Source organism: Malus sylvestris, chromosome 10 (assembly GCF_916048215.2).
Source record: "Malus sylvestris chromosome 10, drMalSylv7.2, whole genome shotgun sequence".
In the NCBI taxonomy this organism is placed as follows: Eukaryota; Viridiplantae; Streptophyta; class Magnoliopsida; order Rosales; family Rosaceae; genus Malus; species Malus sylvestris.
In genome coordinates this window covers 38,929,265-38,994,805 of record NC_062269.1, presented here as the reverse complement: position 1 = coordinate 38,994,805, position 65,541 = coordinate 38,929,265, and the positions used below count along the sequence as shown (strand labels likewise).

At 36.9% G+C, this 65,541-nt stretch overlaps 7 protein-coding genes across 8 annotated transcripts; 3 read left to right on the top strand and 4 right to left on the bottom strand.

Moving 5' to 3' along the window:
• Window positions 1-6,643: 6,643 nt before the first annotated feature.
• LOC126588038 (receptor-like protein kinase HSL1) lies at window positions 6,644-10,283 on the top strand. Its single transcript, XM_050253171.1, has 2 exons — window positions 6,644-9,346; window positions 9,525-10,283. Exons 1-2 carry the CDS (start codon window positions 6,742-6,744, stop codon window positions 9,914-9,916), a joined length of 2,997 nt encoding a protein of 998 aa, XP_050109128.1. The 5' UTR covers window positions 6,644-6,741; the 3' UTR covers window positions 9,917-10,283.
• A 3,034-nt stretch (window positions 10,284-13,317) lies between these two features.
• Window positions 13,318-14,820, top strand: LOC126588041 (serine/threonine-protein kinase-like protein ACR4). The gene has a single exon (XM_050253175.1). It carries the CDS (start codon window positions 13,567-13,569, stop codon window positions 14,575-14,577), a length of 1,011 nt encoding a protein of 336 aa, XP_050109132.1. The 5' UTR covers window positions 13,318-13,566; the 3' UTR covers window positions 14,578-14,820.
• A 5,283-nt stretch (window positions 14,821-20,103) lies between these two features.
• LOC126588042 (NAC domain-containing protein 73) lies at window positions 20,104-22,962 on the top strand. Its single transcript, XM_050253176.1, has 3 exons — window positions 20,104-20,667; window positions 20,825-21,014; window positions 21,921-22,962. Exons 1-3 carry the CDS (start codon window positions 20,527-20,529, stop codon window positions 22,562-22,564), a joined length of 975 nt encoding a protein of 324 aa, XP_050109133.1. The 5' UTR covers window positions 20,104-20,526; the 3' UTR covers window positions 22,565-22,962.
• Window positions 22,963-25,960: 2,998 nt separating this feature from the next.
• On the bottom strand, window positions 25,961-32,195 carry LOC126588037 (uncharacterized). The gene is made up of 14 exons (XM_050253170.1): window positions 31,722-32,195; window positions 30,931-31,092; window positions 30,754-30,819; window positions 30,522-30,662; window positions 30,252-30,365; window positions 29,933-30,034; window positions 29,631-29,816; window positions 29,428-29,517; window positions 29,229-29,363; window positions 28,847-28,969; window positions 28,682-28,767; window positions 27,987-28,599; window positions 27,773-27,850; window positions 25,961-27,460 (listed from the first exon to the last, which is right to left on the bottom strand). Exons 1-14 carry the CDS (start codon window positions 31,965-31,967, stop codon window positions 26,420-26,422), a joined length of 3,183 nt encoding a protein of 1,060 aa, XP_050109127.1. The 5' UTR covers window positions 31,968-32,195; the 3' UTR covers window positions 25,961-26,419.
• A 6,357-nt stretch (window positions 32,196-38,552) lies between these two features.
• Window positions 38,553-39,188, bottom strand: LOC126588044 (glutaredoxin-C9). The gene has a single exon (XM_050253178.1). The coding sequence runs from the start codon at window positions 39,099-39,101 to the stop codon at window positions 38,682-38,684; it is 420 nt and encodes a 139-aa protein (XP_050109135.1). The 5' UTR covers window positions 39,102-39,188; the 3' UTR covers window positions 38,553-38,681.
• A 12,268-nt stretch (window positions 39,189-51,456) lies between these two features.
• On the bottom strand, window positions 51,457-56,638 carry LOC126588040 (MLO-like protein 12). Its single transcript, XM_050253174.1, has 13 exons — window positions 56,223-56,638; window positions 55,872-55,929; window positions 55,619-55,773; window positions 55,366-55,482; window positions 54,938-54,998; window positions 54,133-54,221; window positions 53,966-54,040; window positions 53,612-53,700; window positions 53,110-53,162; window positions 52,976-53,016; window positions 52,695-52,868; window positions 52,218-52,253; window positions 51,457-52,114 (listed from the first exon to the last, which is right to left on the bottom strand). Exons 1-13 carry the CDS (start codon window positions 56,346-56,348, stop codon window positions 51,680-51,682), a joined length of 1,509 nt encoding a protein of 502 aa, XP_050109131.1. The 5' UTR covers window positions 56,349-56,638; the 3' UTR covers window positions 51,457-51,679.
• A 1,990-nt stretch (window positions 56,639-58,628) lies between these two features.
• LOC126588039 (auxin response factor 3-like) lies at window positions 58,629-63,885 on the bottom strand. 2 transcript variants are annotated; one of them, XM_050253172.1, is made up of 12 exons: window positions 63,010-63,883; window positions 62,832-62,888; window positions 62,329-62,508; window positions 62,115-62,199; window positions 61,861-61,951; window positions 61,625-61,789; window positions 61,382-61,501; window positions 61,235-61,310; window positions 60,363-60,522; window positions 59,412-60,277; window positions 59,197-59,293; window positions 58,629-58,936 (listed from the first exon to the last, which is right to left on the bottom strand). In XM_050253172.1, the coding sequence occupies exons 1-11, from the start codon at window positions 63,292-63,294 to the stop codon at window positions 59,240-59,242; spliced, it is 2,139 nt and encodes a 712-aa protein (XP_050109129.1). In that variant the 5' UTR covers window positions 63,295-63,883; the 3' UTR covers window positions 58,629-58,936; window positions 59,197-59,239. The 2 variants fall into 2 exon arrangements, with proteins under 2 accessions (XP_050109129.1, XP_050109130.1); XM_050253173.1 differs by having other exon boundaries at window positions 58,629-59,293; window positions 63,010-63,885.
• Between the last annotated feature and the right edge of the window lie 1,656 nt (window positions 63,886-65,541).

Sequence of the window (65,541 nt, the reverse complement as noted above, 5' to 3'; positions counted from 1 at the left end):
AACTTGAATTCTACTTATAGTCATCTTGAGCCTACATTTCTACCAGTAAACGGTGGACTGGATTATCCTGGTAGGTTGAGCATTTTTGTTCAACTAACGGTGTCCTTCAAACTTTTCCTTCTTTATTTAGTGTAGTTTAAAGTAGTAATATTGTTTTATAATAAAATTTAAACCCGCAACTCTACTTAAGAAGTAAGTGCCTCAGAAAGTTCCTAACAAAACTTTAATCCTACTTAAATAAAAAGTTACCCTTTAGTTTCCACCATGTGAATCATAAGCGTATGCGTATGTTGTAAACAAACTAACAGCAATAATTCTGCAAATATAGCTTTTGCCAACAGCAGAGTGACATGTAAGGCCAGCCTCATGCAAACGTTATCATAATTCGGTAAAAAAGAACGTAAAGCTTCGGTTTTACTAGGCTGAATAATTGGCAAAGCTTTCAAGATGATTTGGCCTTGTCTAAATCATGCGACGATCTACCTGGGAGCTCATGTGGGCACTTGAGCCTCCTCTTTTCACGCGGATGACATACAAAACCACCCCCCCCCCCCCCAACCACCTCCGGGAGACATGACCTACAGTCTTTTCCTTACAAATTCACTGTTGATTGGGTTGTGTGATTCCCTTTTTATCAACGGTTGACGTCTACATGCGCACTTGTCCTAACACAACTCAAATTGTATGTTACACTTGGTGCTTCAACTTGTAGGTTTGCATCGGGGACAAGTAAGTTAAACATTGTGTCTATCACTCCGAGTCTCTGACGTTTATCGAGCAAGAGAATTGAAGTTGAAGCGGATGCAGATTTGGTCACAATTAAATTAGAGTAGGTGGTCCACGCATAATGTTACAACATCCGTTAGGTGGCATTTGTTAATGCAAAATTAAACCAAAGTTGATAAGTTAGAGGTTCAATTTATTGGTGAGATTCAAATGTAGTGATGCCGATGCCACTACCATCAGACAGCAGTCATTATACTTGTTTCCGACATCATAACTTAACTCTACTGTACATATTTACTCGAAAACAGAAAAAACCATAAGAAAAAAAGGGGAAGGAGAATTTTATGTTTATGTTTCCCACTATCAAATCAATTTGCATCAAGATATATGTGTCAATTTAGGGTTTGCATTTTCTGCTTGAACTGTTAGTGTCGGTAACGTACTTATAGTCACTAGAACTTTTCACATCAAATGTTATTCGCTATCTACTGATTATCAATAGAGTGTGCCTTGTTGATCTAGGTTCAGGACCTTTAGGTTCAACCTCCTCATACAATTATTCATTTTAATACACTGTTTAGTTAAAAATTCACACTACTAGACTCAGTTATAACGTGTATGATCAAATTAACGTTGTTTGCAGTATCTATACAATTTTTTGCTCATTAGTGTAATTTTTGAACCTCAATTACAAATTTCATGAAATTATTAAAAGGTTACCCATTAATTCATTAAGGGTACAAGTCAACAATACAATTAGCAAGTTTGTTAGTATTTAGTTAGAGTTGTTAGATTTTCTTATATAAAAACAGAGTGTCTAATCTTCCTTCTTTTAAATCAATATACAAGTCTCATATTTCTCTCTCTAAATTCTCTCTAGTTCATCTTTCTCAGTTACTCTTTCTTCTCCATTTTCTCTTTGATTCTCAAATATTTCAATGTAGTTAACATAATTTACAATTTATGCATCTTTATGCTGTCCACGTATCAAGTTTGGATTTTGGAAAGATAAGATAGGGTGCTAGCCCAGCAGGTAACTTGGAAAATGTTCATCAAGTGCCTTTGGTTTCAATCAGTCTCTTTTTCCTTCCAAAGTCTGCTCGAAGTGGTTCGAATCTTATAGATGATGAATTTGATATCAAATTAGGCTGCCTATTATGTGGCTAGCCGAACTCATCATCTCCTTAGTGTAAAAATATCGATGCACTTAAAAAAAAAGTCTGCTCGAAGTCCCCAAAGCTTCTTGGTGGCTTCAAGTCACCTTCGAGGAAATCCATCACCGTCAAACAAAACTGGTATGAGTTTGATTAATTTGTGATTTATAAGCAAAAAATGAAGATTAAAATTGCAAATAAAACCTGTGGTTTATAAATGTGCTGCCAAGTCTCTTAAAACAAATGACCCTGTAGACTCAGTTTTCCATAATTTCTTTTAATTTTCACCAAACGTTAAACTTTGAATTTGAAGTTTTAAATTCCCAAGATCTGCACTTTGAATTTCAAATTTGACCGACGACATAAACACAAACTAGTCAATGTAAATCCAACAACTTATCCCATGCATGTGCAAGTACACCTGAGTACGTATCGGGACAGCCCAGCAAAATAATTACATTGCAGTCTCCATATCTACATGTCTGACATCGATCTACTGCATTCCTCTCCATGCATGAAGCTTTCTTCTCTAGATCTGCTTCTCTTTTCATGAAAATTAAGCAATGATTTTGAAACCAATTAAGCTGATTTAGGGCACAAGCAATGATTTAAAAAAATGGAGGTGATTTAGGGCGCAACAACTTCTACGTTGTCGAATAACAATCATTTGAAAATGTCTTAGAGGGCTAAGGGCATTTGATGTGTTAGTTTTTTGTATGTAATGTTACCAAACTACAAAAGCGAACTAATACTAATAAATAATTATGTAATTTGTGTTTGAATGTAAAGTTGGTATTTCGACAATATCACATGATAATTAATTGGGTAAATTACATTTTCATATCTCATGTTTGGGTCTATTTCAATTCCTTACAACATCTTCAAAACGTTTCACTTTCATACCTTAAGTACTATTTTATTTCAAAATAATACATCCGTTACATTTTTCATCTATTGATCTGTTAAGTGCTGACGTGTCTGTAACATTTGTGCCACGTGGCTGCCAAATATGTGCCATGTGGAATTTAAATTTTTTTTTTTTTAAACTTGAATTTTCTCAACAAAAAAAAAAAAAAAAAAACCATCCCATCTCCCCGCAACCACCCCCCACAAACCCAGAACCCTTTATCCCCACCCACACCAGCTCAGCTCGTCTTCCCCCTTCCTCTCGACGACCCACCTGAGCCAGAACCCCGACCTTCCTTCCGCCCGCACCCCCCATGGCCTCCCCCCCTCTCACCCCACGACCCAACTCCCTACGTCCGACCTTCCCCCCCCCCCCCCCGGGCGCACGACCCAACTCCCTGCGTCCGACCTCGCCCAGAACCCAGATCCCGACCCGGGCGACCCACCTCGCCCAGAACCCGACCCCCACCATCTGCAACACCCACCCTCTTCTCCCTCCCCCATCCGTGCCCTTCTCGTCGGCAAGTCGGTCGGCTCCAACAACGAGGTATGCATTTAATTTTGTCCTTCAAATTTTGAATTTTTTTGGTGCTTGGTTGGTGGTGGTCTGGATGGAGTTAGATTTGCTAAGGGTGGGGGTGAAGAGGAGAAAGGACTCGGGGAAGGTGGGGGTGGGGTGGGGGTTTGCTGGGAGGTGAAGAGAATGGAGGAGAAGGAGGTGGGTCGGGGGGGGGGGGGATGGGGGTTTAAGGTTTCTGGGTTTGTTTGCGGGGGTGGGGGGTTGCGGGGAGCTAGGTTTCAGTTTTTTTTTTTTTTTTTTTTTAATTCTTTTTTTCAGGTGGTTTTTTTCTTTCTATATCTGATTCTGGTCATACGATCAAGTCACCCGGATTGAAGTTAACGACTAATCCTAACACTACAAAACTAACCCTAGCCAGCACTACTAGTCAAACATAAGGAAAGAATATTACATGCATGCCAGATACACAAAATTGTACGGAAGTGCATTATGCTCGACAAACTGTGTGGCACTTGTCAAATTTGTCAGGATGGAGAGACTCAGGCGTGCATGGGTTAACATGTCCTAGCGTGCCAGCAAATAAGCAAAGGCCACGTGTAGGTCACACCAAGTACCCAAACAAGAGCATGACCATTTTACCATGAACCCGGATCTCTCCGGACCTAAAAATCTAAATCTAAGGATCAAATAATTTAGACCGTTAAAATTTGATTAAAAGACTATAATTATTATAACTTATAGAAGGGCTCCCTGTTTGTAGCTGTTGGATCAAATTTCAACGGTTCGGGTCATTTGATCCTTAGGCTTAGATTTTTTGGGTCTGGAGGGGATCCAAGTCATTTTACCATGGCTGGTGTCTGCGCATGGGGTTTTGTGGACTAAAAACCTAACCATTTTTGGGCACGAGAAAATGACAGACGTGAATGTAGAATGCCAAGAAAATCTGGTGGGGATTCGTAACGAACAGAAGAAATTGTCGAAAAAAGGAAAATATTGGAACAATATGGCAATGTTCATTGTTCACCGCCCCGATTTGGACTGTCTTTGGGCGGAAAACAGAAACATCTGTTTTACACTTGCAGTTTTGCAAATCCAGTGGGAATTTCATTCGTCTCATTTTCTTTTAGCTCCCCTTCGTCCCCCTTCTGCATGAAACTATAGTTTCTGCAAAGTTAACGTACAATATTGTCTGCATGTCACTAACCTTATGCAATATAGCTTAATATGTCTTCCTAGCTAGCGATAAAAATATAGTAGTGTAAACTTATAAGCTTATTCTTTTGATAATTTAGGAGTATTTACTTGCTGTCTTTTTACTAATTACCCGGCAATTGTATGAGAAAAACTTGCGTAAGAGGCACCTAGACCACACCATTTATACGATTAGATTATTAGTTTGTTTAACTGAGGTCTCCTGCCTAGGTCCAAAACTACAACTCAACAAGCTATCTTTACACAAAAGGATGAGACTCCATGGATTTTTATTCATCTCAGAGTTGACTTAATCATGCAACCTTGGCCACCAGATAAATATTGTTGGGGTTATGAAGCTACTGTGGTCGTGAAGAAGAAGTAAGCAAAAACCACACAGAAGAAGTAGCAGTTTGTAACTCAGTATTTTTGACTGATTCTTTAGTTTGACACAGTTGTATATAAAGGTCATATTTAAATATAAGTTAAAGTCATGAAGCTATTGAGGTCATGAGCAGCCATTAATCCGTATTGACTCCACAATTGGATAATGTACAATTACATTTGCTGTTTTTGATTAGCCAAATGCATCCTCTGGGTAAACAAATAAAGAAATTATGTTCACATATGATAAAATAAAGAGACTGCCAAATGGCAGTTGACCATTGCCTTTTTTCCTTTGCTTTTATCTAAAACTGCAAAGTTAGCTCAGCCTCCACCCACTGTCGCTGCCACCAATCGTATCCGTCTGACAACAATCTCACTTGCTATCCACCCCCCCCCCCGCCCCCCCTCGCCCCAACAAACCCCAAGCGTGACTCACACATTTGGTCATGCTAATCTTGCATTCGAGCTTCCAGGCGCAGGCGCAGTCAGAACTGATCCAACTCGTAACTGTCGTATTCTGGTAATTAAACACGATTAATCGCAGGCCTCCGTCTAACGCCAGTTCCTCCTCCTGATTTTGCTGTTTTGCACCGCCCATCTCAGTCCCCGTCGCAACGGCTTACTGGCCAAACTCACATGTTTCTTCTTTAGATATATATCATCATTGCAAACAACTTGCTTTCAATGTTGAAATATCACTGACAAACCTCATTTTAGTTAATACTATTCCCAAACACTATTTGGACTCGTTTGGTTGTGTTTTTAAAATGACTAAAAACGTTTTTAGATAAAATATTTTTATGTTCCAAAAGCACTGTAAGTGCTTTCTACAAAAAAACACCAGTTATATGTAAGTGTTTTTTTTAAGATTTACTAACATTTTTACTAATGATTATTTCTAAAAATATTTTCACCAAAAACGCTTTTAAGTCATTTTAAAATCATATCCAAATGAGTTATTTATCTATTTGAATTTTTTTGTCTATAAAAGATGGTAAAATACGTACTTTTATTATTCGGTAACTTATCAAATACGATACTTTGAAAATTTCGGCCATTTTATTTTTACATTTTAAATTTACTTAATTTCTTTAATATGTCAAAATACATTTATGATATGTGAATTTGATGTGTATTTTAAAAACAAATATGTCCAAAAAATGTATATTAAACTTGAAAAGTACGTATGGATGTGTATAATAAGTATATCATATGTTAGAGTTTAAGACGTGTATGAAAAAAAAATTAAAAAAAAATATATATATATATATATACACATGTAAGTGTATTAGATGCATATTATACGCGAATTTACTAACATTTGTAGCATATTTTTCACGATTTACTAACATCTATAGCTTATTATACACAAATTTACTAATTATGTTGTAAATGTTTTTTTAATAGAAAAATAAAATTAGTTAAAGAGAGAAACTTCTAGTACAACTGTTTCCAGTATAATCAAATAGATAAGCATTTCTAGCAATAATGGTCCAAATATAAGCATACAATAAATCTTTGGCTTTTTTTTTCTTCATACAAACGATATCGAGTATATTTGTCTCCAAACAACTTTGGTTTATTTATCTTTTGCTACACACAAACATTTTTGTTGAATGTCTCAAGAGACAAAGAAAGTAAAATTGCATTCATTCAAATCATGTACCCTTTCCCTCATAATTTGTTCTACTAAGTTCCCAACACACTCATTTACTATTTCCCTCCCACTCCCTCACTAAAATCCTCACATATATAATACCCCCAAATATCAACACCCCAAACACACCTCACTCCCCCTCCTTTCTAGGAAGCAAAATCACAAGACAGACACAACATTTGACCAAAAAAATAACAACAATGCTTCTCTTCCTCCTCCCCCTCCTCCTCCTCCTCCCACCGCTCCCCACCACCCTCTCCCTCAACCAAGAAGGCCTCTACCTCCAACACTTCAAGCTCTCCCTCGACGATCCTGACTCCGCCCTCGACTCCTGGAACGACGCCGACTCCACCCCCTGCAATTGGCTTGGGGTCAAATGCGACGACGCCTCCTCCTCCTCCCCCGTCGTCCGCTCCCTCGACCTCCCCAGCGCCAACCTCGCCGGCCCTTTCCCCACCGTCCTCTGCCGCCTCCCCAACCTCACCCACCTCTCCCTCTACAACAACTCCATCAACTCCACCCTCCCTCCCTCACTCTCCACTTGTCAAAATCTCGAGCACCTTGACCTCTCCCAGAACCTTCTCACCGGCGCCCTCCCCGCCACCCTCCCCGACCTCCCCAACCTCAAATACCTCGACCTCACCGGAAACAATTTCTCCGGACCAATTCCCGACTCCTTCGGCCGCTTCCAGAAACTCGAGGTCCTCTCTCTCGTCTACAATCTCATTGAAGGCACCATCCCCCCGTTTCTCGGCAACATTTCCACCCTGAAAATGCTCAACCTTTCCTACAACCCGTTTCTCCCGGGTCGGATCCCGGCGGAGCTCGGCAATTTGACGAACCTCGAGGTGCTCTGGCTCACCGAGTGCAACATAGTTGGCGAGATTCCCGACTCGCTGGGTCGTCTCAAAAACCTCAAGGATTTGGACCTCGCCATCAACGGCTTAACCGGCCGGATTCCGCCGTCGCTCAGCGAGCTGACCAGCGTCGTTCAGATTGAGCTCTACAACAACTCATTAACCGGCAAGCTGCCGCCCGGAATGTCTAAATTGACCCGGCTGAGACTCCTCGACGCGTCCATGAACCAGCTGAGCGGGCCAATTCCTGACGAGCTCTGCCGGTTGCCGCTCGAAAGCCTCAACCTTTACGAGAACAACTTCGAGGGGAGCGTGCCGGCGAGCATTGCGAACTCGCCTAACTTGTACGAGCTCAGGCTCTTCCGAAACAAGCTCTCCGGCGAGCTTCCCCAAAATCTCGGGAAGAACTCGCCTCTCAAGTGGCTCGACGTGTCTAGCAACCAGTTCACTGGCACCATTCCGGCGAGTCTTTGCGAGAAGCGACAAATGGAAGAGCTCTTGATGATACACAATGAGTTTTCCGGTGGGATCCCGGCGAGGTTGGGTGAGTGCCAGAGCTTGACCCGGGTTCGATTGGGTCACAACCGGTTAAGTGGGGAAGTTCCGGCGGGCTTCTGGGGGCTGCCGCGCGTGTACTTGATGGAGCTCGTTGAGAATGAGCTTTCTGGGGCGATATCGAAGACCATTGCCGGAGCCACGAACCTCTCGCTATTAATCGTAGCGAAGAACAAGTTTTCGGGTCAGATACCGGAGGAGATTGGGTGGGTGGAGAATCTTATGGAGTTTTCCGGTGGCGAAAATAAGTTCAATGGGCCGTTGCCGGAGAGCATTGTGAGACTCGGGCAGCTCGGGACTCTGGACCTCCACAGTAACGAAATCTCGGGTGAGCTTCCAATTGGGATCCAGTCTTGGACGAAACTCAACGAGCTCAATCTAGCAAGTAACCAACTTTCCGGGAAAATCCCAGATGGGATTGGGAACTTATCCGTGCTTAATTACCTTGATCTTTCCGGGAATCGATTTTCCGGGAAAATCCCATTTGGGTTGCAGAATATGAAGCTCAATGTGTTTAATTTGTCCAACAATCGGCTCTCAGGTGAGCTTCCACCCTTATTTGCTAAGGAAATTTATAGGAGTAGCTTTCTGGGAAATCCTGGTCTTTGTGGAGATTTGGATGGCTTATGTGATGGCAAAGCTGAGGTTAAAAGTCAGGGGTACCTATGGTTGCTTAGGTGCATCTTCATTCTATCTGGTTTAGTATTTGTTGTGGGGGTGGTCTGGTTTTACTTGAAGTACAAGAACTTCAAGAAGGCGAACCGAACGATAGACAAATCCAAATGGACGCTGATGTCGTTTCACAAACTGGGTTTTAGTGAGTATGAGATCTTGGATTGCCTTGATGAAGATAATGTGATTGGTAGCGGGGCGTCCGGGAAGGTGTACAAGGTTATGCTGAGCAGTGGAGAGGTTGTTGCAGTGAAGAAGCTTTGGGGAGGGAAAGTGCAGGAGTGCGAAGCTGGCGATGTTGAGAAAGGTTGGGTCCAAGACGACGGCTTTGAGGCGGAGGTGGAGACTTTGGGGAGGATTAGGCACAAGAACATTGTGAAGCTTTGGTGTTGTTGCACTACTAGGGACTGCAAGCTCTTGGTTTATGAGTATATGCAAAATGGCAGTCTCGGTGATATGTTGCATAGCATCAAAGGAGGGTTGCTGGATTGGCCTACAAGGTTTAAGATAGCTCTGGATGCAGCAGAGGGTCTTTCTTATCTGCACCATGATTGCGTTCCAGCGATTGTTCATAGAGATGTGAAATCCAACAACATATTGTTGGACGGCGATTTTGGAGCACGAGTGGCGGATTTTGGAGTAGCCAAGGTGGTTGATGTGACTGGTAAAGGGCCTCAATCCATGTCGGGCATTACAGGTTCTTGTGGTTATATTGCTCCAGGTTAGTCAGAAAAATTTCCTACTGACCAAATTTCCGATTAAGTTTAGTTGAATTCGTATTGTATGTTGATGTTCTTGTTGAGATTTTAGATTTTGAAACTGACATTTCACGATGTCTGCTTACATTAGTTAAATTTTTACCCCGCCATTCTAATAATGTAAATGTAATCTTGTTGCAGAATATGCATACACTCTCAGAGTGAATGAGAAGAGCGATATATACAGTTTCGGCGTGGTTATTCTGGAGCTGGTGACCGGGAGACTCCCAGTCGACCCAGAGTTCGGAGAAAAGGACTTGGTGAAGTGGGTCTGCACCGCATTGGATCAGAAAGGAGTAGACAGTGTGGTTGACCCAAAACTTGAATCTTGTTACAAGGAAGAAGTCTGCAAGGTCCTCAACATTGGCCTCCTCTGCACCAGCCCTCTCCCAATTAATCGTCCGTCCATGAGACGAGTAGTGAAATTGTTGCAAGAAGTTGGCACAGAGAAACATCCCCAGGCTGCTAAAAAGGAGGGGAAATTGTCACCCTATTACTACGAAGATGCCTCGGATCATGGAAGCGTAGCTTGAGACATATGAAGTTCATATAGTTTTCTTGCAAACAAAGCAATGAGTGTGGGGGAAGTTTTTTATGTAAGCTTTATATTTCCAGTTTTTGAAGCTTTCTAAAATCCAACTTCCCAAATATCCCACCCTCCTCTAGGGTTTTGGTCTCAGAGAGCAGGGGAGGGGAAGAAGTTGAAGAGGAAGTATATTAGAGGAGTAAAAGTTAAAAGGGGGTTAAATTATTCCATACTGTAAAAGTAAGCTTAAGCAGTAACTTGCCCTCCTTCCCCAGTGAAAGTGATGTAAACACTGTTTAGTGATTGTGATTCTTTGTGTGAAATCAGTCAGGTGATTTATATGAAATGGGAATTGCTAAGACAATATTCAGCAATTATACCTGTTCCAGGTTTTAATGTTGTTGTGAGATTTGTACAGTGGTCTTTACCCCCTTAGAAGAACCCTATTGAGAGAACTTCACTCTGCACTTGGAACGTCACATGAGCGGTATTTATGCATTGTAAAGTACAGCGCATAACAAACGTAAAGACAATGCGTGATTAGCCTGAATATTTATACAATGCGGGGTTTAGTTACACATAATAGTGCGTGATTAACTTCAAATATCAAAACAATACCTAATTAGATAACACGTTTAAAAGAAGAGTGACAATCCCATGTGTAAGTAAGCTCATCTTCCATAAATAAGACAGGTAAGGTTTGGCCCTCACTGGGTCCTTTCCTAACTGAGTGAAAAGTGACCCTTGTTTGAGCTGCCTCCTATGGAAAATGACCAGCCAGGACTAATGAAATTGAAATTCCACCATAAAAAACTGAGTGAAAAGTGACCCTTGTTTGAGCTGCCTCCTATCGAAAATGACCAGCCAAGACTAATGAAATTGAGATTCCACCATAAAACCAATTGGCAAGATGGGGAGTAGCCCAATATCATATAAGCACATAGCAAACCTTGTCCCTCACCGATGTGGGACAACTCTTAACACGCCCCCGCACGTGTGGCGGATTTTCAAGCCTACACGTGGACAACGACTGGGTGACCTGGAGCGTGTGTGGCCGTCTGACTTCACACGAGGACAACCCGCTCTGATATCATAATGAAATTGAGGTTTTACCATAAAACTAATTGGCAAGATGTGAAGTAGCCCAATACCATATAAACACATAACAAACTTTACCCTCACCAATGTGGGGACAACTCTCAACAAGGACAACATGAGAGAGAGAGAGAAAGAGAGAGAGAGAGAGAGAGAGGGTGGTTGTCTGGTTGGTGGGATTGATTGTCCAGCAGAGGAAATTTAGTTAAAACTTTGGAAAAGTTGCTGAATCGAAACAAGCTCTGGGTGAGAGGGGAATCATGCAAATGGAAGCCGAAGAGGAAAGGTCAGGGACCGTACGCCGCTGCTACAGTGAGCTATAAAAGGCTAAATTAATGACCCACCCAAATGTGTGAACAAATTTGGTACCAGTTAATTCCGAGTTGTTCCATCCCGTGATTAAAATCCAAATCCATTCTCCACCATGGTCCATACAGGCTACATCCTCTCCATTGGATTCAATGCTGTGACTGCAGATTTAGGTCGGTGCATTTACCTCTTTGGTTATAAATTATAATTAGTTACTTCACGCTGCAGCTGGCTTTCCGTTTATGATCGCAATTGTTTATATTATAAATTAGTATGTAAAAATTATTTTGATAAAAATTTAATTAAAACAAAAGTCATCTAATCAATCAATTGTAATAATAGATAGACGATTTATAATATATTTATCAAATTCGTTCGTTTGTTTTTGTATAGTTTGATGGACTGGGATCCTTGGATCCCTTCCCTAGGGAATAGGGATCCTAGGAATCCTCTAGTCCTAAGCTTTCAATACACTATGACAGCAATTTTTTTTTTTCCGACTTGATCTTAACTGTTCATTGTGTTTTGAATGCTCCGGATTAGGGGATCTCGAAGATCCAGGGGAAGGGATTAAAAAGAGGATCCAAATCCTAGTTTGATGACCAAATGATCTCATATTTTAATGAATTTTTGCAAAGATGATTTTTAGAAAGTGATTCATAACATTAACAGTTCGGATCTTAAGCTTGTCCAACACTTTTCCTACAAATTTCTCTCCTCCCATACATTGAAATAAGGTTATATCCTAATTCCTACCACTGGCCCTCAATGGCTATTTCACCCGAGCGTCAGAAAATTGTTAAAAGAAATCCAATACAAAACATGGGCCTTATGGAGCCCATTTAACGGATAAATTGTAATCCATTGGGCCTTATCGAAATGAGAATCTGAAATTGGTAAGAACATAGTTCAATACTCCTTCTCATATCAGGAAAGTTTATAACTTAACATACCCAAAATAAAATGGCAATTCACATGCAAAGACTATACGTATTTGTAGAGAGTTCGATATTTATTGGTGCAACGTATCTTTATAATTGACTTATCATCAATCAAGAAAAATAATCTTTAAAATTATTGATAAAAATAAACAAATAGTTGAGAATTGTGTTTTGTTTGTAGTCGTTTGTTTTGACTTGTTTATATTGCTGCTGCCTAACTAGATATATAATTATTAGTCTTGAATTAACTTAGAAAAGACGTTTACTGGTTTTAAGTTGTCCTATTTAAGGAAGGAGTTTACGAACTGTTAGATTAAAACATGAAAAAATGTGGTTAGAAAGAAATAAGCAAGAGCTTAGAGACAATACTGAGTTTAATTACAAACTATTTAAGTTCTCCTATTCGTATTTCTGACTGAAAAAATTACTATATTCACATTAACTTAGGATATTTTAGAGATATTAAGCTCCTTGAAGTCACATTTTAATCTTAATACTATTTTTTATTGCTTTTTCTATTTTAGGAGAAATTAAGGAACCCAAATCATACCTAAGCATGATCAAAGCACAAAATTTTCTAAGATTAAGGGCTGGTTTGGTATTGCTGTGATTTGAAAAAAAGCTGCTTCTACTGTGCTGTGAGAATAAGCAGCTGTGAAATAAAGCAGCAGAGTGTTTGGTAAACTTTTTTGTAAAAGTGCTTTTGAAAAAAAAAACAGTATTATAGTGTTTGGTAAACTTTTATGTAAAACAAATGTGAAAAAAGCCGGTTTTTCAAAGCTGGGTTTTGCAGCTTTGTGTTTTTGACTTCTTTTTTTTTCACCCAAAACTGTGAAAAAAAAGCTGAAGCTGAATGTTTACCAAACACAAAAAAGCTCACAGCTTTTTTTTATACCAACTTTTTTCAGAATTACCTCAGTACCAAACCAAGCCATAGTCATTGCGTTTTCCAAAAGTTTTCTCTGACATGGACTTGGAAATTAAAGATCACTTTCAAAATGATGATGAGGAGGAGGCCAACTATGAACCAACATATAACTAAACTATGACCCAGAGACTTCCAAGTTTCTTACCAATCCACCCTAGTCTAACTTTTTCTTACTTTCTCTTTCAAATTTCATTTAGTCTAACTCTTTGTTAGTTTGTAAGCTCACCATATTTGAAACCAATATTTATATATACTTACACACACACACACACACACACACATATATATATATATATATATATATATATATATATATATATATATTATATCCATCTTCCTCTCTTCCCTTGTTTTCCAATCAATCTGATCAGACCAGATCAAAACATGATGAACCACAGTAAACATGTTGCCTATCTTATTATCATATCCTTACTTTGCACATCCACTGTTATTCTTGGTGCTGTCCTCACTCTCATCCTCCTCTGCAAGAAAAAACCAGTCCAAACCCAAGAAACACCACCACCAACCAAGCCTAGTGCTCAAGTGTATCCCTTGACCAACATAGATGTTGCCACAGACGGTTTCAATCATCGGAGAATTGTCGGAGAAGGCCGTTTCGGGACCGTCTATGCCGCCATATTCGAGAAGGGGCAGATAGCAGCGGTGAAAAGAATTCACTCTAGGCATGTTTTGAGCAATGCAGGTTTTGGGTTTTCTAGAATACTTAGGTCAATATCTCTAGCTCAGCACCCCAATATAGTGCCGATTATTGGGTACTCAGAAGGCCCAGGTGAGAGGATTATAGTGATGGAGTTTGTAGGCATGGTGTGCTTAGACTACTATTTGCATCAAAATTCAGATGGCGCGTCGTTGGACTGGAACCACAGGCTGAAGATTGCAGCAGGGGCAGCCAAAGGGCTTGAGTATTTGCATGAAGGGGTGGCTCCAAACATAATACATGGGTGTGTCAAGGCTTCAAATATTTTGATAGATGTCAACTTTCGTGCTAAGGTTTGTGATTATGGGCTATCGTTTTTGGCTCCCCAAGAGAAGAGAGGCCTATTGGGACACGTGGACGACGAGTATTGGGACGGCGGGCTAGGAGGAGGAGGCGGCGCTTGCAAGGAAAGCGACGTGTACGGATTTGGTGTGGTTTTGTTGGAGCTTTTGAGTGGTAGGTTGTGTGACGAGGGGAGGCTTGTGAATTGGTCATTGCCATTGATCAAGGAAAAGAGGTTTAGTGAGTTTTTGGACCCCCGTCTTGCGATCCCTTCTGAGATTTTGCCTCTTGTTAGATTGGCTAAAGTTGCTTCCGCTTGTGTTGGTAATTCCAGAAAAAGCAGGCCTTCAATTGGTCAAGTGGCAACTATTTTGAGCAGTTTGGAGATGGATTGAAAGTATGACATCGAAAATTATTTGGTTTCTTTTTTTCTTTAAATTCAAAGTGGAATTAATGCCACGACTTTTTGTTCAAAAAAAGTTGCTGTTATTAGTATATGATGAGAATTGGGTACCAAGCACGATTTGGAAATTTAGGGTTTTTTATTGTAATTGCGTTGTAACAAGTACACGTGCGAGTACGTTGTAGTATATTTCTAAAGAAAATATTTGACTCGGTTATATCTTTTTACAGGCAAATGAGAATTAGACGTGTGTATAAGATAGTTTTTGTAATTTAATTTTTTTTTATATGTATTAGATTGTAATTTGCAATTAAACAGTATAAACTGTAATTAAACAGTGTTGATTTGAAGAGGTGTTTTGAGGAATGATAAATTGAAATGTGGGCGGTCGCTTTGTCTTCTGAGCAGTGAATTTCATCTTGCTTTTGTGTTGATTGAGATCTTTTGGTGCCCAAAGGGACCCAATATTTTGTTTGTTTGTTTCAATCAATTTCTCTTTCTGTTGATTCTTTTGTTTGATTGTTATTGCTCATCTATTTGACTAAAAATTTCGTGTAAATAAATTACAAATTGATTTATTATCAATTGGTTGCATATTATCTAATCCAATCTACCGGGATTCATATTGTTTATATGTTCACGGATGGTGGTTGAGTGTTCCAACCTGTCATGGTGGACATAAACATTGTATAATCTACGACATATATTGTTGTTAGAATTATTCTCCTGGTTTTGGCACTATCTAAGGGGTGAAAATAAGAGAGATGTCTATAATTCAATGAGTTTGTAATTTAAGATAGGGAGAGATGAAAACCTTTTCATCGATCTCCTGCTTGTGACTCCTATAAATAAGCTAAATTGGTGGAAGAAAAGAAGACGAGAAGTATGACCCTTCGATATAGAACCCTATGTATCTCGTGACACGCGGAACGTGACATTTACTTTTATAAAGTCCTGATTAGAAATATTTGAATCCCGAATCTTAGGTGATTAAAAGCTTATAGTAATGGGAGAAAATCTTTGTTTTATGGGTTTGTTCACGCAGGAATGATTTTCACAAATATTTTTCTCTTCATGTATTCTTATTCATTTTTAATCTTTAAATCATATAAAGTAAAAAACTAATGATAAAAAAAAAAACAGGAATGTGCTGAAAACAATGTCCAAAAATCATTTCCATTTTCACAATCACAAATATCTGTTTTCACAATGAATGTCAACATCCCTGGTGGAAATTTCGAACTCCGACAAGGATGGTGGGCAGAATATTCTGCCAACACATTCACATTTCCTAAGGTTTTACTAGAACAGTCTAAAAAAGAAATCAAATGAACAAGTGTTTAGAACTCGTTTGGAAATGCTTTTAAAATGATTGAAAACGCTTTTGATAAAATTGTTTTTGAAACCAATTTTATTAGTAAAAATGCAAGTGAATTTAAAAACAAACACTTAATTTGTAGCTTTGAACAGTGGCTGGATATGGGTTTTAGAGCTAATTTGGTATTGTTGTGCTTTGAAAAAAGAAATTTGCTTCTGCTGTGCTGTGAGAATAAACTCATTTTTGCTGTTTCACGTTTTCAGCTTTTTTTCACCTAAAACTGTGAAAATAAGTTGTTTTTAAGTGTTTATCAAACACCTTTTTGAGCTCAGCTTTTTTTAATACCCACATTTTATAATAGTAGCTCAGTACCAAACCAGTACTTAAACTCCTTTGGATGCGGAATGAGTAGTTTTTCCCTTTTTTCTTCTAAAAAGGAAATCAAATAAAAACCTGTACCAACCCAAGTAATGGGCTGAACAGATGCATTGAACACAAAGTCCCAATGCTTTGGGATTTTCTGTAGCAACGGGTTGAACAGATAAATTGTAGTAGACACTAGAAATAGCAATAACAATTTGACAGAGACGGAGAAATAAAGGGGAAAAGAAAAGAAAATAAAGTTTTGCATTATTTCCATTGTTTGGATGATCGTGATTTATAAGAATGTTTCTCACGATTAATATTTGCTTTAGTCTTCTTTCTAAAGGAAGTTGTCATAAATGGTGGTTTTACGGTCTTAAGGAGAAAAATTTGGATAGAACTGTCCAACCATGTTATCTGTAAGTCATTTTTGTAAAAAATAAGTAACCTCCTGAACTTTAGTTCTACTTGATCCCTTGTTGGTCTAATCTGACGTGGGAGTTGTCATTGTTAGGTAACTGCACCGAAGTTTTTCTCTTACATAAAGGTAAGGAAATATTGTTGAGCATCTGATGTGAGAGTTGTCATTGCTAGATAACTGCACCGAAGTTTTTCTCCTACATAAAGGGAAGGAAATATTGTTGAGCTAAACACACATAGTTTGTAATAGACATATAGCTTACGTAATTAAGGGTATCCTCTTTTCTTTAAAGTTTTTACGGAATGACAAATAAATCGAAGGGAGACTTTGGATACGGTCCATAACTATGAATATTCTTTGACTGAAACTTTGTTGGTTTTCAATTTTTGATCGAAGTCCCTCAAATTAATATGATAATATTTCTATGTATGTTACAATATTTTTTAAATTAAAATTTTAAATTTATAGTTGTTTATATTAAAGAGATTTTAAATAAAAAACCATAATTTGTGGGAATAAAAATATTAAAATATAAATATACTATTGTGTGTGTGTCATATATAAACATGGGTACATTCATCAAAATTAACCAAAAAATTATTGTACCAAAACATGGGTACATTCTTCAAAATGACCAAAAAACAAGAAAAGATATTAGGCTTAATAATATTAGTAAATTTCTTCGATTAAACTTGACATGGATACATTCTCAAATCAAAGAAAAAAGAATGTACCCATATAAGTTTAAAAATGGATTAGAAAAAAATTGAATAGATTTTGTATAAAAAAAAAATGTACATTTTACATATAACAAATTGGTATATTTAAGAATGAGTACATTTTAAGATTAAAAATTTGAAAAAATTACATGAGTGGGTACATATAAGATTAAAAATTTGAAAACATTTTTTAAAAAAAGCTAATGGGTACAAACTTATTCTAATTTATTTATTTATTTTGGAAATGTTTTGAATTGAAAATTAGTTAGGAGTTTAATAAAGGTGTGAGTATTAAAATTCTAAATCAATTACTAATTTTTATTTAAAAAAAATTATGTAACTGACATATAAATTCATTATTACATTAATGCTAGGGACTTTGATCAAAATCTGAAAACTAATAAGGTTTCAGTCAATGAACAGTAATAACTAAGGACTGGATACTAATTTTTCCTAAATCTAAACAAGAAGTTTATTTTTAAGGAGTTTGAAACTTACGCGATGAGCATTTAATCTTTCATTTAAGGTCATGTTTTCGATTCATCCCTCTCTAACATTGCTTGTATAACTTATACACAAATTCTCTTCAATATTCTCAACATTCATCAGTCTCTTTCCATGCATGTTGCAAACCTATTAGTACATGATCCCAACAAACAAGAAAAATAAAATAAACCAAAAAGTCCATTTGGCTTAATCCAAGTCAAATCTCCTTGTATTCAAGAAAATCTCATCTCATCCAACCCAAAGTCATGTTCAATTGACAAAATGGTCAATATGTGGAGACTTGGAGTACTACCTTTTTTCTACGCGTCTTTACCAAGTTAAATCCAAATTGTTGTTAATGTTAGTTATCACGGGATGACTTAGTGGTTGGGGACAAATTTTAGGCTCATATTTCACACAGCACATCTTGAATTCAATTCCTAGAAATGGTGAATCACACGATCATAGTCAGAAGGGAGTTGAAATGCTTCTGTGAGTCTTCCTAAGCTCTAAAAATGTAGGTTGCCGTGGCCAAACCATTAGCTGGTCCCCTCATAAATGAAATAAAAAATTTCTGTTAATGTTTCCCAAAAGTAACCCAAGTGGTGCAAAAGGTCTTTGATTCCCATGCAATCATACCTACTTATGAAACTTAATTGGTTACTCATCAATTTCACTGTATTTTCTTTCATATAAATTCATCTTGTGACTATGACTTTGAATTAAACTAGAGCTTAATTTGTTAATTTAGACCCAATTAATTTGTTTTCAAGCTGATCAGGGTCTGAACAAAAACAAAACGACAGACAAGTGGAAGAACATGAGACCGTTTTATGTATCCATCTTATAACTGGATTGGGCAACAACTTGACAAAGTCCCAAAAACCCTATAACCCACACGTTAAAGGTATCACAAAAACACAAAGCAAATATCCTAAAAGCCCAAAGCTTCGTGCTTAAGCTTCCAGTTGCGTGGCTTCTTTGAGAAGCTCACATACATGTATATGTCGGCTGGTACAAGCAGTATATACGACTGGGCACTTCTTCCCTGCAACAACGTCCTTTTCTGCAATGGAAGACACCATCCTATCACCCAATGACACAAGTCCATCTGGCGTAGTATTGTACGTGGAACATGGTGGTTGGAAGAGGTGGATTGTAACTATTGCGGTTGGAGGCGGTTGCAGTGGATATTTGCTCAAATAAATATGAGGGTGAACATCGTAGACTCGTAATCGTGCTGCCTAAGCCAAAAGTGACATGTATTGCATACCCATACTTAATCGGTTTTCTGAATTAATCACAATATTAATTTGTTGGCAAATACATCGAAAACGACCCATAATCAATAATAAAATAAATTAACAAAGACTGATTATTGCATGGCAAGTATTACCATTGCACTGAAACATATATATGTGACATTATTAATTAATTAGTAATTACTGCAAAGACAGAGAACATTTTATCGAAAGCACCAACCACCCTTCATCTGCAAATGTGTCTTTTTTAGAGAGAGAGGGAGAGGGAGACAGTGATTCCTTGCTTGCCATTAGAAGTCTACGCGAAGAAAGGGAGAAATGGGGCATACATACAGCAGCAGAGAAGTTGGTATTGTATGAATATTTTTCGATCCCAACAATGTTAATTTATATATGTTTAAGACTATAAGTAGTTTGTTTTGGGGTTCGTTCGTATGTAGGTGTCCATGAAAATGTACATATATCTTTAAGGACAATCTAGGTTGACACTGCAGCTAAAGTCCCAACTCTAACCCTAAATACCAAAACCCTCCTCTCCCTTCCTCTCTTTCTCTCTCTAAAGAGGTAAAACGTCCCCAAAAGAATCAGGTTGCCCCCCTCTCCACTCTAGCCACCTTTTTTTTTTTTTATCTTTTATAAAATCCTTTTCTTATTATTTTTACTCATTCAGTATGCCTTATTTATAATTAACACCATTCCATAAGTAACTTTTTTTTTTAATTATGGTTTAATTAAACACTCCTTTTAGGACAGAAGAGTGGTACCCTTAGGGAAAAACAAAAGGAGGAACCAATTAATTAAATATAAGGACTACACGGATTCTATTGTACAAGCGTATGTACACAAGCATAACCAAACTTGACGTTCAAGCAACCTTTTCTATTTCTAGAAATTCATTCTTCTACCCGTTCTTTATTTTATATAGTAGCTTAACTTGCTACCCTTTGTTCGACTTCTCTTTTTCCTCTCTCTCTCTCTCTCTCTCTCTCTCTCTCTCTCTCTCTCCCCATCTGTTTTTTACGGAGGCAGTTCTGTGTGAAGAGATAATATCATAAGAGAAGAGAAAACAAATGGGAGGAGAAAGATCAAATAGCAATTTTATTATTCCATCCAAACATCAATATTGAAGAAGAAGATGAGCAACAAAGTGGATATGGTTATGGAAAACGTGCTTTAAAAGTGACAAGCTTGCTGGTTGCTTGTCTGCTTTGCTTGCTTTTAGGTCTTTTCTTTTGTTTTTTGTTTTTTTTTGGAGTTTTGCTTAATATTTTGAGAGCTTCTTTTGTGTGTATATTTGGAAGAGGTGGAGGAAATAACAAGAAGATCTGGGGTTTGGAATGAGCCTCAAAGAAAAAACGGCAGAGATCAGATCATGACATGGTGCAACGACTCCGACGATGAGAGGGCCATTCAGATTATCGGCGCCCCTCCTCCTAATAACCCTAATAATCCAAATGAATTTCGGAACATAACTTGCCCCTCTTGTGGACATCACATAGAATTCCAAGACCAGGTATTAGAAATTCACTTAGTATTGTGTATATTTGGAATCGATGACCTATTGTTGTTAATTTGTTCAATTAAATTTTACTCTAACTATTTGATTTCTACATGAATTAATTGTTTGTTATCATTTTTTTTGTTTTTTTCGTTTATGTGATGTTATATAGGCAGGAATCCATGATTTGCCTGGACTACCAGCAGGAGTGAAGTTTGATCCAACTGACCAAGAAATTCTTCAACATTTAGAGGCAAAGGTTTTGTCTGATACCAGAAAGCTGCATCCTCTCATTGATGAGTTCATACCAACGCTTGAAGGGGAGAATGGGATTTGCTACACTCACCCAGAAAAGCTACCAGGTTACTAATTATTTTGTTTGTTTGTTTTTTTTTTTTTTTTGGTAAATTTTTTGCTTTTCTGAATAAAACCCTATCTAGGAATAGTAATGGAGAAGCAAATCACAGGTATTAATTAATTAATTAATCCTCATTCATTTGATTGCAAAGCTGACGGATTTGATCCCAAAACATACTCTAGGAATATTTTTGTTCACCGTCCTTAAGTGATGGCGATGCTCATCACATTATTTAATCACCATTAGATGTGTTTAAATTTCGAGATCTATTTGTGTAGATATACACAAATACCAAAATTTAAACTCAATCAATGGTGATAAATAGAGTGGTAAGCATTACCATCACTTGAGACGAGTGAGCAAAAGTGCACCCCTCAAATATACTTGACATCTTATTTTATTTTACTTGGGATTATGTATTTTATTAGTTAAACGTAAGACCTGATTTTCAGAGCTAAATATTCTTAACCGCTTGAACTTGCATATACGTCTCTATTTTTAGATGTCAAAATGAAACAAACATATAACCAGCACATGTAGTGTTTGGTTGCTTCTCCTTCTAAAATCATTCAAGTTAATATGTTTGTGTTTCATATATAATCTTCTCTTTTCAAGCATGTTTTATGCATGTGAATGCACAAGTTGGCTATACATATTTGGATGTTATACTAAACGACATCACATATATATATATAGTCTTACAACCTTAATTAGTCTGTTTTCTTATTTTATATAGCCATGCACTGCTATGTCTTAGTTTTATCATGTTAATCTTTAATTTTCTTCATCGAGTTGTGACACCATTTATGGATTAATTTGTTCAACTTACCCTCAATTTTTCTTTTGTAATTGAAATTTTTACGTGATAAAAGTATACCAAATTTTATTTGGGCATCTGACGTCCATGCAGGAGTGAACAAAGACGGACAAATCCGCCACTTCTTCCACCGTCCATCGAAGGCATACACGACTGGGACCAGAAAGCGAAGGAAGGTTCACACCGAAGAAGATGGAAGCGAAACCAGATGGCACAAAACCGGCAAGACAAGGCCGGTTCTTGTCGGCGGAGCAGTGAAGGGTTTCAAAAAGATCTTAGTCCTCTACACCAACTATGGGAGGCAAAGAAAACCAGAAAAGACCAATTGGGTCATGCACCAATACCACCTTGGCAACAATGAGGAGGAGAAAGATGGTGAGCTGGTGGTCTCAAAGGTCTTTTACCAAACACAGCCTAGGCAATGTGGATCAAGTAAGGACGTTCCAGCGTTTGATCATCACAAAGGTGTGAATATAAGAGGTGGGCAAGGGCATGATGGTCTGATTAGTGCTGCTACTAACCCTCTTCCTCTAGCAAAGAAGGCAGGTCTTGTGGAGTACTATGATCCTGGAGGTCCTTTCATTAATTATGATCATCATCAACATAATCATAATCAAGGGGGCGATAATAGAGAAAGCCCACCTCAGCTAATCCCAAATTTAGTTGTCCAAGGTGACGGGTCTTCGTTTATTCGATTAACTTCAGATGCAAGCAAAGGGAAGCTTGAGAGGAAATAGTGTGATTTGACAATATTGGATATGGATGGAAGAGCTCTCTTTTTTTCTAGGATGGTGCTTTCCACACACCTATTTTTACCTTCCACACAACTCTCTTAATTTTCGGCCGTCGGATCGATTGGTTTGAAGATGATCAAATGATAGAAATTAACAAAAAGCGTGTGGAACGTAAAAAAATATTTGTGAATAGCATCAGTCTTCTTCAACCGAGGTAGTTTTATACACATAGCTAGGGTTTCGGTGGATTACTACTACCGTGATCAAATAAGTTAATGATTACAATATTGAGATTTTTGGTGACTAAAAACAATAAGAAATTAAGGAGAATATGTTATACAATTATATTGGGTATTTTTAATCCATATTAATGTATTAATATATTGTGATCGTGGATTTTATGATGATGAGCAGTTAATTGGTGGTTAAGATGATTTTTTTCTTTTGGAAATGTATATATTGACATGATTATACAAACTTTTGTATCTGATTAATTTGTCTCACAGGACATTAAAGCTGAATAGTTTCGGATGGCCACTGTCGGATAACATAAATCGATCTTATGTAGCTATGGAGTTTGATTAGAGATATTTTTTTATATAGATTTTAATATTCTTTTACTGTAGTCTGACATATATTTCGTCTATGTGAGTATGAGTGTGTGTGTGTAAGATAATGGACCTGTCAAATACGATGATTCATACAGCCTATGAGAGAAAGCACTTTTGGAATTTGTCAAACAAATAAGAATTAAGTTCACCAAAAAATAATAATAATAATAATAATCAGCAATTTTTGCATATTAATACTTCAAGAGAGTCATCCGTCATGGAAAGTCTAAGCGAAGTTAATTTGTTTTAATTTTATATACATGACTCTTTTGGTTCGAGCGGTAGAATGGATGGATTAAACCACATGATGAGTTAATCATAATAATTGATATTGAGCGCATCATTAATGACATTTGAATCTAGACCTCTCACTTATAAGTGAATGAAGAACACTATTAGACTGTAGTACTAAATTACAACTTTGAAAGCTTGACTTGAATATGAGAATACAACAATCATGAACATTTCATTGAGAATCAAAGAAAATTCAAAGATGAGTATTACTAATGCTACATTTATTATAATTTTCATACTATTTTTGTATTACCTCTCGAATAGAGACATCACTTATCAATGCACACAGATAATAGAGGTGATATAAATGTTGTACGAGAAACTTGATAAGTGTAGCAATTTTGATCAAAAACCTTTTCTATTTGTCTACAGTAAATTAGGTGAAAAATTCATATCCATTGGCATTGAAATATTGGAGAAAAAAATTGTGTAGAGCTCGACTTGCCACTAAACTTTGTTGAGTAGTATTACAATCCACTTAAAACTCGTCACATGATAAGTTTTAAATATAATATGTTATCATTCCCTATCATTCTTCTATTTTAATATTTTATAATTATCTATTTTACCAATTAATATACACCATAAGATTTATCTGACCGTCATATTTTTCCCTCTCCTCCTCCCTCTCCTTTCCCTTCCCTCCCTGCTGTTGCAGACTTGCAATCTTCTTCAACTATCATAAAACTAAAGGAAAACTAAAATAAAGGACAAAGTAAATAGTACCAGGATTGACTGTTTAGTGTAAAAATGTGGTTTTTCATTAACAATACCGAGATATTTTCGTTAAAGTTCCCAACAACTAAAAGAAAAAAAAATCCCATTGCAGAAACATTGTTAATAGGTTTCTTTTTCAATTTCATCGGTAGATTGTAAATACTTGTCCTCAATTACTAAGCCTAAGTATGGACAGCCCGACCACCGTTATTCGTAGAGCACTTTCGACAAAACACTCCATTTTAGTTCCACTCAACACCACATTGATCTCACCCGGTGTTAGGCAGCCCCGTCAATAGTAATGTTGACTGACTTTACTATTGAGTTTTGTATTAATTTTGGGAGGTGCTATCCACAACCCCTTTTTATATTTCATACACTTCTGTTAATTTTTGTCTTTTCATATTTTTTAATTCCAATATGAATACCAAAAATTAAACAAATGTATAGACGATAAAAAAAAAAGTTATATAAATATCAGCAACCTTAAATTTTCTCCTTTGCGATTAACCTTCTGAAAAGTACTAAGGGTGCGTTTACTAATCCGTAATCAAATTGAGAGGAATTGAATTAAGGAGAAAAATAAGTGAGGTGAAATCAAAATCAGATTCCTTTTGAAGTTGTTTACTAAAACTGTCTGGAATCGGAGTAGGAATGACATTGATCTATATAACTATTTACTAATTCACATGAATCGGAATGAAAACTATTGTGATTACTAAAATACCCCTAGTTTAATTAATCTATTTTATATGCTAATTATTTTTAGTAAATCTTTTATTCTTTCTCTTTTTTTTTTAAGAAGAGAGAGCCATTATTATTATTTTTTTTTTTTAGTAAAACTTTTATTATTTTATTTTTGGATTTCTTAGTGGAATTCTCGTGCTTATCTACTTAACCTAGAACCCACTGTCCTCATCCAAATTGACATTATCTAGAACCCACGGCTCATAGCCTCATCCCGACGGAGAGATCACTGTTCCTACCGCTTCTTCTTCGGCGACGTGCGGGCATCAGAGCCTGCGCCTTAGCATGGGACTCTGCCACCCCAAGTTCCAATTCAGGTCTTTCTCGGGTCTCTCTCACCCGAACCCACTCCTCTCCCTCGGCCTCTCTGGTACCACTCTCTTCTCTGCCACTTGCGTTTCCCTTTGTTGTTGAATTTTCTATTATTATCAATGGTGGCAACTGGGTTCAGATTTTCTTAAGATTTGATTTTTGCTTTGGGTACGCTTGCCATTTTTTGGTTGATTTTGCTATGCCGAATCCTATGGAGGAGGACATGGAGGATTTTAAGGTGGTGGAGCGAGAGGAGGCGGCGGAGGAGCAGAAAGCCACTGGAGAGGATGGCAAAGGACAACGAGAAGATGTAAAGGAATGCTGAAGGTGTAGGGCATTTTGGGAAAGAAAATTTGATTTCGGATGGAGCCTTCTCCCCGGAATCCAAATACTCGACAATATCAGGAGTTGAATTCCTGATTTTATGTGGGGCCCGCAGAACTATTCATTCTGCTTAAGTTGGTAAACGGAGGAATAATCAGGAATGGGGTATGATTCCCATTCCACCATATCCTTTTCCCCATATGTAAACACCATAAGACTAATTGTGAGGGCATCAAGTTGTAAAAGAGACGAATGTACAATCATGCAATACGGCAAGTGGTAACTGCGAGCTCGGCGGTCTTGTTCCAGATTTTTCTTTATTAAGACTTCGTATACACGCAAGAAGAGAATCAAACGCAGAACTTCGGATGCAGAAAGAAATGTTGCAAACGACTTGGAACAAACAAATCCCTTACTTCTCTATGAATACAATACAACTTCTCTATTGTCATCAACATAACCACACAGCACAAACTGAATCAAACCAATCAACCCCTAGGCTTATAATCCCTAGACTCGGAAATCGTCATACAATTAAGACGCGTGATGAATCACACCGGCGAACAACAAAGAAATCGCATGTGTAAAACTCGGAGACGGAAAGGATGCTAAAACACACACACACACACAGATAAAGGCAAATTAATGACAGCTAACCTAAAGAGTAGTTGATCTCAAATTCCTAAGCGCCGGCGCCTAAATATTTCAACCTTCTGTAGTCACACTAGAATAAAACGTACTATTTGCAGCAACGCCGGTGAGGTTTACCAGAAAACCAAACCATTGAGATCTTGAAGCTTTTGCTAGATCCTGGACTAGTTACCTGCAACGACTCCCTGTAGATTTAAACTGGTCACAACTTCTGGAGGATGCATTTCTCGTACAGATCAAGCCATTCTTTTTTGCTAGCATTGCTTCTCAACTCGAGCACTTCGGCACCAAAATTATGTTTTGTGAGTTCTTGCTTAATTTTTGCAACGGTGAACTTTTTATAGTCTTCCGAATTGGTTTGCTGACTGCGGGTATCATCATCTCCCTTGAATACCGAACCACCATCTTCTTTTTGTGTGTGCGGACTGGTAGTACTTCTAGACCTCTTATTCACTCTTAAAATCCGATCACTCATCTCCACGTCTTGAACAGAGTCCATGCCCATTTCATAGTCGTCTACCCTTGAGCGTTTCCCACGGGAAGCAGTCCTTAACTTGCTATCCAATGCTGTTTCATTCAGCCGAACAGAAGTCAATTCTTGCTGGAGTGAATCAAGTTGTGATTGTGCAAGTTGTAGCTGATGAGAGAGGTGGTCTGCCCTATTGTTTGCATCTGCATGTGCTGCGCGCTCACTTTCCAGAAGGCCTTGAAGAACCTGAACAGTACTAGTTCTCTGCTCGTTATTTGATTTCAAAAGCAATTCTATTTCTTTCTCTCGTTCTTCAACTCTTCCCTCCAGTAGGGTAACTTTCGAATGAGCTTCCATCTCTGATACACGAATTCTGTCTAGTTCATTATCCAAGTCTCTTTTTTCCCTTTGCAAACTTTCAATAAGCCTCTCAGCCCTCTCAATTTGAGCCAATCTTTCCATTGCCAATCTCTGCATCTCACTCTTTTCCTTCTGAGCAGTATCTGCTTGAGCCCGTGCTCTATCAGCAATATCAGTTGCTCTTGTTGCTTCCTTTTCAGCAATTTTGCACCTTTCTTGCACTTCGTCAAATCTTTTTATATCAGATTCGTACTTCTGCTCCAGATATATCTTCTCCTGCTCCAGTATCTTTTTCTCTCTCTCAAATGAGTGGGCCTTTGCATTTGTAGCTTCTAATTTTTTACTTAACTCCTTTATTTCAAGCTTCATGGATGATGTTTCAGCATCATAGCTATCTACTTTCGATTGGGCAGCCTGCAAATGATGTGCAATTGTTAACAATCACATCATTGATAAATATGTGTTGAAACAGGTAACCACACGAGAAGAAAACATGTGCAAAATAAGAATTCTTCTTGATCGAATTTCAATGATTTTTAGGGAACTTTAAAATAACCAATCAGAATAGTCTTAGCACAACCACCCCACTGTTAACCTCCCAACCGTGTGTAACTGTGTATATACACACAATACAGCATAACCAAATGATATGGAACTATAATCTTAGAGTCGAGAAGATTCAAACTCATAAAACAATTCTTACAAAGTGTCAAGATTCAAACTCACCTTCAATTCTAACCTTAGTGTTGTCAAGCACTGCTCCGCATGTTCAATCTTTGCCGTCTTATCCTTTATTTCCTCCTCCTAAATATTAATCAACAAGAAAAACAAGTCAGAATCCCATAAGAAACTAGAGAATTGGAGTGTGCATGTGAATGTGCGTGTTTGTATGTGTTTCTCTGTCTGTGTGTGTGTGTGAGAGAGAGAGAAGGAGGATCACCTTATCAGCCAGAGTATCAGCGAATTCTGCCCTCAAAGCATCTTCTCTCTTTTGAGTTTCCTTACTTGAACGCTCTTGGACAGTTGCAGCCTTCTCCAAAGCAGCTTTTGCTTCTCTAAAAGCAATGTCATACTTGCGTTTCCACTCCTCAGCCTCCTCTTGAGCAGACTGAGCTTGTTCCCGAGCAGCAGCCAGCCTTGCTTCACCAGCACTGCATCGGGACTTGAGAATTGCAATTTCAGAACTCCATTGATCTTCCTCAGCCTTCTGCCTTGATAAGACATGTTCATATTTTCTTTTCCACTCTAAGGATTCCTGCTTTGCAGAATCCAATGTTTTAATCAAGCCAGAACATCTCTCACCCAATGAACTGTGATTACTCTGCAAGTTATTTATGCGGCCCATATATTCATCAGCTAGCTTCTTCTTGTCATTGATAGCATCCTCATAACGCTTAAGATATTCAGACTTAGACTTCTCACTAGACTCCAGCTGCTTGTTAAGTAACCCCAACTTATCTTCTAATGAGCGGCACCTCAACATGAGGGTATTCTTCTCTGACCCAGCTTGGTCAATCAGTCTCTTGACGAGGTCAAGTATTGGCCCTTCAAAACTGTGAATTTGGATTTTGTCCAATCCGTTAATATGCACTCATACATTAATCAAAAAGAAGGAAATAAAGACAATTGGCAAACCTCTTCTGTAAGAACATGGTCAGTTTCTGCCATTTTGCTGGACCATGACTTGCTGCTTCATAGTCGGATAGAAGACCATCAAGAACCTAGAAAAAGAGAATTCAAATATTAAAAAAATATTAATGAAAATGTTAAAGACCACAGAAGCAACCCACTGTTGTTTACCTTCCCAACATTATCAATATTAGCATCACTAGCATGGCATGCTGTTCTCAGCTTCCTTTCCATGATTTGTATGGCATTTGAACAGTGCAACTCTGCCTCCATATATGCATTCTTTTTACAATCCTGTGTCAGTAGCCAATTTAAACAAAATAAGACCAAGTATACAAGGGATGAGTTAACAAGAACGGATAAATGCATGATAAGTGAGCTATTGTCACTAAACTATTTATTATCAGAAAGAATTCAACTGAGGCAAGAATACTATTGCCAAAACCCATTAATTGTACTATGGATAGCATGGATGTATATGCAGTTCAGCGTTGCATGCATATGTGTGTCAACAACCTACTAATTATAAATTTTGCTTTACATTGCACTGTACCTCAAACTCCTTTTTCAACTTTTTGTGGAGCTCCGCCTCATACTTCTTCCTTGGTGGACCAACTCCTACAGCACCATCATTGAACGCAGCCAATGATCTATGAACTGCCTTTTCATGTGCTTCCCTGAATGCAGCCTACAACATATGGACTTAGAAAACAGTATATTCAACAACAATTAAGGCATAATGCACAACTTACTTCTTCCGGATCTTTTGGACGCTGAAAAGCAGACTTGTACACCTCAAGAGCAGAATCATGTGCTCTTCGGCAACCATCTTCTTCAACACTCTGCAGAGTAAGAAGAATCACATGATGCCTCATAAATATTTATTCAGGGTAAAGTTTCTATCGATCCTCTAATTTCATACCAATCATAAAGGGAGTTCAGGATGAACACAAACCTGCCATGAAGAGGATATGGTAGGCACCGCGCCTTTATTAAGAGCATCAAGATAAGACTGTGTGATACCAACTAGAACTGGACCTGTCATCATTGTTGCCCCAACTTGCTTGGGTCTTGTTCTTTCAAAAACAAACTTTGTCAATGCATCTAGCCCGGCTCTGAATTCAGGCCTTAATTTATCCAACTGCATTACAAAAACTTAGGCTTCAATACAATACAACTAATAGAAAAGAAAGAAAGTAACAGGGTTGAGCTCATGACCAACAACACAGAGAACAAAGACAGCAGTTAGTCACTGACCTGAATTTCGTCAAGTCTTTGAAGATCATGTTCGTCATTCAAAGGCCGCACAAGGGTGAAGCATTCTCTGTCTGGAAATAAAGCTCGAATGGAGGCTCGTATCTGTATTGATCATTCATATAGTACAATAAGCACCTCTAAGCAATATACATTGAAAACATAATTTGGAAATGGTAGTGCTCAATGAGCCTACGGGGTCAAAAAAAGCTAACAAGGGTATATCTAAAGCAGAAAATGCCTGTTGAACAAACCATGTATGAGTGGGCAAGGCAACTTCTTGAAATAATAAAGTCAAGAACTAAGTAGAGCCCAATAATACCTCATTTTTAGCAACTACGTCCCTTTTTCTGTCTTCGACTGGCTTCAAAGCAAGCTCCAGATAATCACGAGGTGTTATCCTTCCACTATCCTCTGATAAATTCAGATAGAAGTCCTGAAACCAAGGCAGTAAGTATGGAAATCCATTGAACGCATTCTACTAAATACACTGCATTTATAAGACAATAAAAATAAAAGTAATTGCAGCAGATGAACCATTGTAGTCAATGGCACAAAGATTAAAGAAACAAGTTCATTCAAAATCAATTACCCTTAGAAGCCACACAAAGATTGGGGAGAACTGCCCAATTTCAGAAGCTGTGGTTCCTCCAGAAGCTTTAACACGTATATGCTTGGTCATTTGAGTGACAAGAGAGATACGGTCAAGGGAACCTTCATCTATACCACCCATCTAAAACAAAACAAAAAAAAACAAAAATTAAGCAGAAACCATAAACCATATACAAAAAGAAGGTATAAAGCCACCGCATAATTTTTCTAACCTGGTTGTAAATAAACATGCTAGATAGGAGAACCGCTAAGGAAAATATCTGTGTGCTGTACGTTTCCTGTAAGATAAAATTAAGTTATGAGTATTACAATACAATTGATAATGCTCATTATCACAATCATAAAATGAGCCGAAACTAATATGTTATAAGCAACAAATAAAGGCTAACCGTCTGATCAAAAGCATCTATTCCTTCAGTATCCAATAGTAATAGATTGTATTCAGTCCCATCCAGTGCAGTTCTCTTAAAGGGTGCACTCCACAACCATAGCCCTTTTGTACATGGGCGATGTGTAGATGCTACTTGAAATCCGCCACTCCTTCCGAGGAGCTACAATAGAGAAATCCAAAACAATTACGTTTCTTTCAGCAACATTAAACCAGTAGGGAAGAAAAACAAAAGTAAGAATAGTGCTCATAAATTCATGGAGAGAGATGATAAAAACCGGTAAATTCTTTAAATAGTAGGCCCATCTCTATATCTTACGCTAAATGTGAATCACACCCCAGTTTCGTTTGACCATATAATCAAAATTTCACATTAACACAACAATATTCCATCGTAAATGCATACGTCCTTGTCTTAGAGTCGATAATACCCAAGCATTGTTGCAAAAACATGGTTTACGCTACTTATGACAAGTCCAAGAACTAGAGAAACCTGAAGTAACCCTGCAATTATCCAAGTCTAAGACAGTTAGGTAATTCCACCATCATCCAAGTCCACCAAGATCCACACTTGGCCTTTCAAAGCGTGTTCATTGTTCAATTAGCCAAAAACCGAAACCTAAAGCAACCCTACAATTCCTACACTTAATGCAGTCCCCTAATTCGACAAATGCCTTACAATCGTAAACCCTAGAATTCAGAGACAGAAAACAAAATTCACAGGCAGAAAGCAAAATGATCATTAAGATATGTCTACTTAACATTTGAGAGAAAAATGACGAGAAACCGAACCTGGTTCAGAATAAAGCTCTTGCCCTGGCGGGCACGGCCGCAGACCGCGACGATACCAATGGGTTCCTTTACGAGCTGCAGCATGGAGACAGCCTCCTGATCCATCCGGAACTTCCCATTCTCGTCGCAGTAGACGAGCCGTATCGGCCTCGGGGGACCGGTCACCGACCGCGAAGGCGAGGGAGAGAACGACTGCGACGGCGACGGCGGTGAAGAATCGTCTTTGCCTCTGAAGAATTTCATCATGTTTTACAGTTGCTCTTGGTTACGACGTCGTAGAGCGACTGCGCTCTCCTTCGTCCAGTTCACTGAGGATAGAGAGAGAACGGAGAGAGAAAAAAACAGTCGAGGGTTTAAAAATTGGGGAGGGAAAGTGGTCGGAGGTTTTGGGGTGCTTTACAGAGCAGCGAGAAAGAGGAGGGGGCACGAGTCAAATTACGATTATGGGTTTGGTTGCCGCGGTGGAGATTGAATTAGCGTAAGGGCTTTCCTGTATTTGTACAATAACGTGGATCCCAAGTCGGAACGACAGCGTGTTGTTAAAGCTAACATTGCACTCGGCTGCTATACTGCCTCTTTGCCGGGAAGTGTGCAAAGCAAGACCGCCGCCGGCCCAAATTTTTGGCCGACAAGCGCCAAGCCCAATAAACCCTCAGCATTGCTGGGCTGAGCTACAGCGTTTAATGTTTAGAACATCAAGTTGGCTTGGGCTGGTCTTCTTTGTAGGTGGGAAGGTCGGGTGGTGGGAGTGGGCCTGGCATTTTAGGATAGAGCTTGATCCTGCGAGCATGTACGAGAAAATCATTTGCGAAACAGAGTTATAGAGAAAGAGAAATTAATAAACAAAGACGGGGGCACTTTTATCGTTTGATAGTTTCTATTTGGGGATGACCCCAGAAAGCTGGAGCATCCTTTCCCCATTTGGAAACTGGTGGCGCGAGTTGACCTGCTTAACTGGTCTGCTGGGTGAATTGACCCAGTTTCCCTAAGAATTTTCCGACGGGGGAAAATTGGACACTAAATCCTTGAGGGCATGGCGAATGTATTTTTTTTTTCTTTTTAAAAAGGGGGATAACTGGTGGCAAGCCACGATTATTCATCTCTTTCAAGGCCGGAAAGACTCACAAAGACATTTCAGTCTTCCCTTGACGACAAGTCTAACTTTCACACCAGCAGCGGGTCCACTTCTATAAAAAGCGTGACTGCTACCTCTATTGATCATATCTTGTTCTTGTTGTGGCTGGTGCTCCTTAAGAGTGGTCGATCTTATTTTGAACTTGTACCAGTTTTTTAATTCAACTTTCATCTGTCATCTGGAATAGTTTGGAATAACAAGTACGAAATTATTCCTCGCCGCCAACAAAGTGATTGACTCCTAATTTATATTATTGGAAGAGTGGAAAACCGAACGCATAAACTTGATTATCCATAGGCTCTCTAATTGACAAGAGAAAAACAAGATAAGGCTCAAAGTTTCGTTTTGATGGGCTCTCTAATTGACAACAAGATAAGGCTCAAAGTTTCGTTATGAAGGTAGTCAACAATCTGTCATGTCATTTGATTACCAAAATCCTATCCCATCTTGATTTCGAAATGAAAGCACGATAAGTGTTAGGAAGATTTTTTTAAAGTTTCATGAACTCTCTGTTATCTCATAATTTAACATTAATTATAGTGCTAACATTATTAAATATGATAATATATATATATATATATATATATATATATATATATATAACAGGTGATAAAAAATCTATAAAAACTCCTACTTTTAAGAAAGTTTTGTTTTCATTTCTCATAGAACACTAAAAAAGCCCTTGAAATGGTAAATCATTGTTGTGGGATGGGATCATGGGATGATGTTGATTAACATATAGTGCACGTCATGAGATGAGGTTGTCATTTTCTCCTACCACTATTTTATCTTTATTTGTTTATTATTAATATTTGATGTATTATTACATCATAGGCTGATTGTACATGAGTTGTACACAACCACTCTCAATAATCATTTTCCATAATTCACAACTCACTAATCATTTCTTAGGTCATCCACAAGGATGGTGCATAATACTAGAAAAAGAAGGATAGTGTTAGTGGCGAAGCTAATTAGGGGCAAGGAGGGGCTGCCCCTCTCTTCACCGGAAATCAAGTTTAGAAACAGTGACTTTGCCCCTCTGGTCTCGTCAGAAGTGCCTATTGGTGTGGTGGTTCCATCTATGTTCATTTGGGTTTGTTGCTGGTGCATAGCTCTACTGCATTTGGTTTTTTTTTTTCTTTCTAAAAGTCAGGCCAAACGACACCATTTGGTCCTGGTTAAAAAAAATTCCCTTAGTACAACGACATCATTTAGGCATAGAATCAAAAAATAAATTAATCAAAGAGCAGCATAAAAGATCCCAGCAAGCAGAATAGATACCGTTGCCCCTAGGGGTGGGTTGAACAAACCAAAAACTGAACTGGGGTTGAAAATACCGAATTGAACAGAATCTGGTTGGGTCGGTTTCTGGGGTTCGGAAATCGAATTGAACCGAACCCAACTGAAGTTCTTCAAAACGACGTCGTTTTGTAATTATTTTATAGGATTATTAATTAATAAAATAATTACAAAACGACGTCATTTTGTAATTATTTTATTAATTAATAATCCTATTCTAGAAACAGCATCGTTCTACCCCAAGTGTAACCCTAACCCTAAGGCGTTCGCGCAACCTGAGCCTTCTCTCTCTCTCTCGGTCTTCAATCACTCTCTCAAACTCTCTGTCTCTCTCGATCTTCAATCCCAACAGCGACCCGCGACCCTTCTCACTCTCAATCTCTCACACCTCGCTGTTAGCTTCTCTTGCCGTTTCGAGTCTTGACAGCAAAAGTTTAGTCTCACACTCTCACTTCTCTATGTTTAATTTTTTGTTCTATTTATCTGCTCAAATCTGTTCTGATTGGACAAATAGTGGCCTTTACAGATCTTCAATTATTAATTTGCATTTTCTGTCAATAAAGATTAGAGAATGATTCATACTTTGCATTTTCTATTAATATACCGATTTTCTGGGTTTCTTTCTGCAACAATATATTATGTATAGTGTGGTCATGAGAATTTAAGATATTTCAATTTTCAATAGATTGTAATTTTAGATTTTTCTGGGTCAGTTATAAATTAAACAGCATAGAAATTTGATACCATTTAGCATTTTTCTTTTTCTTTTTCTTTTTATTAGACCGTATCATGAACACCGTCTCAATTCCATATTTCATTATTGAGGTGGTCGGCTGACTCTTACAAAGAATATTCATTTTCTTTAGTGGCATGGAGTACGTTGTAGTCTCGCATTATAAAACTTGGTTCATACTTGGGTGATCTCTAGGTTTGATCATAGAGGTCTTCTCTGCTGTTGCTGTTGGGAAAACCATAAAGATAGTTTAGGTGTCGTTACCTAAAGCTAGAGCACTGTGGTAATCACCTATATCTATAAATGAACTGGCTGTTAATCTTTTAAGCGGGGTGTGTTATTCTTTCGCATGTGTGGCATTTTTTCTGCTAAGTTAACTTATGAAGGGTTGAGACCTTGGAGACCTTGGAGATGATGAAATTCATATTCAGTTATATTTGTACTCTTATTTTTAAGTTTTGTCAGACATAGGCAACAGTGTAACCCTAAAAAGGGCTATATTGTGATGAATTGGTACAATGGGTACAAAAAATGATCAGCAGTTATTCGTATTTCATTCTTTTTCAATTGAATTCATAGTCTTTGTTTCGGGTTGATTTTTTGTTGGATTTATTTCAGTCAAAGCTATACATCTTTAAGAGGGTTTTTTTAGTTGCTATGTATTGTTCACACATACCATAAACCTTTAGTGCTGGGTTTTTTGGACTTTGGTGGAAGACTTGAACTTTGATGTTTATTTTAAGTTTGGACTTTTGGAAGATTTGAACTTTGATATTTATTTAACTTTGGACTTTGGAAAACTTGATTGTAATTGAACTTTGAATGTTTATTTTCATTTTCTTTGATTCTATTGGAAATTTGGAATGCTTGTTTTATCGATTATGTTGAAATGGGACTTTGAATTTATTTATACTCCTCTGGAAGATGTATTACAAAATGGCTGCAAGCTTTTAGATAAAGTTTTTAATTTCCAAATTTATATTAACATTAACCCTGATTGCTTATTTAATATGAAATTTTGTTTAATAGATATAGAATCATAAAGTAATTAATCAATAGGGTTAACTTATTGATTATTGATTATCGATATGTAATCTTATAATTATTGATGAATAAAATTGTTATTTAAAATAAAAATTGAATTCTTGATTATTGATTAATTGAATTGAATTTTATTTAATGAATAATTTATATAATTATTGGTATTGATTAAGAATATAAGACTTTTTTCCGTATTATACAGTTACTTAATGGAAATATATTATAAAAAAATGCTTAAATTCTCCTTCAAATATTCCAAGTAGTTCTCCTTCAAATATTCCGGGTAGTCCTCCTCAACTATTCTTGGTAGTTCCAACAAATTGAGATAATTGAGTTGGATGAAATATTGGCTAATCTTTTTTAACCTTGCACATTTTAAGTTCACCCCAACCCATAACTTATGGCATGTTTACCAATTGACAATGGAAAGGAAAGAAACGAAATTGAATTCCGCTTGAAGCATTATGCCGTTTACTAGCACTTGGGGAATCAGATTTTATGTGGGGTCCACCCAATTTCAGGAGTTCAATTCCGGATTTCCCCGGAATTGGATTACCTCTGTAGAGGTAGAGGTGGTAATTGAATTCCGAGTAAATGGCTCCATCACAAATCAAAGTTTTCTACCCAAAATACCCATGTATATTCCTAAAACAACTCCTACCTTCATCAATCACTCCCCTATGTATTTGTTTCTCTCACAACACATACCAACCCACCTTCGCAATGTGAAACGATGCCCTAGCATTGAATGACGAACACTGCGATTTGGAACAATGATCGTCTAGGGTTTGAAACGACACCACAACAATGAACATGATCTGGAACAACGAACGCCCAAATCCTCAAGGAAATTGTGATTTGTAGACCCAAACAGAAGAGAAGGAAAGAACTTTTCACTTTCACCCTGAAAATTAGATTTTTTTTTTTTTAGTTGATGGCGTGGGTCGTGGCTTCGTGGTTCCTTTAGAGATTGGATGGTGGGGTGTGGATACTACTTACTTGGGAAAGAAAGGGGAAAAAAAAAGGGTTGCAGACGAAGATTGGGGGAAGAGAGAAGGAAGTAATATTTTTTTTTTAGTTTACTTGAGATGAAGGGGCAGCAGTGGCTTTGGAAATAACGATCTTATAAAAAGTTTTGGAAATAATAATCTCATAAAAAGCTTTGTTTATGGATATATTTAATTAGATAAACTTAATTTTTAATAATTATAGCATAAAAATAATTTATTTTAAACAAGGTAATTTAGTAATCAAGCTAGTTTTGATTTCGATTCTAGTGAACTAGTAAACAATATATATGGAACTAATATCATTTGTATTCCGATTCCAGTTAGTTTAGTAAACAATTTTAATATGAATCTAATTCAGTTTCCTCCTCAATCCAATTTCTTCTGAATTTGATTCTTCCTCAATTCAATTCTCTTCAATCTGATTACGGATTAGTAAACGCGCCATTAGTGTTACGGTCTAGTCGTATTCCTCTTCACTTGTAAGTAAGAGAACTTAGGTTCGATTCTCACTAAAGACAAATTTGAACCACATTATTACTAGCTCATTGTGAGGCTTAGTCTACTTCTACACTCTCTTACTATAGATATCGTTTATTGAAAGAAAAAAAATTGCCCCTCTCCCCGACAATTCCTAACTTTATCATTGCATATTGTCTCGTATTTTGCACATTGAGAAATCTCTCGTCATCTTATATCAAGCATAGTGAACGAAAACTCCCACCACCAGAAAACGCGACAAATTCATGCTCATCTCATATGAGTCATATGAAGAGTCGACCTCTATGGCCGACAATTTGACTTCCGTTAAAGTCCAGGTATTAAGCGTGTGGAACCCAAAATCCACCCCCCAATCTTTCTATATTTTTTATTTAAATTACACCATATGGAAGACTAATTTGACAGAATGAGACATTTTCTTACCACATTATGCACCAAATCTTTTTTCGTACTTTTTTTATGACTTGTTACCTTAATTGATTATTTTGATTGTTTATTAATATTAGTTGTGCTAATAATAGTGGTGCTAATTGAGATTGTCAATTGTTAATACACTTTTGTATTCAAAATTTGGAATATGTCCAATTTGACTTCTTATGAGCCGATATTTACATACGCAACTGAAACAAGTCACGCCAGCATGAGCAAATTTTCATAACATTTGATTAATGGAGGCATGAATTGATAATAGAATGAACTAATGAAAATGACCATCTCGAGTTCAAATCTTATTCACTTATTTTGTGTATGATCTCTTTGTGCCTTGTATTATTGATTAACACGTATTAATAAATTTAATTATTCTTAATTTCGTTATCATAAACTTAACACATACTAATCAATAATAGAGAGATCACAAACAAAATAAACACTGAGGATTTTGTCTCATCTTAGACAAGCATGGGTCTTGCTTGCACCAACCAGCTCAGTCCCATTGGATGTTCGCCTGCTGTCCGTCATTAGCATAAATTTGAAAAATTACATCGTATCATCGATTATTACAATAACTTTTAAATTAATTATCTCTACATAAATCTAAAAAAAAATTCAACAGAATTAAAGACAGATAAATTAAGAAATAATCAAATGATCTGCAATTTTGGAGCTGTACCTACTGAAATTTATTCCTCCAACTTTTTTATTGAATCCAAATATATCATATGTAAGTTAAGGAAATAATTGAAATTTGCAGAATCACAACCCAAAAAAACCCAGAAAAGAAAAAAAAAGCAACTAAAAATTCATAGCCACAAAGCTCCAGCTTGTTTTAATACAGGCACAAGTTCACCTGTGATATGAGTAGCCATAACCCTCTCCAAACCACCAAACAACTTCCCGCCAACAAACACCACCGGAAACTGCTGCCAATCCTCCTGGCCTTCTCCGGTCAGTTTCCGCAATTCAATGACAACGCCGGTCTCGTCGTCCTCGTCCACCTCGAAAACAGTAGGGTTGACACCGTGGCCGAGGAGCAGCCGTTTAACGACGTGACACATGCAGCAGCCACGTCGCCCGACAACCGTGACGGCATTCTCTGACACTAGTTTTTGTACGCTGGCCGCCGCGACATGTTGCTCACGTGGGATGTCACGTGAGGACGCGGCGTGGCTGGGCCGAGTGCCCGGAATCCATGTTCCCAGTGGGATCGTTTCTGATTGCATACTGCAATTAAAGTTCAAATTTTAGAGAGAGAGAGAGAGAGAGAGAGAGATTTCAGAGGGGGGGGGGGGGGGGCGGTGTAGAAGTGGCGTTGGAGCACGGGGGTTTTATAAACTGTTGAGAGAGAGAGAAGAGAGAAGAGAGAGAAGCGTAGACTTTGACGTCAACGGCAGCTGCGCACTGTACGACGTCACAGGTTGCTGTGGATGACGTTTACTTACGTCACCCGCGTTGTTCGACACTATTTGATGATGCACCGCACACGTAACACGTTGCCATTAATTTTCCCACCTGTTTCTTCAAGCGTAAAGTATTTGGCCACACTCTTCAGTCTTTTGCTCTCATCTACTTTTGTGACGAAAATAAAATAAAATCATAATCCCTAGCACGAAAGAGTTTTGCTAGCAGGTGTTGTTCACTTTTTTTTTTTTTTTCATAGCTTGCGTGCATGTTGTGGTAAAGTACTTACTAATCATACTCGTTCGCTCTCAATTACTTATAAGGAAAACTAATGAAAATGGTTTGAAAACTTTGAGTTTTAATAATAAGGACAAAATAAAGGGTAAAGTGAATAGTACTAGGATTGATTTTTTAGTGTAAAAATGTGGTTTTTCGTTAAAGTGAACAGTACCGGGTGCTTTTCGTTAAAGTTACCTTACTTATATGACGAAGTTAAAATAAAATTACAATAATTGAGGTAGTGTATGCCAGTGGCATGAGTTGTTGTCGTATTGTTACGTGTACGACAACTGACATACCCCGACCTAGATCGAGGTATGCTGGCTGTCACGTGAGGGTGACGTAGCCATGTGCGTATTGCGGAAAAGAAATTGATATAAAGAAATGTGAATAACCAGGAACCAAGCTAACTAATTTACACTAAAGAAATATAAGTGCAAGCATGGTGTTTAGGTGTAATTACACATAATCAAAGCATAAGTAGCCTAAGTGCAGTCCAGCAGGACAAATGCTAATCATACAGTACCAGAGATAGTCCTATAATAGTGATAATCTGTCAAAACCGTCGACGATTCCTCGTAAGCCACCAACAAGCACTCCTAACTAGAACCTGGAGGGGCACAAAACAAAAAGTGTGAGTGGGCAAAAACAAAGCTTTTCAAAACCGTTCATTATCAAAAGTAATAACTCATCGCCCTAAAACCTGTATAATTCCCAGAAAATAGCAGGCATGTCTACATCTCAAAACCATATTCGAAATAAGAAAAATTCCACAATTATACCATGTCAAATCTCAGCAAGAAATAAGTAATGCCAGGTGAAATAAACCAATATAAAATGTTATGTTAGCTGGAGTCACCTAACATGACCTGTACGGCTGAGCTCATAGCTCATAAATCAGATCCTGCACACGAATCGGAACCACCTAATGTGGTATGTACGACAGGCTATGTGTAAATAAATACGCTCAAATGCTACGATCATGTGAAGGCTGTGCGAAGTATCGCAAGTCACTTATGAGTCGGAACCACCTAATGTGGTCTATACGACAGACTGGCACCTACCTTTGATTCAAGGTGAGCGTGTGGTGTGGAAGGTGAACGATCACATAAAGGCTAGGCCCTAACCTCGGACGGAGCACTAACACCGAGGTGCAGGATAATAAGCTCTAACTACATCTCAACACAATTATACTCAATACCATCAATATACTCACTTGAAGCTTACCTGAGTGTCTGCAGCGTCAAGCAACAATATATATAACCATACTAATATATAATCAAACATTAAGAGCATTTGACATGACATTTCAAAATATAAAACCATTTAATTAAGTTTTCTGGGAAAAATACCGAGTGTATATATATATACTGAAAACCAAAAGGTCACTCACTGATATGTGGAAGAGTCGTAACCCCCGAGTCTCACTTGACTGCGCTATTCCTCTGGATACGTCTCACCTATATGCGAAACAACTATTTAAACGTTATTTTAGGCACATAACCAAAATTAGGTAATAACTTCTCATACGTTGCTTAATTATGGTATTTGAATATACCATCGTGACCTACTCAACCCCACGAACATCCCTATATTTTTAGAAAAAATTTCCGATGTCCCATGCGCCCTCACGTGCCGACCAAGGCGCGACCACACGTGCAGGCACGTGCCTAGCACGTTGGACGAAATCCCTAATGGCGTTAGGGAATATTCCGTTAAATAATGAAATATACATTTATTTTTACCTAACGCCGTTAGCATATTCCGTCAAAATTGATGGAATATTCTTCTCCTTCTTCCTTGGCTCATTGAAGTCCGGCGCCGGCCACCGCTGCTATTGCCGAATTCTGGAAAAACTTCAAACCTTAATAACTCATCCATTTCTAAACCAAAATTCATAAAATTTTCACCAAGTTGAAGCTTAGGACTTGAATAACACATCCTTACCACTTTTTGGACCTAAAACCAACGGAATGTCGCCGGAAAAATCTCGATAGTCCGGGCACCCCTGCAACTTGATGAACTCGAGTGTTCCGACGTCCAAAACCTTCCAAAACTCCTTTCTAAGCTTCGAGAAGAAGTTTTAGGACCTCCTAGAACCTTAAAACTCCATGAAACACTCGCGATCACCACGGAGCAAAATGCACCCCTTGCTAGAGCTTGGGTATCTCGAGTTTCCGAGGTTCCCACATCGAACTAAGGGTATGGTTCGACTCCTAAGCTTGCAAGGAGTCCAAAAATCACATCCACATACTTGATCCGCGACTGTTTGAGGGTGGTTGGTGAATGGTCGTACGATTGTACGGACAAAGAGAAAGATTTCAAGGGAGAAAGAGGGAGGTCAACGGGATATGTGTATGTGTATGGGGTCTAGATTTGGGCAACAAAACAAAACAACCAAAAACTAAAACAAGCTTAAGTTCTAATTGGGTCCAAAACTTAGGGAAGAAATTAATTGGTCCAAATACTAAGCTCAATCCACACAACACCACACAACGTTCAAGGGCAATATAGTAATTTCCACGCTCTCGAGGATAAATTATTCCATATTTCGGGACGGGTTGTCACAACAACGACACCCTCAACCCTTCTCAAGTTATTTTGATCCATTGGTTATTATATTGAGAGTACTTTTTTTATTTTTTTTATTTTGATCCTTATTTAACAAATAATTTTTGTACAGAAAAACCAAAATGATTAACAATTGATAAATTCAATAACTACTTTTATCAATTTCAAATCTTAAGAAATAGGATCTTGTTGTGTACTAGGTAATGCATATGCCATATGTAGTCAATGTAGTGTATGTAAAGCACGACACATGCCTAACATAATTGACTAGTACTTCGAGAAATACACGCCTATTTCCCTTTTGCTTCCTTAAATGGTGTTTATTTTACATGATTTTCGTGCACATATATGATATAAGATGACACTTCATCATTTAGTTCAGAGTTATTAGTACTACGAAAATTATCATCTTGCACTTTTTTTTTTTTTTTGACAAAATCTGAACATTTGAACTTCAATTATTTATTTTGGCAAGAAATAATAACTCATTTAAGTTACTGTTAGTTTTTATAACTTTATCCTAATCTACTCTACACAATATTAAAGAGAGTTTTAACGAAAAACTCACGGTACTGTTTACTTTAACGAAAAACCATATTTTTACACTAAAAAGTCAAACTTGTTACTATTCACTTTATCATTTATTTTGTCCTTATCATTAAAACTCAAAGTTTTCAAGCCTTTTTCATTAGTTTTCCTAAATTGGGTGAAGAGTTTTTGAAAAAGAAAAAGAAAAAAGTAAAGTTGGTGAAAGGTATGATCAATTTTCACCATTTTTTTTTATAAATCTACTATTATAATGTGATGAGAGTTCAACTATAACAATAATTAACATTATGTTTAGATGAAGAAATTTAAGATTACCAAAGAATTTTAGAATAACGGAAATTGAATTGATGAGATTTTATTTTCTAGAATTTGTGGATTTTCTTGTTTGGTTAGCCTAAAAGAACAATGAAATTAAATACGAAATTTGTTATTTTTAAACTCTCAATCATAGAAATTGGGAAATGACATATATGTACATGAAATTTAAACTTGGGAATTTGAGGTCCCAAATTTCAAGTTTTTTTTTTCACGCGAAAATTCTAAATTTCTATGTGTATGAATCAAAACAAAATGATTCGTACATGTCAATTTACAAATTCTAACTTTTATCCAAATTTCAAGTTTATTTCCCTCATCCAAATATAGTGTTAGGTTTCATCTAAAATTACTTTTAAAATGTCACAGCCCGTCCCGAAATATATTTATCGACGGCGTGAAACTACCTAAATACCCTTGGACGTTAACTTGTGTGGTGTATGATTTGTATTTGAGTTGGATTTAATTATGAGTTCCTTAGTTCTTGGAACCACTTAGGAACTAAGAAAGACTAAATTTTGATTGGTTGGGGGATTTGGTCTACACACTACACCTCACTTTCTCTCTCTCACTCCCGTGCCCTCTCTTTCAGAATCACACACACTCTCTCTCTCTCCCTTCTACGTACGGACGTCAACCAAAACCTTTGCAAATGAAACGGATCGAAGTGGAAAATGACACCATTGTGTTCGTGAAGCTCAGACGAACACATCCATACCATTTACAGGTAAGAACTAATTTGAAATCACGTGAAAACCCTAACCCCGAATGAGGTACTGTTCATGCAAAAATTTATGGATTGTTTTTATGGAATTTGAAGCTTATAGGAAGCTTTGTGAGGTCCATAGGAGGCTAGGGATAATTCGTTTGAGGATTTTGGACGTCGGAAAGTGGAGATCGACAAGTTTTAAATTTGGTCGGAAATTCGAGGTAATTTCAGACGTGTTCTCATGAATTTCAGGGACCCAAATTGTTATATCATGATTCTACTTGTCTTTAGCTTTATTTTGGTTTAAATTTCATAAGATTTGGTGAAGAAATGAGCGAGATTGAGCTATTAGAAGTTTCCTGGTTTTCTGGTGACTGGAGACTCGCCAGTCCAAAAGTTGAAGACGATAGAATATTCTGTCAAATCTGACGGAATATTCTGACGTCGTCAGTTAGTTTTAACAGTTACCGTTAGGTTTAACGGCATATTCCTGACGCCGTTTGTAGAATCCGTCAGGATTTCTTGCACGTGGCGGCGCGTATTGCCGTGCCTTGGCCGGCGCACGGCGGCGCGTGCGGGGTCATAAAATTATTTTAAAAATTCCTGGGTGATCGTGACGTTGTGTATGTCACTGTGGTATATTCATATACCCAATTTGAGCTATGTATGAGAAGTTATTACATAGTTTGGTATATGTGCATTAAAGTGACGTTTATATAGTTGCTTCTCCTATAGGCGAGACCTATCCGGAGGACGAGCATAGCCAGGCTAGGTATAGGGGTTACGACCCGGCTTCATATATGTGAGTGGGCAGTTATTTTCAGTGTGTATATATATACTTGACGTTTTTCCCATAAAACGTATTTAAAGGAAATGTGATTAAAATGCTATGCTATGCCAATGCCTGTATTTTATTTTAGTATATGCATTATCATAATTATGCATATTGTTGCATGGTGCTGTGGAGGCCCAGGTAAGCTTAGGTGAGTTATGTTTTGGTTATGTAAATTCTCAATGATGTGATATGTGATTGAATAATGTTGAGCTCATAAAATTGCAATTAGGGTGATTGTGATTTAGACAGAGATATGAAGTACATGCCTGTTTATTATGTCACCTCCCGCACCATATGCTCACATTGGATCCAATTTAGGTGCACAATCTTGTTGTATAGACCTTATTTATGGTTCTGACTCGTAGGTGACTAGCGATTTATCGCCCGGCTATTATGTGAGATGAGTATTGAGCATAATTATATTACACCCATTATCGTCGTACATACCCTTGCTTTTGGTTCCGACTATTGTGCAGTATGTTGCCGTATAGGTCATTGTGGGGATTTCGGCTAGAGTGACTTTTGAGCTATGGAATCCAGCCGTATAGACTACCTTGGGGGTTCCGGCTAACATGTGATATTTCTATGAAATTATTCTTATCTAAATTGCTTATTATGTTATATATATAGGCATGGCATACATTCAAATATGAACCTTGATTTTGACTATGATTTGAGATATGTATATACATATTTATGTATTCTATTTTCTGGGAAAGTATCTATATACTTGTTTTACGGCGATGGGTTAGTATATTAAAAGGAAAATAAGGTTTTCATGTAAATGTGTTTTACTGACCCACTCAACTTTGTTTTTTGCCCATCCAGGTTTTAGGTAGTAGAGTTTGGTGGCCACGACGAATCCAACGGTGTTATGACAGAATCCGAAAAAGTATGATTCACCTTCGGGTGTTGTATATTAGTAATTGTCCTACTTGACTACAACTAGACCTTCTTATTGCTCTGAAAGTGTTTTTATACACTTAAACTCTCACTAGCATCCTTTCTTATTTGGGATTGTTAGCCGCTTGGTTTAAATTATTAGTATTACTCTTACTCTGTATCGCTTCCACTTTGCGCCCATGACTACGTCACTCTCACGTGACGGCCAGCACGTCTCGACTCCGGTCGGGGTGTGTCATAAAATTACTAAAATCGTTTTTAAATAAAATATTTTTAAGTTATAAAAACACTTGAAATACTTTATATAAGAAGTGTTTGTTATATGCTTCTTATAGCAAATAATTCAAGTATCTTTTCAAGATTTACTTTCATTTTACTGAAAATTAGTTTAAAAAATATCTTCATAAAAAATATTTTTTAAAATTAAAAAATTAAAAAAAAAACTTTTAAAAGATCTTTAAAACACCATAAAATTTCGAAAACCGAAACGCATGACTAAATACTTAACACTTTATCTATTAACATATTTGATCCCATGTCATTTTCACCAAATTAGACACAATATCTTATTTTATCTTAAAAACATTTCTACATGCAACGCAATCGAAAAATAAAAGTGAAAGACATTATTATTGTTAGTGGAAGAAGCATCTCCTAATCTCAACTATCAGCTCATCCCATATTATCCCAACATTCATATCACGACAAAACCCGCTCCCGGACGGTGCGTCGGCCTACACGTAGCAATACGACAACATCCCATGTCGTCACACGCCACCACACACGTCACTCACTTACCAAAGCAGTCGCCGTCAGAGCGCGCCACGCGGCGTTGATAAAATGATGCTGATCTGATCCCAGAAACCTTGATTCTCGAACATGTCGTTTTTAGTGCATTTTTTTTTTATTTTGACCAAAACACGGGTACGGGTAGTGCATTCCGTATTTTTATATAAGTTGTGGGATATTTTATTTTTGGGAATTTTATTGAAAAGCCTATGATACTGTTTACTTTAATAAAAAATCATATTTTTACACTAAAAAGTCAATCATGGTACTATTTACTTTACCTTTTATTTTGTCTTTATCGTTAAAACTTAAAGTTTTCAAACATTTTTTATTAGTTTTCCTTTTATTTTTTAAGTTATTAATTTTTTAATACACATATCTCACTATTTGTATAATAACATGTGATGTACACCCTACATACCGGTAAGCCTGAAAAATCTTTCGTGTTTAGCACGTTTGCAAGCCCTAGCTTCTTGCCTTTGTCTCTCCTGCCGACGACTGGGTGACTTGGACGTCGCTTTCGTTTCATTATTTTTTCTATTTTTTTAATTATCCCCACGTCACGAGGAAGCAGTCAAACACATAAGGGTTTGTGTTTGAATTAATCTTGAGTCATTAAGCAAGCACACATGTCATGCGATCATCGATGATTCGATCTGATCGCCTGGGGGTCAACGCTCTGATCTTCTTCTTTTTTTTTTCAATAAAAATTATGTTATTGTTGAGGTAAATATCCATGATGCGACATGAAGATCTTGTGTATATTTCATCGAAAATATTATAACTATATGAAATTTTTGTACTTGAGAACTTTAACAGAAAGTTTTCGATACTGTTCATTTTAACAAAAAAATATATTTTTACATTAAAAATTCAATCATGATACTATTTATATGGGGCCGGTGCGCGGCGAACGGAACGGTTCATCGAGCCGTTTCTCGCCTCAACTCGTTAAAATTCAAAGTTTTCAAGCATTTTTCATTAATTTTTTTTTTTATAATTTCTATCTGAATTTCGCTACATGAATTAGTCAAGTGTTATGATTTTAAATACATAATATTTAGGAGTAATTAGGTTTTCATCCTTATTTTTACTACTTTATTGATTAAAACCTTATTACTTTTCAATTTTTGATCAAGGTCCTTTGTATTAATAATATCATTAATTATTTCAATAATAAAATATTTTTTATTTCTAAATATATTCATTTAATATTAAAAATGTTACAATTAGTATATTTATATTTATGGCTAAATTTTTATCATATATTTTTATTTTTAGTTTGTACCCATTTTTAATTTGCAACCCTTTTTTAATTTGTACCAATTTTCCTTTCAATTTTAATTTGTACCCATATATTAATTTCTTTTTGTGCCCATATTTTTTAAAGTTTTATTTGTATTGTACCCATATTTTTTTATTTATTTGTACCCATTTTTATTTTTGCTAAATGTACCCATTTTGAAGAATGTACCCATGTTTTGATACAATAATTTTTTGGTTATTTTTTATGAATGTACCCATGTTTACACACACACACACACACAATAGTATATTTATATTTTAATATTTTTAATCCCACAAATTATGTTTTTTATTTAAAATCTCATTACTATAAACAACTATAAATTTTAATTTTTAATTTAAAAAATATAGTAACGTACATAGAAATAAATTATCAATTAATTTTAGGGACTTGAATCAAAAATTGAAAACCAACAAAGTTTTAGTCAAAGATTATTCATAACTAGGGACCGCATCCAAAGTCTCCCTAATATTTATATTAAGAAGCTTCATGATCACATGATTAAGCTGTACTGGGACAGACGTGAAACCTTCGTTGTGACAATCAAGCATTTTTCTTTAAACATGTGTTTAATTATGGTAACCATTATTGTAACTAAATGTTAATTCGTAAGAATATGCGTGAATACGATGGGTAGTTTGTTTTCTTGTTGGAAGAAACGAAAGTTAGGTTTACCCGATGACAAGAAGAAAAGACCTAATTGGATTATTGCGTGGAAATGAGCAAGTAGATAGGAATTATAAAAATAAATAATTTGGAGTGCTTCCTTTGAAAAATCAAGAAAAGTTGGTTTGTCTAGACATGGAACTCAAAATAAAACTAAAATCCACAAGTTGGGGGTTTTATTGTTTAATCCAAAACCCAAATCTTTTCTCGTGGGAGAAACATATAGGGATTAATTCGAATACATATTCGATATGTCAAATTGCAAATATTATTACAAAATAGTCATCCTACACTCTTTCACTAAAATATCATGTTAGCTGTTAAAAGACTATTTTATAATGTTTATAACAGTTTTTCTAATATAATGTTTTTTATACGAGCATACATAATAGTTTTCATTACCTCAAACCTAACTAAAAACAAGGTTCCAAATGTATTACATTAAGAATTTAGATCAACCATGTTTCGTTGCTAAAGAAGAGCAACAAGTGCTTCCGAAATCCAATCACAAATAAATAAGTTTTCAAACTTAATTTTCAATTTTTATTATGCAGACGCATGTTTATTTGTGATTGGTTTTTAGAAACACTTGTTCTTCTTTCAGCAATTTTCAATTTTAATCGTTTAGACAAGTGCTTATTTGGAATTGGATTTTCAGAAACACTTGTTCTTTCTTTTAGCAGCGAACAACTGTTCATTTAAGACATATGGCTAGGAGAGAAAACCAGCTACAGCCCACGGGAAAGTTTGACGATTAAAATCTAAACTAAAGTAGCCGATATTCGATGCCATGCATATACTACACGACTTGTGGCACTTAGACCACCAAGTTTACGTAGACCAACCCCACTTAATAGAAAATGACTTATGCAAGAGATGGGATCACCAAGTATGTCACTGAAAACTGGCCTCATACATGAGAACATTTGCTGCGTCACTGGATGGAGAATGACGTTTATAAAGTGAACATATCGTCATTGTGAATCCTGTGTCAATAATAATAAATTTTAGGAAACTTTAACGAAAAGCATCCGGTACTGTTCACTTTAACGAAAAATCACATTTTTACACTAAAAAGTCAATCATGGTACTATTCACTTTACCATTTATTTTGTCCTTATCATTAAAACTTAAAGTTTTCAAGCCCTTTTCATTAGTTTTCCTTAAATTTTATTTAGATAAGGTATATCATTTGCCCGGATTCCACAATAAGTACATATACCTGTGACTTATTAGTTGTTTTCCATTAGAGACATATTAGTGTGATTTTTCACGCAATGAATGTTATGGATCGGAGTATTGTGCCTAATTGCATGAGTTGTGGATAATAATTAAAGAGTGGTGTTATCCATACCCACATTTTCATCTTCCACACAGTGCTAATTTATAAAGTTTGTGGAAGGTAAAAATGAGCGTGTAGGTAGCACCATCCTAATTAAAAAGATATTAATTTATCTTTAGTGTTTTATAATTTAAAGCTATAGTGATTTTTTCTTTGATTGTAAGTGAGAAGTTTCAGGTTTTAACTCTTATAGATGACGAGTTCAATATCTAATGATAACCGACTCATTGTGTGACTTAGGTCAATCTTTATCTCCCTCCAATACATTCTATAAAAAGGTACTAAGGTTAGAGTAGAGAAATGATTTCCACAAACATTTGTTCTTTCTCATGCATAGCTCTATATATTTCTGATGTTCAGATTGAATAAATAAAATAAGAACTAATAGACAAAAATAAACCTATATAATTGTGCTAAAAGATAAAAAAATGTGCATAAATTATTTTTCTAGTTAGAACAAATTGAGATGTTTTTTTGGGTAGTTCTATTCAGATACTTATTTTTCTTTTTACACATTTTTTTTTCAATTTTTGATCATTGGATCAAATAAATAAAAGAAGATCAATGACTAATGATTAACAAAAATGTGTAAGAAGTAGATGTGTGAATAACACTATTTTACTTTTTTTTTTTTTTTTGGGGTCAAAGGATCAACTTCACTTAAGTTTTGTGGAAGAACCACTTTGTTAATTTATGCCGTGGCCCATTGGTTTCGTAATTTCTGTGGTCCATCTACAATCTTTTTCCGTTATTTTGGTCGAGTGGTCCATCTACAATCTACGTGCTTAATGTATAATGCTCCTTACTTCAAATCTTTTTAGCAAATCGGTCCAACGGGCACCACGTTACGGTACTCTTTTAAACATCATCAAAGCAAAACTAATAACCTAAATGCAGCTACATAACTACTTCCACGTTTCCTACCAGTTTATGTTAGGGAAAAAGTTTTTGGTTTGATGGTAACATCGTTACGCTTCGTTATTAATTTGTGATCAGATATAAAACAAGTTGCAATTTGCAAATCTTTTGATTGGTCCTCTGTTGAAAATATAGTTAGAGCATCCCAAACTAGGACCCTGAATGAAATCTCTACAACCGTATAGTTCTTAAATATAGGTACAAAATGCTTTTAAGTCATCAAAATATCTCAATATACATAGACTCGCAGAATACCTCAAAGAAATCTTCAAATGTGAGGACTGTAAATAGGGACTCAAAGAATGGGCTCACTATTATTGATTTTGAGTAAGAAAACAAACCTCACCCACGTGTGAATGCTGCACAACAACTTTTCTTTTTGGTCTTTTCCTTGTTTTTTGAACCCACACACGTGAATGTCGGTAGTCATTCATGTAGCTTTCTTTTGTTTTTTTAACCATTGCGTAACCAAAAGTAGAGATAGCGTTTTAATTTTTAGTAACTGTCACAATACTCCAACGAAATGAACAATATTTTTTAATATTTTAGTCCTTACATTTAAGGATTATACTACAAAGACTTTCAGACAATATTGAATATTCCATTACGGACCTGGATTTTTTCTTAAAATCCCTAAACGAATCCTCAAAATTGATGATGAGAGTCCTTAAATAGGAACTTCTATTGAAAATGCTCTTACTCGTTGGAACTAAGCTACAAGGCATATATATCATACTAAGATGCGCACACCTAGACTATCTCCGTCCCAATGACTTAGAATTAGTGAGTTTGTATGACCCATCTAAATGTTTAAGGGATCGTTGTTATGCCGCGTTCACTCTTGGACCATCCATTTAGAACACTTCAACAAGGCATACACTAAGATCAAGAGGGAAGAAAGCCTATGAGTGCTTTTATGCTTCTTTGGCTGGTAACTTTTAAGCAATCATTGGAGAAATATACAAGTGACTTGAATATTCTTTTGGTCGAAAAAATAAGTAAATTGACTTCATTAATTGGCAGCAAAATTGAATCACATTTCCTAAGCTCTAATTTGATTTATGAACATAAGCACAAGATTATGGGGGAAATTTTAACTGTACAAACAACCCCATCATGGCCAAAACTCAAACAAACAAACTGGTCTTCTCCAATGGCCAAATAGATATTGATCATCTTTGAGATTTTCTACTACTGCTCAAGTCAGATCCATCGATCTTAAGAACCATTATTTTGCTGTACCTCAGCTGCCTGTTTTTCATGTGCTTTTTGGGCCTCCAGTATTTCAAGTGCTACATATTCTGCATCGTCGGACGGACGACCAAATTCTACGGTGGAGAATGAAGCCTCATGAGCACTGAAAGAAGGTGAAGTGTTTACTGATAGTGAAGTTTCAAGCGAAGCATCCAACGACAATCGTGCCGGGTTCCGAAGAGCTAGGTTTTTCCTGGCCCTGGCTCTCCATTTTTTCAGCCCTATCATCACATTTGCAGTAAACACGCCCTTTCTCATTGATGTACCCATCTGCGTGACCAAAGCATAGAGAGGCAGAGTGACATAGCCGCATAGGATTTGTACCATTACACCCATGGCCAGCCTTATGACAATATCCTCAGTTTCATGGTGGAAGCATGATGTGAGCCCAAATTTGTACTGTTTTATTTTGTAGAAATTAACAATTAGTCATGCAATTCGTAAAGGGAATTATCCCATTTGCAAAATTGAAACAACATATTAGGTTAAAATATTTACTTACCCAGGTCCATGTGAAGAATGCCAACTGAAAGGAATTCTGCAACACCCAGAAAAAATGACAAGTAGTTAGAAGATGATTATAGAGCATCAGAAATATTTTTGTGCTTGACTTTCTTTAATGAAGAACAAACATACATTGGCATTGTCATGTTTTTTCGATTAAAAAATGTTGCTAAGTTTTTTTGGGGACAGTGATTTCGACGCACTATCAATGTCATCAAAACAAACTTTTGTTCTATAGCCGGACTGGGCAACGGAAAGTGCTTAGTCCGGACTAGGTTTGTTGTGGATTTTGCGCGACAATTGCCTTAGTTTGTCATATGAAGGACGCTTGGGCGACGAAAAGTGCTCCGTTGCCTAACGTTTAGTCGCGCAAGTAGTGTTTTCTACTAGCGACTATATAGAATATAGATGATCTTGTTTGCTTATTTCCATTACACTGAACTTAAAGTTAACATATTACTAATTAAAGAATCACCTGAAACAGAATGAAGTGCAAAAGATGGAGAAGCAACTGGGGCCAGTTAAACCAGAAAAAGTGGTCACTGGGCTTCACAAGCAAAGCTCCTCTAACAACATGAGATTTATCATGGCTGTCTAGGCACATTTTAGTTATGATCTCCTGAAGCTTTGTTCCCACCAGCAAGAGCATCTGCAGAAAAAGAACAAAAGCATATCAAATTCAGAGATCTTATATCTCTAATCACAATTAGTGTGTTAATAAGGCATAAACGGTTTTAAGCATGTTGATGTTCTTACCACTAACGGAATAAAGGGAACCCACAGATAATTGTAAAAACCTGCAGATGACAGCAAATGGTTGAGTTAGCCAAATCAAACTCGATAATTAACCAGATATATTTCATCAATTAAATGGATTCGGGTCATGTTACCATCTGCAGTGAAGAATATGACAACGGATACTGCGAACAGCCAAATCCACCAGCTGCAAAAAATAAAGAATAAAAATGGATCAATTATGATTATCCCAATTCTCGGTTGGAGGGGAATATGTGCCTTGTAATGTGTTCTATGCTCTTTAGTCACGCGATGACTGATGCATGTTTGAAACTGTTTTTAAAATAATTAAAAGTGCTTTCAGATCATAAAAAACGCTTCTGACAATGTTTGACATAAAAAAGTTAGAAGTGCTTACAGAATACAAAAAACACTTTAAGTGATTTCTAGAATAAGCATATGCGACTTTAAGTGCTTCTTTTAATAAAATGTCTATGTGCTTTTAACAAAAGCGCGTTTAAGCATCGATATTTTTTACAGAAGCACCTTCAAATGATAAAGAGATAAACATAAGGAGATATACAACTGGAAATTGTTATGTGAAAGAGTTAACGTCAAGTGGTTATGTTCATGAAGAGCCATCTTAATTATGTTTACCTTGATCCCATAACCACACCAAAGTCCTTCTCCAAATTTCTTCTTATATATTTCTGGAAGTCAAAACGGCTTCCTTCTGCAAAATGTGCCTAGAAGTAAAGAAGCAAAAGAAAACCATTAAATTTGACCATGCATGTTTTGATTGATTCAAAGAGAAATGCTAAGGAGACTCTCTCAAACCGTTAAATGCGAGACGCTTCATGGACTCTTTGTCACCTCATGTTTTTAGCACAATATTTTATAATATTGACATGGAAATTAACATTAAATTGTAAGGTGTCACAGAATCCATAGATAAACCCACATTCTCCTTAGATTTTCTCTTATTAAATTGGATTGGAATTTTTCTAATACCGTTATGAATCCATGTCTGAGAGTGAAGTAATCCACTCTTGATACAGAATTAAAGAATTGTCTCAGAAAGCTGACCTGCAGATGGCAAAAGACACATCAAGCTTCCTATTGGTTTTAACTTTTAACAGAAAATGGTGGTGGCTAATTAGTTTTGATTGAGTTTTTACCGGCCAACGGAGGAATCCGTGATCACTCCAACATCTCAAATGCCGCTTCCCAAATGATGTTTGATGTGCGAGCTGAAACCTTCGTGGATCTACATTATTATTTGGACTAACACATAATTAGTGACGATAAATGGTTAAAAACTCAGTCCTCACAAAATACCAATTGCGACGCGTCTCAGCAGCCGCCAATTAAAATATGATTTAGGCACGCTGTTGGCCGTTGTTGACTACCATTGACATCATTTCAATTAAAAAAAAAATCATTTTAAAACAATTAAACCCATAAGAATTCCATTTTATAATAAAAAAATACTTAAGACATAAGAAACCCATAAGAAAATGGTGGTGGCTAATGGTATATAATATCAAAATGGCTTAGACATAAGAAACCCATAAAAAATACTTCATCAAAATGGTTTAACCCATTATGAGGCTAAACTCACCATCTCCACCTAGTGTAGATAATATCATTTATTCAAAAAAAAAAAAAAAACCCATAAAAATTCCATTTTATAATAAAAAATGCTTAAAAGACATTATTTTGATGAAGGCATTGTTTAACGCTTATTGCACACGGCATTGACATTTGATTGGTGACTGGTGATAGTTTTTTTTTAAAATTTTTTATCTGTAGAGTGTTTCTCGTTGATGTTAAAAATTGTTGGAGGAACAACTCAAATTGATCATTTTTCTATATTTTCTTTTCTATTATATCAAATATTTCCTTTAAAATTATTTGATCATCTCAAATCATATGGTGGGAGTTTTTTTTCTTTTTTTTTTCAACAAAAAAAAAATATCATACCGTGAGTAAATTGATACTCCAATGTTCTGGTTTCTGCCTCCCAAAGCTCCCACCTTTTCATCTGGAACAACAAAAGTATTTAACAAAAGCCACCATAGTCAAACTCGGGTTCAACGTCGCCCTTGTTGAAAACACAAAAAGAAAGAAAAGGAAAACGAAAGTGCTTCCAAAGTCCCCAAGATTTCAAAAGCAGACAAAGAAACTCCTATGCATCTATCAAATCATATACTAGTACTTTGACTTATGGAACAAGAAAAGTACCGGAAATTTCTGAAATGGTAAAACTGGAAGAATTTGATGACCATATAATTGTTTCACATCTCTCTCACTTAAGTACATTTTTTTCACATCTCTCTCAATCTCCGTCTTTTACCTTTCACTCCCCATGCGTTAATTAAACATGTACGTTAGTGAATGAAATTACGTACCTTGGCCATACCAAGAGCGAAGGTGAGGACACAAGACGAAACGTGGAACGCAGCAAGCACAAAAATTAAGTATTGGAGTTCATTCGCGCCCTCCCTGGACATCAAAGAAACTTTTCCCTGTTCAGTATTGTTCATCAACCATTAGTCCCATCATTAATTCTGAAATACAGATATAGTAATTAACCATTAAAACTTGCATTAATCAGTTCTAATTAAGATTGGTTTAATTAATTGTAAATAAGTAGATATATACCTGGTTAGAGCATTTGGTTTCCTCTTCAGCATCACTGTGGGTGGAGCTCTTGCAAGGAAGAAAAGAATCACCCAAGCTTTTAGAGATGCAGATATTTGCAATTGGCTTTTGACCAACGGTTAGTAGCAACGATATGAACCCTAGCAGCATCAATTCTGCATAATATACAGAGAGAGACAGTTTCAAAAACCAAACTATCCAAATTAACTATGATTTCTATTTTCTCATGAATATGAATGTTAGGGATTCTAACCTGATTTGATCTTATCAAGAGCCTGAATGAGAGCCTTCCTTTTCAACCTATGAAAATACTGCAAAAATGTTCGATACCAATCATCATTTCCCCATGTTAAAAGTCCAGCTGATTAATCGATATCAGCCTTGCATGCAACAAAGTTAAAAGTTGATACAAGTGACCCGGGAGGGGAAATTCAAACGAAAAAATCTTGCTCGACAGAAGTAAATGTTCTTAACCACATGAGCTACAGAAACTGCTTTCTTAATCAATGCAAGTTAAAATGCAGATATATGAAGTTTATAACTTCGTATTCAACCCCTAGATGTGTATATATACACACACAGATATGGATATAACTGTACGAACCTTGTGTGAAAGATGCAGCAAATACTCTATAATTGTGGAGACCACTATCAACACAAAGACAACGGTGGCTACAGCCCATGTTGGCGTAGCTTCAAGTGTGCTTGCAGCTCCGTTGTCTCCAGCCATCGCTCTCTCTGTCTCTCTCTCAATCGCTCTCTGTCTCTCTGAAAACCTAATATACGCTTATTAAGCTAGCTAAATGTAAAGGAAGGAAAACATATAAACCTCCTGGCTCCTGGGACCCAGTGGAGTTCAGAGAAGATGCTAAGTTGGTCGTAAAGTAGGGGCTTTTTCTGCATGAGGTTCGCCATGTCTGACTCTTCCTCGGTCGTTTACTGTACTCATGACGTGTTCACATATATAAAGACAAACTCAAGGGAATGGGAAATGTGTACAGTCCAACCCATCACAGCACACCTCTCGTTCTCTTCCAGATGTGTTTATATATATATGCCGCTAGCGGTTGTATAAAAAGACAATGCATGCTCCATCACATGTGGAAAATACTAAAAATTGCATGGAAGGATTGCACTTTACGAGACATGAAGAATATTTGTAAATCCAGAAGGGTATTTTCCTGGTTTTTCTTACGTGGGAATGTCAATTAGGAGATTAAGAACTTAAAGTCCGAGTTGTTGTTGAATGAACAGCCGTCGGAGTTTCTTAGCTTTTACACCTGCTTTTTGATGTTTAATACTTTAAGCACGTTTTTGTGATTTTCATGGTATATTATTAGACACGGCTTCTTGTTTTTTGGACCACAAAAAACGATTTTCAAGGACACATGAATCCTTGAATCTCTATACATCACTGTAGCAAATTATTGAAAGTAATTTGCATATGACCAATGCCATACTAATTAGTACCTATTTATAATCAAAATTGAAGGTTGAAAAATAACTCTTTTCGAATAAAGAATTTATAGCTCAAGTAAATAATGTACATTTGTTTGTACACGGTTGCACTTAAGGTTATGACTTCTTGAGAATGTTGACCGCTAGCTGATTGGATCGTTTATCAAATTCTTTAAATAAATAAGAGAATCAAAGGGGAGGATCTTAAACTGTGTCCAGGAAACCTTTTTTTTGTGGTGAACGTGTTCCAAGAAAATTGCTGAAGCAAAGGCTGCTCAAAATATAATATTCCATTAATTCTATAATTTAAGACTTTCAATTCATATGACAGGACATGTTCCAAACAATCGCACACCGTGCAAAATTTTGCGAATTGTGCGGCAAGGAATAATAAAACTGAATTGAAAAGTTTGAGAAATTCTAATTGGATTTCTTCAAAATGAAATTTTTTGTGTACTCTCTGTCAACTTCCAGTTTAACGTTAATTTCGTTTTAATATTATAAAATATTATGTAAAAAACAAAAGATGACAAAGCTCATGGAAAATCCCACTTTTAAGTGTGTCTCCGTAACATTTCTCTTGAAAAGTTTGCCAATCCCTTATAAGATTTGGTCAAAATTTGATGAGGGCAATCACTCATTCTTCAAACTAACATTCTTAACAAGTTATCCCTTTCGTCACCACTTTGTCGAACTTCCAGATCAATACGAAGCTTAATTGGAATAAAATGAATCAATGATTCGAAATACTTCTTCATACACTATTTTGGAAAAATTACTCAATCGATAGATTTGTAAAATATAGTATTTCCAATCCTGGTAGGAAAAGGAGGAAATAGTGGACCACCAATAATACTAATACATATCAATAGCAAAGATCATGAAATAAGATCCTTTTAAACTAGAGATGGCGAGCAAAACTTTCATGAACCCGTTTCGATAAACAGAGTTTTGCGCTTATTATATGATCACAAATGAGAGAATCTATCATTAAAGGTTGCAAGAAAGAATAATGAATAGATAGTCTTGGGATTATTATAAAATCATAATCATCTTAGGGGGAATTAAAATTCAAAATCCGTACTTAAAAATGGGGCAGATCCATGGCACAATTTATTTCACATGCTTTTGTGAGCTTACTTTGTAATGTATTGCAATGATGATTTATAAATGATATTCTAAAAGATAGTTTAAATCATTAAAATATATTAAGGATTAAGCCCTACAAAAACTGTGTAGAAAAAATAGAGTGTCACGGATCCATCCCCTTCAACAATTATCCACAAAGCAAAATGAAATTACTTCTTTAAAGAGCAAAAATTATTGTCCATCTGACATGTAAAGAGAGATAATAAAAAAGGTAGGCTGAGTAAGCCCAAACAACTGATTAAACATTCTAAGACCAACAATAATTCAAAATTTTAGAGTTGTACATTCTCTAACAAGAACTACATCACAAAATTTGTTAATTGTTTTAAATATAATCATAATTATAAACGATAAATTAATTTAAGAAAATTGCAGGTCGCTTTTGGACAGAACAAACATCACGTAGGGGCAATAATTTAATTAAATATTACAATCGGGTAGATAGAATTTGCCTTAGTTCAGATAGGCCCTCTTTCAACAGGACTATCATATGAGGGTGAAGCAATATTAGTTTAGATTCTACAAACTTTTGTTCTCAAAGCTGAATTAACAAATACAAATCAAAGCCACTTGAAGCGCTTAGTTACAATTTTTGCCTCAAAAATTAAGTTACACAAACGACACAACACACATAAACCTGAAGAAAACCCGAGTTTGAAGTGTTTTCTTCATCAGTACAAAGCATAACTATTGACATTACGGTAACATTGCCTGCAAAAAACGAAGTTCAAACAAATAAACAAGCGAACTACAAGCATCTTCTTCATGTTAATCGGGTTACTTGTACGACTTTTGAAGATATAGTGCAACGACATATTTGGCCACAATGAGTTCCATAGGTAAGGTGTACAAGCGCACTTCAAGCCATACGGTATGGAAGTTTTGACAAGAGACGGGCAACGAAGAATGCATGTAGATTCCGATGCTAGGTGGCAAACAGATCAAAAATAGAAAGACGGTTGAGCACTTACTAGTTACTGCCGTGGACCATTTGCAACAAGCGCAGAATGATCACTATCCTTGTAAACAGCTTTCCATCCTTTCTCCGCGCCAGTCAAAAGCCCAATCCTACACATACCACCACAACTCGCAAATCAGATCATTCATATGCGTCTTATACAAGATTAAATATCCCCCAATTCTAACATTTGAAAATTGTATTTCATGCAGCAAAGAGGTTGCTTACTTTAGTACAGGTAATTCCAACTGCTGAAGTCATCAAAGGAGGCTTTGAATGAAACCGCACTCCAGCAGTAGGGGCTTGATCCGGGACACATTTGTCCTCGGACAATGAGAAACCAAAGAGTCTACAGCTACCTTTGGTTGGTGAAACTGAATCCTGACTGCCACTAAATGTTGATCGACTTATAACTGGATCATTTGAAATACCATGCTGATTGTAAGAATGCGTGCCTCCATGATCTTCCCTGCTGAAGTTACGTTCACCAAATGAGGATGATGTTTTCCTTCCACCGTCATATTCAGAGACATATGGGGTTGGATGTATAACTCTATGTTCCTCTTGGTTATGACCATTGTATACCGAATTGAATTCCGTAACTGGGTTGATTGCTTGCTGGAACATTAACACAGACGATGGTGATGAAACTTGCACAGATGTGGCAGATGGGTGCACATGTGTATTATTGCTCTGCATCATGGTGGACCATCCATTTCTAAAGCCAGGCACCTGAAAACCATCATAGACTCCAGGTCCACCATATTCATGAGCTTTGTTAGAAGCGGGAGCTCTTCCATATGGTGAGCTTGGAAATATTTCTTGACCTTGCAAGACCTTATGGAATCGGAGTGATTCACCAAAGCCTATGCCTTTTGAGGCAATCTCAGAATCCACAAGTGACTGTCTGAGACCGTTACTTCCAGCAGCAATCCCAGAACCACCGGAACCCTGGAAGACTCTCCTTGCTTCAGATGGATGCGGATTCTGAACACCTAGACCGCTGAAAGGAGTATCAAACCCTGAAATTTCTTGACCTTGCAAGACCTTCTGGAACCTTAAAGATTCCCCAAAGTCTGATGCTCCATTCCCATCTGAAAAGGAAACACTCAAATAAATCAATTAAGTTGCAGAGATCAGTGTTATGATGAATTGTCATGCTATGATTACGGGACATACTAGGAACTGGAAATTCTGATTTTGTTGCAGACAAACCAATCCTGGACCGCTTCAAACCAGTTCCCATTAGGCTATGGGAACTAGAAACAGAACCAGATGGCTCAATTTCCCATGGGGAAACCCTGCCATGCTTACTTGTGTCTATATCATCCCACCTGACCTGTAAGAGCACAGAAATGTTCAAAACCTATATATCTAGAGCCAATGAAAGAACGAATTAAACTAAAAGTCATGCTATAGAATAGAGGAAACATCGCTTATGATGTTTAGGTAAACGACTTTCACGGCAGTGAAAAATAACTCTCACTATCAAGACATTCTTGCTCATAGACCCTGAGTGTCTACTCCTAAGGACTATGGGCAGGGTGGCTTCATAAACAATTAAGATAAACTTTGTGGCTACTACAAGAGAAAACTTATTCTTCCAGTGTAAATTTAGCCAGAAACTCCACTAAATCGTGACATTTCACATGATATATGAAAATAAGTGTACGCAATTCATCCTAGTTAGAATATGGTGAAGCTAGCCACTTTGTTTTGTTACCTTTTGCACTCTCACGCTTCAACTATTGTTCAAAAAAAGCTTATCACAGTTTTGTTCATGAAATGGTCTTTGGAATCTCAAAGTAGAAAAACAAATACGAAAAGGAAAGTGTCCCATAAAAAAGATAAATACAGAATTTATGGTCCCCTAAGGATAACTTTTGGTTTAGTGCCTGAAGTGGATACTGCATAGGCTAGATATAACATTAGCATTCACCATCCGGCCCTTCTCAAGCAGATAAAAGCATACGCACAAACAAAAAAGTGAAAGAAAAAAAAAAGGAAAAAAAAAGGATATATACAGAAAAGCTTCTGCAGAAAATACGTACAACTAGGCATTTCCATTTTGAACCAGACCATCTTATAGGATCCAATGCACCAATCCCTGTTATCAACCCAGTGTATCTGCCAACACGAAAAATTTAATCAAAATTCTGAGCATAACTACAACTATTTCAAAAGTAAGAATGCCAAACCTTCGCTCTGCTGCATCTTCAGTTTCAAAACGCATTTTGAACCTCATTCCAGCAGAAAAGCAATGATCAAGGCTCCTCAAAAACTTACGGGAAGGTATTATGAATTCAGAAGAGCTGGCCCTACAAGATCATGGAAGATTATAAGGAAAAAGATGCAGAAGGAAAGAAAGGTCAAAAGTCTCAAAAGCACGGCAACTTTCAAGATTACGTTAGAAATATGTTAAATGACGAACGCCATATTACCTTGGATTGTAGTACACATTAAAAGCATTCTTTGTGGATACAGCATTCACCACATCGGTGACAGTGCTATAGTTCAATTGCTGGCTACAAAGAGTTGGACAAGTAGCAGAACTTTTAACCTGGGCTGCCCTTCTAATTCCTAGCCTCAGTTCTCCATCGTCACCCCTATTATAAATACTGGATGAGAATTATAAATAAAGGCATCCAAAATTTCTTGAGTCAAAGGGTTTATATACCTAAGAAACAGCACTGCATCTCCAGAGACGAGCTTCTTCTTGTTCACAAAAGCACTCCACCCAGTGGTAAGCAAATGCCTCCGTGGCTGCCCTACTCAAACCAATTGGAAAAAGGAATAAGAAACAGAACAACATTGAATCTAAAGCATCCAATTTACAAAATTCATTATACTCTAATAAGATTGCTACCGTTTCGTGGAAAGATAAACCCCCAACTAATGAAGCACAGAAACGGATCATATTTTTTGCATTACCCCTATAGATATGGCGGAACCTCCACTCCAGGCCATGCAGATCCTTTGCTACAAGCTCTTGTGAAGGCCTTTGTTGAGTGTAATCCTACAAGCACAATCGATTCAACTCAAAAACAAAATACTAACATGTACTTGATTAGACTAATGATTCAATCTCATAAAAATTATGCTGAAGCTGAACTAAACGTTGGGGGAAAATATGAACTAGGAATACCAAGGGAGGAAAGCAATCCTCGGCAGCACGACGAGGCACAGAGAACCCTCCATGAGTGCTAGTATCGGAAGCAGTAAGGGTTTTGCAGAACATGTGGGGTGTGGTTGACTTCCCCATTGCCTCAACATCCTCCTCGCCATCTGCATCGGTTTCCCCTTCCAGCAATCTGTGCTCAATTTCCTACACAGATTAAAGCATTAGTGAATTCACCTCCCTGTTTGATAGACAAAAACATCACACAATCACCGGGAAAAGTAAAAAATATTAAAACATCGACCCCCAAATCAAATTGTACAAATTATGAGTAATTAATTCATAAATTCATAAAATGACTATTAGAAAGGAGTCCGACATGCTAAACATATCATCTTTAAAAATGTCAAAGCGGGAAAGAAAGAAAGTGAAATTCTATAGCTTGGGTTTTTAATTGTTTCGGTTCTACGGAATGTGAGCATTTTCTCAGGAACCAAACAGAAAATAAAAACCTGTACAAATAAACCCACCTCACTTTCAGGAACAAGGGAAACCTGAGCGAAGACATCGTCAGTGCCAGACTCAGCCTGCGAACAAAAAAAACCTAAAGAAATTGAGAACCCAGATAGCAAAAACCCCAAAAGCTATCAAATTTCATCAAAAATCCAAAACCCCAAAACATTGTCGAGAGAGAGAGAGAAGAATGACATGAAGCTTGACATCAACAACCCGACAGAAGAGGTGGGGCGGGAGATCATAAGCCGAGGTCGGAAAATCCGATACTTGCTCCAGGTGGCCCTGCGGCAGATACACCACCACAGTCCCTTTCTTCGGCAGCGAAATCAACGGGCCCGCGCAGGCGTGCCAGAGCTCCAAGCACACCGACGCCGATGAACCCAAAGCGTCGGAGACAGAGGAGGCCGAAGACGACGAGACAGACGACGGCGTTTCCTCGTCCTCCGTCGCACTGTTCAGATCGATTAGACCAGCCATGTGTAAATAAACAGAAACTGCACGTACCCAAAAAGCGGAAGAGGAGGAAGAAGAAGGAGAAAAGCACTTGGGTTTTTGCTTCTGCTTATGCTTGTGCTTGTTTATAACATGGAGGTGAGAAAAGAGAGCATAGGAGGTTTCATTTCTGCATTTTTGAGAGATGGGTTTGATGGCATTTTGCTAAAAGAAAGCTCAGAAAAGCACTTCTCTCTTTTCTGCTTAATTTTTAATTTTTATTTAATTTTCTTTTGGATGGGCTTTTGGGTATCAAATCAAAGTTCAAAGCTTTTATAATTTGGAGTAGAGAAAAACAAAACAGAAATGAATACGCAAAAAAAATCAGATAAGATAATTAATACGGGATTTTGTTGGTGCTGAATTGAATCCCTTTTTCGGTTTTTAAATTAAAAAAAAAAGATTAAATTTCTTTCTCTGTCTGCAGGCTGAGCTGCAGCACTGCTGCTGCTGCAACGCTGCAACTGCTGGGTGTGATTGTGGCAGAAGGACAGAGAAAGAGAGAGAGAAAGAGAGTGATGAGAGAGTGTGTGAGGGTTTTTTAGTTTAATCAGTTTGAAATTTAATAAAATATCATGGACTGAAAAGTGGAGGTGTTGTACGGCATCCCCTGTATTTCCGGGCGGATGTCTATTCTGTCCCCTTCTACTCCATCAAATCTCACTCGTATCCCCCCCCCCCTCCCCCTCTGCCTTAATGAATCTTCATTCTCTCCTTCCTTCCATATTTAATTTATTTTAAGAGAAATACTAACCCGATTCTTTTAAAATGAAACTATTTAGGAACATTCTGATATTTTACAGTTTAACGTTAATTATTATTTCAACATGTTAATATTGTGCCAAAAATATAAAATGCTAGAGACTTTATGAAGAATCTCACTTTTGAGAAATTTCCTATACGCTTCTCTTATTTTAATTAAGATTTTGACAAAACCAAAAATAAACACTTCCTTTTCGCCACTCCTCTTTCATGAAAGCAAACCCCCTATTTGGGTTGTCTTCTCTCTTTTTTTCATAGGGCTTTTGAAGTCATTGGGTTGCTAATTTATCATTCTAGTTTTATAATTTAGAAGATGGTGAATGATAAATGGTAGTGTGTTTGGTTTATTACACAAGCAATTCTTCGGTTTAGACTCTTAAGCCTGTGGTTGTACAGCCAAAGACTCTTCAAGACTTAGATCAAGATGTGACAGTGGTTAGGGTCAAAATACAAGGGGTGGGATTCGATGGCTGCACTCAAGAATTTCTTGTATTACACATTGTCACATGCTTCAATTTTATTACATGTCAGTTTATGATTGACTTTGAATCCTGACAACCGTGGCAATCAAGGCAATTTTCTTGTCATTTGGGGATGTTTTGGGTTTTATCTTCTCCTCCCTATGTTTCTTGAGGTCATTTTCTCTTGCACAACAAAAGCATTTGTTAAACTGTCCAAAAGCAAGTAAAATGTGGGTAATATGAAATACCCAACTTTCAAAAACTAAAGTGAACTCATAGGAACTTTTCTTTTTTAGGGCAATCCTTCCTCATCTCCCAACAATCTAAATTGGGTTGGTATTTTAGCAACCTGCACTTGTAGGCTTTATACATTCAACTTTGGCAAGCTTTACCTTTGCCACTCACTCACTTGGCAACTTGGGAAAAAAGAAAAAAAAAAAGAGAGAGAGAGAGAGAGAGAGAGAAAAACATGGTCCAAATTCAAAAGTAACATACATGATGTTGAAGACATTCTTCACTTTTGCTGCAAATTTACCCAACTGCTTTATTTGCCCATGTTTGGATCTTTCCATAAGAGTCTTATTGCCCATTATTTCTTGTTTAATTTCTTAGGGCAAAAGCAATGTCAAATGTGGGTCATTATGCCTAAACAATTGGGGGACAAGTAAAAAGATGGCACTATATTGTAGTAGTGAGCAGTTATGCCCTAACCAACATAATTATCTTTTCTATTTTGGTCGGAAAGTATGGAAAGGGATCCTACGGGAATCCCTTTAAAAGTTATAATAACTTTAATTGTTGGATAAAATTTTAAGGGTCCGAATTAATTGATTTGGTGGATTTGATGGAATGGATTCAGAAATGATCCCTTTCAAGAAAGTATAACTAATGATCAAATTTTGTTTCACACATTTAGATGAACTTCACTAAAAAGCTGGTTCATGTTGTTTAATTTTTTTTTTTTTCAAACGCAGCCTCTTAAAAAGTTGAAACTTTAATTGTGTTTGGT

Excerpts from the sequence above, each read along its gene's own strand:
- LOC126588038 (XM_050253171.1), top strand. The coding sequence starts at position 6,742 with ATGCTTCTCTTCCTCCTCCCCCTCCTCCTCCTCCTCCCACCGCTCCCC. Across the intron at positions 9,347-9,524 it reads TTGTGGTTATATTGCTCCAG|AATATGCATACACTCTCAGA; the intron begins GTTAGTCAGAAA and ends ATCTTGTTGCAG.
- LOC126588037 (XM_050253170.1), bottom strand. The coding sequence starts at position 31,967 with ATGATGAAATTCTTCAGAGGCAAAGACGATTCTTCACCGCCGTCGCCG. Across the intron at positions 30,820-30,930 it reads TAGATGCTTTTGATCAGACG|GAAACGTACAGCACACAGAT; the intron begins GTTAGCCTTTAT and ends TTTATCTTACAG. Across the intron at positions 28,768-28,846 it reads ATATTGATAATGTTGGGAAG|GTTCTTGATGGTCTTCTATC; the intron begins GTAAACAACAGT and ends CTCTTTTTCTAG.
- LOC126588042 (XM_050253176.1), top strand. The coding sequence starts at position 20,527 with ATGACATGGTGCAACGACTCCGACGATGAGAGGGCCATTCAGATTATC. Across the intron at positions 20,668-20,824 it reads ACATAGAATTCCAAGACCAG|GCAGGAATCCATGATTTGCC; the intron begins GTATTAGAAATT and ends GATGTTATATAG. Across the intron at positions 21,015-21,920 it reads TCACCCAGAAAAGCTACCAG|GAGTGAACAAAGACGGACAA; the intron begins GTTACTAATTAT and ends ACGTCCATGCAG.
- LOC126588044 (XM_050253178.1), bottom strand. The coding sequence starts at position 39,101 with ATGCAATCAGAAACGATCCCACTGGGAACATGGATTCCGGGCACTCGG.
- LOC126588041 (XM_050253175.1), top strand. The coding sequence starts at position 13,567 with ATGATGAACCACAGTAAACATGTTGCCTATCTTATTATCATATCCTTA.
- LOC126588039 (XM_050253173.1), bottom strand. The coding sequence starts at position 63,294 with ATGGCTGGTCTAATCGATCTGAACAGTGCGACGGAGGACGAGGAAACG. Across the intron at positions 62,509-62,831 it reads CCCTTGTTCCTGAAAGTGAG|GAAATTGAGCACAGATTGCT; the intron begins GTGGGTTTATTT and ends TAATCTGTGTAG. Across the intron at positions 59,294-59,411 it reads TTGGAATTACCTGTACTAAA|GATTGGGCTTTTGACTGGCG; the intron begins GTAAGCAACCTC and ends TGGTATGTGTAG.
- LOC126588040 (XM_050253174.1), bottom strand. The coding sequence starts at position 56,348 with ATGGCTGGAGACAACGGAGCTGCAAGCACACTTGAAGCTACGCCAACA. Across the intron at positions 55,930-56,222 it reads TGCTGCATCTTTCACACAAG|TATTTTCATAGGTTGAAAAG; the intron begins GTTCGTACAGTT and ends ACATTTTTGCAG. Across the intron at positions 52,254-52,694 it reads TGCACTTCATTCTGTTTCAG|AATTCCTTTCAGTTGGCATT; the intron begins GTGATTCTTTAA and ends TGGGTGTTGCAG.